Source organism: Lolium perenne, chromosome 4 (assembly GCF_019359855.2).
Source record: "Lolium perenne isolate Kyuss_39 chromosome 4, Kyuss_2.0, whole genome shotgun sequence".
Classification (NCBI taxonomy): domain Eukaryota; kingdom Viridiplantae; phylum Streptophyta; class Magnoliopsida; order Poales; family Poaceae; genus Lolium; species Lolium perenne.
The window spans coordinates 139,497,398-139,569,486 of NC_067247.2; the positions used below are offsets into that span (position 1 = coordinate 139,497,398).

The 72,089-nt window shown below is 44.1% G+C and overlaps 1 pseudogene; it reads right to left on the minus strand.

The window, feature by feature from the left end:
* Nucleotides 1–31,366: 31,366 nt before the first annotated feature.
* On the minus strand, nt 31,367–49,664 carry LOC127347234 (uncharacterized; annotated as a pseudogene).
* Nucleotides 49,665–72,089: the final 22,425 nt, after the last annotated feature.

Here is a 72,089-nt window from a genome sequence, read left to right on the forward strand (position 1 = left end):
TTTTCACAAAGTAACTTAATGAACAAAAGGGCAAGATATATGAAAGTACTAGCTTACACATACTTTCACTACATGATGTGAAATGGTTGACCAGATTTACATGTACCTATGTGTCTTACTGTAGTAATCGAGCCAATGCAAAAAAATTGCATCCAAAGGGATTGCATCTCAATTCAATCGTAATAGTGTGTTTTATTGCAAAACTACGCATTAGAATCCCAGTGCTAAGTGTTGCGCCCATTTCTATTTGTCGGCCGGTGTAAAATATATTAGTACTGTAGCACATGCTCGAACAAAACCTTTAGGGTTCCTATGCAATTGATTTATTGTCGTTTTCTGTTGCACACTTCCCATCGACGAAGTTTCAATTGGATGTATTTAGTTAATCAGAAAATAGCATGTTATCATTTCTAGTGTAGATTCCTATATCCATTGTGTATGAATCACTTATGTCTTTATTTAAGATACAGTGTGCAACTTTTCTAGAATCATATATTTTACTTGATCATGAAAACAGTGTAATTTTTTGTGTAGATTCTTTATCCATTGCGTATGAATTACTTATGTTATTATTTGGCATCTCGCTCCAACTGGAGTCCATGCTGCCCCAATCGTATTTGGTTAACTGTCATTTCTCTGTGTGTAGTCAAGACACAATTAACATGTGCCTTCTCCACTGATGCTTAAGAGTTTATCCTAGTCTCATGGATTACTTACAACTGCAATTTAGTTAATCTTCACAGGATCACATCTCATTGCATGTGCATCGCTTGCAGATGAGTCATCACTTGATCCGCCTCACACTAAAACATACATTATCTTCTCAATTGATGCAGTATTGCACGTGGAGTGTGAGATCGTACGTCACCACCATGGACCGCACCCCCTCGCCGCCACCGGCTCCCCAGGTGTCCCCGAAGGCCCAGCCATCCATGGCATACGTGTACGAAAACCCGGAGTGCTTCATGGAGATGATACGCCGTTTCACCGGCCAGACGGCGCCCTCTAACGCTGCTGCGGGCGTTGACCGTGGTGCCATTGTGCCCATGTTGGCGGTGGAGCCGGTGCAGAAGCACCAACCAATGGTGGCAACTGCCACGGCGCCAGGCCCAGGAGCGTCCGGTTCCAGCCTCGGCTCGCTACTGACAATGTCGCTGCCATTGTCGTCCGAGAATCCCGGCCCATGTATCCTCAACATGGCGCCGGATATACGGTCGCTGGAGACGTCGTCAGAGGAGGAGGTGGAGATGGAGAATGCTGAGGAGGTTGAAGTTGAGGGGGTTGAAGCTGAGGACACCGAGGAAGAGAGGGCCATCACAGAGGGGATGTTTTATCTGCTGTCGTCGCCGCCACCGGCGAAACGGCGCAGGCTCTAAAGGAAACACGCGGAGACATTGATGCATGAAGCCAAGCCTCCATGAAGCCATCTTCCGTACAAGACTATATGGAACACATACGCGTATGTGGTGCGTCCAGTTATTTCCTAAGATTCATTTGTCATCCGTCAGAAGCGTTATTTTTCATTTTTTAACTCAGAGAAGCATGTGTTGAACTAAGTTCTGTTTTCTTTTTCTGGAATGAATGCTGGATTAAAGTTCAAACGATATTTTGCGATTAGTAAATTATTATTATTATTATTCTTTTATTCACCAGAGAGCGTGAATGTGCCATCTGAAATGAAACAAAACATAGCATCTGATGTGGGTTAGATTGGTTCTCATCTGTGTTCGTCCAGACTCCTCGTCGAACCTAGATTTACCAGCCAAGCAGCCCGCTACGTTTCACTCTCTTCGGCGTCAAGACAAAGCCGTTCTGAGGCAACCGTTGGATCATCTACCGCGAGAACGTACCGCATGTGTATCAGGCCATCTCGATCAAAGAATTCATGATGCAGTATACACTCTCATGGGTCGGGCTGGCAGCCAGGGCAGGCGTTCTCTTTTGCGACCAGAGAAACAGATCCTCGGCGTGTGACCAGATTTCTTATCGCATTTCTCTACCAGATTTATGGTCTTGGCATTATGAGAAAAGGGTAGGGTTTCCATTCGATCTGCATACAGGATGTTAGTGGATACAAACAAAAGAGGGGGTCTTGGCTGAATCGGTCATCCAGTGGTCCAAACTTAGAAGCTGAATCTAAATGCTGGACAAAGATGTTGATTCCAGTTTCAATCGAACTGCAGGTTTCCCAAAAAATATTTACATAGTGCTAAACGCTAGCCCACGAGGCGGCATGAGTTAGTCAAAAAAAAAGGAGCCATATACAAGCACAATATGATATAGCAATTTTTCAGGAATGGTCTGTATGAGTAATTGAGTATGGTTATGTGTTCTGGCCAAACACGTTGGAGAGCAGAAAGCTACACTGAAAACTCATTTTTTTTCGATCAAGGAGCATAAGCAGCTGTGGTTAGACAGACCTCCCGGGTCGCTCGCGTGGGCGGCTCCGGAGGCGACCGAAACCCTAGGAAACCACCGCCCCGCGTGCCCCCCTCAGCCGCCGCCGCTGCCAGGCCGGTGGCGGCGGCGGCGGCGCCCGGCCGCCCGGCCATCAAAGATGGAGGGTGCGCGCTACCACACCCTGGTCCCTCGTCTTCGCGCGGAGGCGGGCTACTGCGGGCTGTGCGAGGTGGGGCTGCGGCGACGCACGGCGGTGCGGCCACCCGAGCTTGGTGGTGCGGCGGCGCGGGCTGCGCGCGTCGCTCTGGTTGCTTGGCCTCTGGTGCTGCGGCATTGCTGCCTTGCGTCGGCGGCAAGGCCCGATCTGGGCCCATCCGGGCCCGATCTTGGCCACCCGCCGGAGGTCGGAGCGATGGGAGGTGCTGGTGCAGAGATGCGGAAGGTGCTGCAAGATGGGAGGTTGCCGCCGACGTCGCGGGCGTGGCTCGATCGAGTTTTCGGGCCCGATCTGGGCCTTCCCAGGGCTGCAGCGGCAGCCGTGCTCAGCGCATGGGATTCACCTGTGCCTGCTCCCTCGGCGTCTGTGCTCTCTGTGTTCCCAGCGGGTTGTGGTTGTTGGGCCGGCAACGTTCAAGGGTTGTCCGGGGTGAAGCTGGAGGTGGTCGCCGTTTCCCTCGCCGGTGGCGAGTGCTGGCCTCTTGTGGGCGGAGTCCGGTTGTTGGTCTCCTTGCCGCATCTATGGATTGCGGGGCTGACGGATGGGTTGGGAGAAATCCCTATGCTGTTGCAGGACGACGGCGATGCCTGTGGGCGCCGTTACCTTCTTGGAGGCGTCGTTTAAGCCCTTCCATCATGCCTCCTCCCGAGCAACGGGGGAAACCCTAGTACCAGCGGCGCTATGGCGTCGTCCCCTTCTTGGAGGCGCTGTTCGGGTTGCTCGTGGAGTCCCATGTTGGCGTTTGGAGTCAAGGTCGGTCGCTGCACGAAGCGTGGGCATCTTGGGCGCACGGTACACGGGCATCACCATTCCTTGGACGACGCTATCCTCAGGGCAGGCCATGTTCTGCTGTCCACTCGCCGACTTCTTCTAGGCACTTTGGGTGGGCGGTACGTTGACGTGTGCCACCCTGGAGCTAGGGTTTGCTTCAAGCGGTTTTGCCTCCAGTTGTGATGCGGTCTCGAGGTCATGTGTCCCAATCTGGTGCCTTCTTGGCCGATGGTTGGGCAAGGCGTGTGTGCTTGTCGTGTGTTTTCGCGTGCGTGTGGCTCACCGTTTGGCTTCATGTGTAAGGGTTTTGGGTCCGGTTTACCTCATAAGCTGGATCGATGTTGCTCCTTTTAAGTTTAATACAATGACGCGCAGCTCTCCTGTGGGTTCTCAAAAGGAGCATAGCCCCAGCCTCTGCATCCAAAGGATGCACACAACTTTCTTCTTTATTAAATTATTCGGAATGTATTATAAGGGGAATACAAAGATCAACCCCGAAGCCTCCTTCGTAGCGACAACTCGCTGTACCTACGATGAAGGGGGACCATGAACAAGGCCATACTCCCTGACGGTACACCAGCACACATCATCCAAAAAGCAAAACTCTAAGGGTGTGCCATTGCACATGTCGCAGAGTTCGCAACCGTCATCTATCTCGAACATATCTCCAAGCGAGATCAACGTATTAACCATGCCAGGCCTGCCGTCGATGTCACCATAACACCAAACAGCTCAACATCCTGCCTGCATCCAGCAATCCTCGCCCATCTTCGATACCCCGCAGCTCCACGCCGCTGAGAATCATCGACGACAACGTGGTAGATGAACACCACTCCACCAAAAACCACCTCCATCCAGCCGCTGCTCCAAAAACGATGCCCCAAGAAGTAACACGACGCGGGAACTGTCGTCATCGTCCGATCCTGGCTGGATCTAAGGTTTCCCCGGAGAAGCACGAGTGCGTTCCCGCGGACTGCGACGACGATGCCTCCAAGAAGGAAGCGACGCTTAACGCCGCCATCGCCCGCCAATCTTGACACGGTTTTCACCGACAGCAGCGAGTTCCCAACTCGGCGAGATCAAATGGAGAGGCCAGCAAAGATGATGCCATCACAGGCGAACGCCGCCAAAAGCCGCCGCCATCATCCGCCAAGAACGAAGTCAAGGCTCGGTGTTCACCGGTGGCCCCTTCACCGCTCGCTCGTCGTCGACTAGATCTTCATCGCCGGGGTAGAGGGATCTCGTGATCCTCCATCCTAGCAACCAGCCGACCTCCTCCGGCGAAGAAGAAGGCCGCCTCCACCGTCGAACCCAAGGCTGCTGCCCCGGGCGACCTCGTACCGCGGGACAAGCCAAAGATCATCGCCCATCACCGGCGAGAGGCGGAGGGAATGGCGCAGTCCGCCACCACCAGCCACCACCAGCGTGCCGCCGATGGGAGGCGGGGAGGCCGCAGCACGGGCTCTGGCCATCTTCCCCGTCAATCCATGCGGGAGGTGGGAGGGCCGCCGTCACCCCTCCATCCTCGCCAGACTGCCGCCGCCCCGGGAGGCGTGAGGGCCGCCACCGCGCATGATAAACTCCCTAGCCGCCGTCCCCGTCGCGTCACGAGGGAAGGCCCCCGCCGCCGCCACGCCCCGAGGTCTTTGCCCCGGCGGCGCTGCCGGCGGCGGCGGGAGGGTTGGGGGAGGCGGCTAGGGTTGGTGAAAATGTATGCAACTAGATAAATAACTTTAATTACCTGTTGTTTTTGTCTGCAAACCACACTAATTGTAACTTTGTTCCAGTTTTGCTATTGTGTAGCTGACTACCATCTACTTGTTAGAATTCGTTAATATTGTAAGGGTGAAGTGATCGCATTGCCGTTTATTACCGGAAGTACAAAGATTTTTTTTTTCTTATTTTGCAGTCTCTCTCTGCTTTCTTTCTTGGTGGGAGCCTGGGAGGTCCTAGGGGATGACCCTTTATCGCTCTTAGTAGTAAAACAATAAATATGATGTTTGCAGGTCGTTCTAATCATGCATTAGCATTTCTGTGTGAAGAATTACGGCAATGGACTTGGAAAAAGATTCTTATATACTTTTAGTTTTGATATGTACCCTGGAGCAGAATACTGTCAAATACTTGGACAAATGTATGAATGAACAATATCCAGATACTTGGACAAATGTATGTCTGAAAAGCATCAAATCTTACTTACCTCTTCTCTTTCGTGGACTTTCTAATAATCGAAGAAGTACATTTATCAAGTAAGAACTTATGAGTGCGGGGGTTCTACACATTGAACTCATGTAACAAGTTCCACATGTTGATATTATATTTCTAATAAATTCACCAGTTCAGTAAGATAATCCGATGGCTTCATCAAAATGCTCTTTCTGATTATTGAAGAACTCCTTTGAGGTAGCTCAAATTGTATGCTCGTTCTTTGTTCCATTATATATTGTCAGAATCCATGAATGCATACCTTTGGTGTTGCACTACGGGTTAATGTTTGCTGCAAGTTTGATCTTTCTCAGCGAAGGCAGGTTCATCAAAATGTAATAGTACATTTTCGCATCACACATTCCTTGGACACAAAAAAATTGTCTTCTTTTCCTTCTACCTGATTACGCATAAATAGATCTATAGTAAAAGTAATAATATATTTTCAACACATGCTTCTTATTAAGTAACTTGGTGGTATCCTCCCACTTAATAGTCAAACTGATATTAGGTAAATTATCGAATAGTTTTTCAAACAGAATACACATGCATATTAATCTTGGTAGGTAATGTATTAAAATTAATATGTATGTCTATGTTCGGTGTTTAATGGACATAGATATAATTGACGAACTACAACTTGAGGACGTGTGCCTTTGCGAGGCATGGATGGAAGTTCGACAAGATCCAATACGTGGCTCCCAACAAAGGGGTGGCACATTTTGGAAGAAGATCCACAACTACTTCCATGAGGACAAGAATCTGGGCGATCTTTATCGAAAAATAGAATTGGGGCGATACCCCTTTTGTGAGCGACCGGAGTGAGGACTCGCTCATGAAAAAGTCTGCGGGGATCCAAGAGCAAACCACCAAGTTCAATGCCGCCTACGACAAGATAAAGAAGCGTAATGTGATTTTCCTTGGTGTTGCTGACATGATGACCCAATCTTTGCGCTTATTCAAGACGGCCAACAAGCCAAATAACTTCAACTTGGTCCATTGTTGGAGGGCGCTCAAGTATTTCCCCAAGTGGCATGGTCTATATGCATCCTATGACGCCGACAACCCCGGAGAGTCCAATGTAATTGATGTGATGCTGAGGCTCCAAGTGCACCGCTGAAGAGGCTGAGGGGGCGGACCAGCTCAAAGGCGGATGCCAAGTGAGATGCCTCCCCGCTAGCGATGATGGAGTCGATCAAGACGCTTCTTGCCATCAAGAACTACTACGAGACACAAACCAAGAAGTTTGAGATTGAAAAGATCAATGCCCCTGCGGCCGCGAAGGAGGTGGATAACAAGTAAAAGGAGTTGGAGATTTCCCTGCTCAACGAGGAGTCTAGGATCATGACGCCCCCTTGACCAAAGATGTGGATCCATCTCACTGGGCATGGCTCAAGAAGAAGAAAATCATTTTAGCTTAGAAAATGTGATTTAGATGCTTGTGTTTTAACTATGATTTTTATCATTTTGAGTGTATTATTTGCTATATTTTATCCATGGAGGCAATGTTAAATATGGTATTTAAAAAAAATCGGCGTTGGAGATGGCCTGTCGGTTATAAGCCTTATCGCGTTTCCACGGTATGTGCTTTTGTCTGCATTATACGAGAGTAGAACAGCAATGAGTTTTATCTTCTCCCATGGAGATTGACCAGTAGATGATTTTAACTCATTTTTACGATTTGTGTTATGCCATTCATCTCACCATGATGACGTTTTCTCTTACATTTTTTTCCATAACGGGGAAGATATTTTTTAGTTTATGACAATGCTACATGTAAATTGTAATGAAAGATAACCTTTTCGTCCCCATGTTATGTTAGCTACACATTGTGGAAGCATGCCTTTGTCATTGACGCGTCAATATGTAGATTAGGATAAATATAGATATTTTCGTTAATTATGTCGTGAGCATACCTGCATGTATGCAAATGAGAGCACTAGGATACATGAAATACTGCAAATCCAAATGCACACCCCGAAAAAAATATGCAAAAACCACATGCAAATACGAGCAGACATGCTACCACGAAATCCTGAATGAAATCACCTTCCCGTCTGGGCCCCAACACACCCCCTTAAGAACTCAACCTATGCAACATTCTCTTCTCGAGCAAAAACTTGTACCTATTGACATTGGTCAACATCAAGGCCAGGCAAGCTCTCCAAAGTCAGTGCTACTCTGGTGCTCCTCCCCTAATTTTTTTTAGGCACGTCAAACAAAACAACGGTGGAGATCTTTCCGTACTTGTTTGTAAGCGGGCACATAATCGTAATTTCAGTATAGGTCCACCGTCCGTACATCCGTACAGGTCCGCATGGTCCGTATTGTGTTGTACCTTATTTTTGTACGTATCTACGGTTTGTTCAAAACAAGGCATGCACGACGTGGAGCGGTATTTAGGCGGATGAGATCATTAACTTGTCATGTGATTTCTTTCTTTTCTTATATGACGTACACATGCCGTACCAATACAAATTGGTATATATGTGGTGGATATATGTTTTGGCGGACCCAACACACAGGAAAAAAACCAACTATGACCCTTCAACTTTGTTTAGGGGGGAGCACCGGAGCAGGCCTCCTCCAACCTTAGTCTACTCGACTCGGTCCTTATTTTACGTCATTAGCTTGAAACCAAAAATAGCCGTTCTTCCAAAACAGAGTCAAAGCTAGCAAGGAGAAAACTATTATAGAAAGAAAAACAAAACAAAAACATCTACGAAATCAGTTAAAAAAACATCCATTAAAACCCTGCCTCTTTCGCCCTAACAGCTAAGCGGGAAATAATTCTCTTATCCCGCCGGCATTTCTTTCCTTCCTAGTTGCACTCCTCATGTACAAATTCCACCAGAGGAGAGGAGGCTGTGTGTTTGAGCAAAGTCTGGACAACCCGCTCTCTATCTCTCCCTGCCTCCAATCCTCCATTGCCAAGGTCAGTTAGTTTCTGCTCTCTGCCTATACGTCTACCTGTTGTTCCTTCCTTTGCTTACAGAGAAATGTTCTTGCTTGTTTACATGATTAGCTAGGTTTTATTTTTCATGTTTTCTCTACCTGCCCGTGTGATTTTCTCGTTTAGCGATATGCTCGAGATAATGCGATCCAGTCTAGTCCGAATGGCCGACACATTTCTGTAGATCTCACATGTCGTCCTATGCACTTGGTATAAGTACAGACCATGTAGGCACACACGATTCGATTGGTGTAGTTTCCATCTCAGGTGCTCTGATCGAGTTCCTTTTGTTGTGTTTCCTTCCAACCTCCACAAATGTGGTCTGACGTCCGATTTTTACTATGTTGGTTTTGTGTATTATAACTTGTAAGGCCAAGTTTCAGGACTAGATCGAACATGGGGCGATAGAGACACCAGTAGGTTTTTAAACCTTTGCATGCCAAGAACATGTACACGTTTTAAGACAGAAGTATCAATAGATCTTAAGTCTATCGTTTAGTTAAAGCTACAGATCAATGGCATTAGCTTAAGTGTACATCTTTCCCTTTTGCATCAAGTTCAAGTGTAGATCTAACTCACATAGCCAATCGATGTGTTAGCACAAATACAATTTAAACCTATCTAAAAAAACAATTTTAACCGTGGAAAACTTTGACCAGTCAATCTGATTTCACTAAAGTCACTTAACGAACAAAAGGTCAAGATATATGAAAGCAGTAGCTTATCCATACTTTCACTACGTGATGTGAAATGGTTGACCAGATTTACATATATATGTCCGTATGTGTGTTACTTAGTAATCGAACCAATGCATTTTTTTGCATCCAAATGGAAGGGATTGCATCTCAATTAAATCCTAACAGTGTGTTTTATTGCAAAAATCCGCATGAGAATCCCAGTGTTCGAGTGAAACTGTTAAAAGTGTTGCGTCCATTTCAGTTTGTTGGCTGGTGTACAATACATTAGTAGTGTAGCACATGCTCGAAAAAAAATCTTTAGGGTTTGCCTAGCAAGAAACAATTAACATTTACCTTCTCCACTGATGCGTAAGAGTTTAAGCTAGTCATTATCATGGATTATCTACAATTGCATTTAGTTCTCACGTCGGATTACATATGCATCACCTGCAGATCAGTGATCACTTGCGCCGCCTCACACTAAAACTTACATACGCATCGCTTGCAGGTGGTTCGTACGTCCCCATCATGGACCGCACCCCCTCGCCGCCACCGGCTCCCAGGTTGTCCATGGCATACGTGTACGAAAACCCAGAGTGGTTCATGGAGATGATACGCCGTTTCACCGGCCAGACAGCGCCCACTAACGCTACTGCTGCGGCTGACCGTAGTGCCATCGTGCCCACATTGGCGGTGGAGCCGGTGCAGCACCAGCCAATGGTGGCAACTGCCACGGTGCCAGGCCCAAGAGCGTCCGGCTCCGGTTCCGGCCTCGGGTCGCTACTGACGCTGTCGCTGCCAATGTCGCCGGAGAATCCCGGCCCATGTATCCTCAACATGGCGCCGGATATACGATCGCTGGAGACGTCCTCTGAGGAGGAGGGGGAGATGCAGAACACTGAGGAGGTTCAAGCTGAGGAGGTCGAAGCTGAGGAGGTGGAGAATGAAGACACTGAGGAGGAGACGGCCATCGAGGAGGGGAGGTTCTACCTGTTGCCGTCGGCACCACCAGCGAAACGACGCCGGCTCTGAAGGAAATGAGGTCATAGATGCATGAAGCCAAAGCCTCCATGACCGCCTGTCCGTTAGGAGGACTATATGGAACACACATATGTCGTATGTTGTAATATCCCAGGTATTGGGGTTACAAAATTAGAGAAAAAAGATGTGTGCATTGCATTCATGCATAGAAAATCTGGGGAATTTTCGCGCTTTAAAGTAAAACAGTCACAGTAACTGAAGTTTCACTTGACCTTGGTGGAATTGAAGTAGCTCATCAAGTCAAGCGCTATAAACCTCAATGTGACTTTGTTAAAACTTTGTTTTGGGTAGAGATAATTTGATCTAAGGGGTTAGATCAAATGGAACTATTAATCAACACAACAACACTTTACTCAATGATCAACTACCTGATCTTATTAAATATCACAACATGATATTCCTAGCCATAACATGTGAACATCCATGTAATTGGAAATCAAGTAACAATAATTGAAGAAACTATTCTCCACTTATCTTCTCCATGTCTTAAACTAATCCATGATCCTACCATGAACCTCATGGTATTCATTCCACTTCAATATTGGAATTATCACAAGGAGATCCAACTAAGGAATATAATTCTTCTCTATTCCAAATAGTTCTACATCAAACCTAGAGAGGTGAGAGTTATACTATAATTATTAGAGAAGCATTAACAAACCTTGATCTAAACCTTGGATATACATCCAAGTATTCAAATCATCATCTTTAAGAGGAACCCTAGGATCTTATTCAAGATAGTGGAGTTTTAGACTTGATATTTATTGAGATATGATGAATACACCATAAACTCTAGAATGAACCATACCTTTGTAAGAGAGCTCAAGCTAAGGTGTTACACTCAAGAAAGTTAAGCCAACAATTGAATGTGAGGAAGAGAACTATCCATATAACTAGATAATAATATCAACATTGTTTAAATAGAACCCTAAACAGAATATCTCAGGCATTCTCCTGGGATATAATTTATGGAGACAACCATAGCCATGTCCACTCAAGATAGTATGGAAGAAGTACTATACCTAGTTGATAAAGACAATGCTTGATCATGGTAGTGAGAAACCTATTTAATGAGAGATACCTTAGGAAGCCACACCTGGATCATTATAAAATGAGTGATGATCATAAACCCTAAGAACTTGAGGTAATGATATTAAGAACAAGTTGATCATGCATAATCCATGATCATGCTCTTGAGAAATGTGAGGATAAGTTAAATCCTAATAGGATAAGCAGATATCATTCATCACATGAAATTATAGGGAGGTAACTAGTAATCAACCATAGGCTTATATCCCAACCTTAACTTGTGAACCACTTGGTGATCATAAGTAGAATCCTACCATATCCATACTTCTGAAATTAAACAACCTAAGAAAACATTAGAGTTAAATTCTATACTTTATATGGAGAGAAACCATATATCCATATGACCAAAGTTAACTATAAAAAGAACTATAACCAATGTAGTTACTTAAATGATAAATTGAGGTTAAACAATAGAAGCCAATTGGTAGAAGATAAAACTAATTCTCAATACCATAGTAACCAGAGGAGAACATAAAATGTTAAGCAAACAACCACCTTATCATGGTTAGGGGAGATTAAACCCTAGCACATGCAATATGGTGTCATCTCAACTCTATAACCCAGAATTATACCTCCAACCTAGTTGGGAATAACTTGGGTGATTACAATTATAAAACCAGACCATAATTGAGATTCAAACCAATTGCTCATTAGATAAATTCTATGCTTCACTAATTAACCTTAAGAATTATCTAGTGCTTAAACTCATAATTAAAACCATAGGTAGTGATCAACCATTTATCTTAATAACCAAGAACCAACTATGAGGAGAGTAATACTTACTCAAAGTATTTCAAGATGCTATTAAAATACAATAATAGTGCTATCTGGAAATAGGGTTATAATCCAAACTACAAGATCTTAATAAATTAAGGTTCACATAAAATCATATACATGGGGCTAAATTCTCAATTGAGATACCAAGTCCTAATGATACCTTGTAAAACTCTTAGAGTATAAATTATAAATTCTAACCATTCCAAAAGGAAGTGGCAATCCAAATAAAAAGGCACATTAAAATCAATACCTAAATACTTGTCCAATTGAAAATTATGACAATGCTCACATACACTTAATAATTATTAAACAAAACAATGTAGTAATACAAAGCCCTTGTAATAGACCTCATGAAAGCCAAATTGTTAAACATCTGCAAAACAAACCAGAATTCAAATGTGAATTAAAACAGATTACCAAAATAGAAAATGAAAATAGAAAATAAAACAATAAAAGAAATAAGAGAGGGGAGAGAAGCTTACCTGGACTCACCTAGCCGTGCAGTCCATCAAGTGAAGCCCAACACGAGCCCAGCAACGCCAATCCAGCCCGACCCAGTTAACGTTTCGTTGGAAAAAAAAATTAAAAGAAGAAGCGAAGCTACTTCTTCTTCTCCCCAGAGATCGACACGGAGGAGGAGCTCGCCGGCCACGTCCTGGACGCCGATATGGATGATCTGGACGCCAAGATCATGTCCAGAATTCGATTCAAGTTGCTCCGCGTCCGTGGCTATCTCTAACGCGCCAAGATATGTGCCAAAACGTGCTCGTCGACATCGTTGCATCCCGGCCGTCTCCGTCGATGTGCCGTCGCTGCAGGCCTCGCCTCGACCCATAAATACTCGGAGACGATCACCAGAACCCTAGCTACCCCAAACGCCACTCCATTCTCTCCAAATCCTTCTCCATCTCTCGCCATCCTCGGTTACTGTCCGCCGGCCTCGAGCAAGGATTCGATGATTGGAGCTATGCCGGAGCCCAGGTTTGGTCGAGGAGGTGCGCCTTGACGTCTTCTCTATTCTGGCCAAGCCACGCATCCGGGGAACCTCGGAATCGACCCAATTGGAAGTTTTTCCCCCACCGTAGTTCGTCGGAAATGGCGGTTGTGTGGTCTCCTCCGTCGCCAATCCTCCTCGTCGAGCAGCCTATCAACTCCAGGGTGAGTGTGCGCTCCCAGAGACCCCTTAATTGTGCATTTCCATCAATCATAATCTATGATTCGAGATTCGGCCGGAGTTGCTCCGCCGCGGCCTTGATCTCCGGCAAGGCTCCGGTGGCCATTTGGAAAAACCAACACCACCGCTGTACTCAGCGTGTCGAGGGGGACCAGTAGAGCCTAGCCGCGCGTCCTGGGGCGCCAAAAATTGGCGGCGCCACCGCACGCAAACACGCCGGCGTTTAACCGCCGGTGGGTCAAACGCCCTGGTCAAATTTTGACCGGTCGCTACTCGCGTGGCAGTCCACGTGGACCACTGGCCCACCTGTCTGTGACTATGGGTAGCACTGCCCGGGTAGATTTAGCTTTTCTTGTGTTTTATTTCAATTCAATAATTACTGAAACTTTAAATAAATCTACAAAATTCATATTAACTCAAAAAAATACAAATGAGTTATCAAAATTCATAGAAAAATAAACTCTATCCAATAAAAATATAAAATGAAATTTTTATTTTTAATAAAAATTTAAGTATTTAATACTTGTTATTTAAGCCTTATTTATAAATTCTAAATTCAATTAAATTCGATAAATAAGGAAAACTTTAAAAATTAAATTGAAACCAGTAAATAAATAAAGAAAACTTTAAAACTAATTTTTCTTTATTGTTTTATTAAATCCTTATCAAAAGGATTTAAAACCCTGATTAGTAATTACCCTAATTATTAATTCATTTAAAAATAATAAAATGCCAAACCCAACATTATTTTATTTCTAAGTTATTAATAACTTCAACTTTACTAATGAAGTTATTAATCCAAGAATTATAGGGCAATTAGGAAACCCTAGTTCCATAGGATAGAAAACTAGGAACTCATCATTTCATGGGTAATCCCAAAACCCTAATACCAGTTAGAACCTAGCTCCACTGTTTCAATTGAACCCTAATTTACTTCTAAAACATAAACCCTAGATCCTCACATGTAATCATGGTGTTCTATTTTCATCCACAGAACCATAATTAGCAAATTAATACTTGCCATGTTCACATAAAATGTAGAACCCTATCACTACCAATTTAGCATTCCATGTATGCATACCATTAAACCAAGTTGATCAAGTAGGATCAAACCTAGTCTCTATCACCAAGGATATAATCCTTTATGAACCTTAATTAGCATCACACCCTTGTGATGAGCCATAATAGCAACCATACCCAATAGTGTGCATCATATACTATACACACTAAACCCTACTAGTGTGAGATATTTACGAACCATCTTATTTAGGAACCAAGTGTTCATTACCTAGTGAAACCCCTAGTAAACCCTAGACAACCCAACTCTAATTGAAATACTTCTTATTACTTAAGAAGTATGTTCTTCGAAAGTTATTCTTTTGAAGAAAATAAGAATCACCATCAACCCTGCTTATAAGAACCTATAAACCCTAGCTAACAATCACCAGCCAGCTGAATCAACCTTGATAGCAACCATGTATAAATACTTGCTTGGGATGCCTAAGCTTAACTCAGCCTTACCAGCCTTAGGTATTGATGAATCCAACCTTGTTTGGATCCATCTAAACCTTACTCCAGAAACTAAATGAAACCATAGTCAACCATAGAACTCCACAAGCCTAATTATCATACTTGTTCTTTATTAAAGAACATGTTCTTCAAAAGTTATTCTTTTGAATTATATGATAAATAATCATTAACCATGTCATATAGTGCTAACCCAAACCACTATTCATTACATGTCAGGATTATACAAAATGTTATTGTTGTGTGCTATTAATGCTATTGTTATGATATGTTGCAACACCTGTTTATGATACCATGTAACCACACCTGAATAAGAACCTTGTTTGTGAATCACTCTAAAAGTGCAACACACCCTGAATTAATCATCACAACTCACTAATCCTAAATCATCGGGGTTAGGTCACGCTTAGAGCGATTGCATCTCATACTTATGCATTACTGCATCCTTGCCAATCTTTTAAACATCGTCCTTACCGGACAATGATGTTATTTCAGAATTTGGAGTTACTACGTATCGAAGACCTTGCCTGCATAATCTTGCAGTCAAGAAAGGCAAGTTCATCACTTGCTCATGTCATTTGAGTATTTCTATCAAATTACTTGCAAAGTATTATGGTTATCACTATTGCATAAAAATCAAAACCACTACTTTCATAACTATGAATATGACTATGTGGTGGGCAATGGAACCATGGATTGTGTTGATATGGTGGAGGTTCCATTGCACGGGTTTATATCCATCTAGGATTAAACAACAAATGTCGCCAGTGATTCTTGTGCCGTAATACCCGTGTTAACCATAAGATCCGGAGTGGGACGGAGTAGTCAAAAGTGTTTCCACCTCTCGTTCATCAACGGATGCGCTTTACCGTAGACACTTGTATCTGTCGGCGGCAAGCGGTAGGCTGGGGAAGCCTTAAGTCCCCACGGCACAGTCCGTAGACACTTGTCGTTCGAAGAACAAGCGGTAGGCTGGGGAAGCCTTAAGTCCCCACGGTATTGCGGTCTATGATGGGTTGCAGCTACCGGCGTAGGAGTGTATGGTAGAGCCCAGCACTGTCGTCGTGGTCGGGGTCCACCCTGAAATTACGGGAATAATGGGACCGGCGTGGACCCAGGGTCGGGGCATGCAACAAAGGGTGGGTGTTCGAGGTAGCGGAGGAACATGATTGGCTAGACCTTATACCGGGCCTCACACCATAGGAAGTGTGGACAGGAATGTACACCTGGTTGGCACCAAGGTTAAGATCTCTTATGGGTAAAGCAACACACCTCTGCAGAGTGTAAAGAACCGTGACCTGTCACTCCCTGTTCCGGGATATGGAACTGCGAACGCTGCCGGAAAGGAGCTCCATGAAGTTCTAGTAAACCGGTGAAGGCTGACGGACATAGTTCTTCTGAATAAAAGCAACCTTTTGAAGAAATGATTATGAAAACTTGCATTGGTATTAGACTTTCTGGTCTAATGCTGTAGCTAGTGCATTAAACACCTCTTTCCTATAATGAACTTGTTGAGTACGCTCGTACTCATCCCACTCTTAAATCCCCTGCTTAGATATGGAGGCATCAAAGGAGGAGCTACAGTGCAACTCGAAGACCGAGGAGTCAACAACTACTTCAAGAGACAGGACCATGTCAGAGGAGTCAGATACCACGTCCAACAAGGAGAAAACCTAGTTTAGCCATAGAAAGGAACTAGCTTCCTAAACCTAGCTCTTATTTAGCTAGAATCTATTCATAGCCCCTACAGCTAGTCAAATACTCTACAAATAGAGTTCGTGATAGGATTAGACTACGAGTCGTTCTTCTGGAGTTTATTTGCAGATTTACCTCATTGTAAAGTAGGAGGCTGTGATGATCTTATGTAACAGAGTAAATGTTGTAATTCTATAGACATGCCTTGGACCCGCATATGTTTCTGTTGTACCACTCTGAGCGATATAATACGAGTGGAACTGTGTTTCATTGGTGTTATATCAGACTTGCATATTACACCATGCAGTGGTATGTCGGGTCACCACAGTTGGTATCAGAGCAAATGCTTTGACCTTAGGATTAAAACCCTTTAAAAGAGACCTATAGGATTGGTAGTGTCTATAGGAAGTGTCCTAGGTAAACCAAAGACTTCTTATGACTTGAGATGGATATTCACTTGAGAATAATCCTGACACACTTGAGTCAACCCTTTATACCTACCTTTCATAAGTAAAGCTAGTTAGCTAATTCCAAACATGTAGGACACCATTAAGTCCTTAAAACAATAGATGGGTAGATCACAGTTGGTATACAATACATGGTAGTCCAAAGAGAGGATACAACCATAAGGAAGATGTCCTATTGGAAGATGTATACCAACACATGCTATGGATAAGTAAGAGTTATCCAGACCTGTAATAGGAGTAATATTAAGTGACGAAGATAATTAAGATATCCTAATAGAAAATGTATACCAAGTTAAGTAATGGGTAAGTAAAAATCTATCCCAACTGGTGAAACAGTTGATAGTAAGTGATAATAATGAGATGTATGAAGTAGTATAGACCATGATGGGTCAATCATGGGAGGTAAGGAAGAGAGATAGGAATAAAATATGCCTACTTACATGGTAAGGATAGTAATCAAATAAGATTCACCTGAGAATCATTATGTGATGGAATAGAACATCATAAATATCTTAGGAGAAGTACAATAAGAAGTCAGGTGTTCACTACTAGTGCAAGAATTGTTTTCCAAAACCATGGGAAGTGTGCCAAGCACATCATGACCATAGTCTTACAATAGAAACACTTGGAAGAATAGGAGCTATAGTCCAATAGTTATGTGTTTAGAATAGCAATGTTAGAACCTAGTCATATCATGTGAGATAGTCCTCAATAAAATGAAAGTTAAGTAGTACTTCCAAAGAAAATTAGGTTAACCTTAACTATTCTAGACCACTATGTTTCAAGTTTATCTCATTGCAAATGTGCAATTAAGGTAAATGTTGAGACAAATAGTAGAGTCCCAGATATTCATGCTAAGTATCACGATATAAACCTATCTTATGTGGTGTTTTATACTACACATCTCAGCCTGATGTTTAGAGATGTCTTACTCAAATATTATTATTCAGGCCTATGATGGTGTGTATTATAAACACAAAGCTGAATCTTCTTGGATTTAAATTGGATTTTCATTGTTTGACTAGATCCATACATGCAGTTTGACTTTGATATGCAAATGCATGTTGCAATATCAAGTCTTTACTTGGTGCTATAGATCTAGAGGGTAATGGTAAACGTGTGAGGAAGTGATGAACTCTGAAAATCTTAAGGACAAGATGAAGGTTCATAAGAAAAAGGAAGTAAAATTGTGGGAAGTAACCACAATACTCTGAAGGAAGTACAATCAGAAACTCATGCTTTTCCTCAACAGAGGAGTACTTTAGTACGAAAGAAGCATGAAGGTGAGAAATCTAGAGATTATGGTGAAGCTCAAGCAGATCCATAATTAAAATAGAAGAGGGAATGCATGGGAAATCACTTAGGATACTATAATCATAGTGTCAGCTAGTGGTTTTCTTGCAAAATAAACCCTGAAGGAAGGAAGATGATATATGAAACCATAGTAAATATAAGCAGACCATAGTTGATATCAGAAGACCACAATTAATATAAGATCGATACTGCGAGATAAAGTAGAAGATGTCTCATCCAGTTGATCAGAACCTATATTAGAATCCATTTTTAGATAACAAATTGCCACAATTGGTATCAAGTAGTCCACCATTGGATTATTTGTATCAAGAAGTTTTGAACTAATAAAATTTTGTTAGCCAAATAATTATTACTTATAAACATTTAGTCGAAGGATTCATACTGGATGTCCACGAATTGAGTGGATACACCACAAACCTTCTTCACAAGACCTTATAAAAATATAAACCATAAGCTACACCAGGACCCATATTCTAACCATCAATTCAATGGTTGGAATAAAAGGAGTTGAAGAACATAAGAAAACTCAAAGGGGTAGAGTAAAGATTGAGTTGGATGTACCACGACTCAATACTTTGAGTAAGATATAAGAAGAAGATCTGAACTGAGAGGAAGTTCGATCTTATTTTTATAAGATTAATGAACACTACTTTCAGAAAGATGTCAGACCAGAAGCCGAGGTTCATACCTCGAGGAAGTAAGAAGTAGACTATAACTTGAGAAAGTGAGTAGTATTTACTCAGATGTACCAAACCTCAAGTAAGTCAAGCATAAAGAAGTTGGACGAAGAAAATAACATAGACCAATTACAGCTCAAGAAGGCCAAAGACTGAAGTAGATTGACCATACCAAAACTAAAGTCTATTTGAAAGATTCCTTTCATGGAACCTAAATAACCCAAAATAGTTATAGGTATCAACTATAAGCCATGATTGGATGGACTAAATGAGTCTAATCCATTCTTAGAGGAATAAACCACCATGATCAATTCCATAGTAAGTACCTTACCAAGTACCATTATTGCAGTTTTGGTAGCAAGGGAAAAACAAAAGACCTATTTTATCAAATAGGAGAATGTTATCCAACTAGCCTTCAATTAAGGCTAGTAGCACCAGAAGAAGTCCCATCATTGATTCTTCAATGAAAAAGGGAACAAGCATATAGAGTTGAAAGAAATCAAATAATTAAAGTTAGAAGTCATGGCTCAGAGACAGGTATTATTAGATTCCACTAAGAAAATCATAGAACTGGAATAAGAAACTAATGTTCAGAGACAAATCCCAAATGGATTCCAGGAAGAATCTAGACAAGGGATATATTCAATTATATCCAGTGAGATCACTACGGAGTTCTAGAAAAGTTTAAGTCTGCATAAGTCAGAACCACACTTCGGAAACGTGAGAGAGATCAAACTTCGAGGACGAAGTTTAGTTTAAGGGGTAGAGACTGTAATATCCCAGGTATTGGGGTTACAAAATTAGAGGAAAAAGATGTGTGCATTGCATTCATGCATAGAAAATCTGGGGAATTTTCGCGCTTTAAAGTAAAACAGTCACAGTAACTGAAGTTTCACTTGACCTTGGTGGAATTGAAGTAGCTCATCAAGTCAAGCGCTATAAACCTCAATGTGACTTTGTTAAAACTTTGTTTTGGGTAGAGATAATTTGATCTAAGGGGTTAGATCAAATGGAACTATTAATCAACACAACAACACTTTACTCAATGATCAACTACCTGATCTTATTAAATATCACAACATGATATTCCTAGCCATAACATGTGAACATCCATGTAATTGGAAATCAAGTAACAATAATTGAAGAAACTATTCTCCACTTATCTTCTCCATGTCTTAAACTAATCCATGATCCTACCATGAACCTCATGGTATTCATTCCACTTCAATATTGGAATTATCACAAGGAGATCCAACTAAGGAATATAATTCTTCTCTATTCCAAATAGTTCTACATCAAACCTAGAGAGGTGAGAGTTATACTATAATTATTAGAGAAGCATTAACAAACCTTGATCTAAACCTTGGATATACATCCAAGTATTCAAATCATCATCTTTAAGAGGAACCCTAGGATCTTATTCAAGATAGTGGAGTTTTAGACTTGATATTTATTGAGATATGATGAATACACCATAAACTCTAGAATGAACCATACCTTTGTAAGAGAGCTCAAGCTAAGGTGTTACACTCAAGAAAGTTAAGCCAACAATTGAATGTGAGGAAGAGAACTATCCATATAACCAGATAATAATATCAACATTGTTTAAATAGAACCCTAAACAGAATATCTCAGGCATTCTCCTGGGATATAATTTATGGAGACAACCATAGCCATGTCCACTCAAGATAGTATGGAAGAAGTACTATACCTAGTTGATAAAGACAATGCTTGATCATGGTAGTGAGAAACCTATTTAATGAGAGATACCTTAGGAAGCCACACCTGGATCATTATAAAATGAGTGATGATCATAAACCCTAAGAACTTGAGGTAATGATATTAAGAACAAGTTGATCATGCCTAATCCATGATCATGCTCTTGAGAAATGTGAGGATAAGTTAAATCCTAATAGGATAAGCAGATATCATTCATCACATGAAATTATAGGGAGGTAACTAGTAATCAACCATAGGCCTATATCCCAACCTTAACTTGTGAACCACTTGGTGATCATAAGTAGAATCCTACCATATCCATACTTCAGAAATTAAACAACCTAAGAAAACTTTAGAGTTAAATTCTATACTTTATATGGAGAGAAACCATATATCCATATGACCAAAGTTAACTATAAAAAGAACTATAACCAATGTAGTTACTTAAATGATAAATTGAGGTTAAACAATAGAAGCCAATTGGTAGAAGATAAAACTAATTCTCAATACCATAGTAACCAGAGGAGAACATAAAATGTTAAGCAAACAACCACCTTATCATGGTTAGGGGAGATTAAACCCTAGCACATGCAATATGGTGTCATCTCAACTCTATAACCCAGAATTATACCTCCAACCTAGTTGGGAATAACTTGGGTGATTACAATTATAAAACCAGACCATAATTGAGATTCAAACCAATTGCTCATTAGATAAATTCTATGCTTCACTAATTAACCTTAAGAATTATCTAGTGCTTAAACTCATAATTAAAACCATAGGTAGTGATCAACCATTTATCTTAATAACCAAGAACCAACTATGAGGAGAGTAATACTTACTCAAAGTATTTCAAGATGCTATTAAAATACAATAATAGTGCTATCTGGAAATAGGGTTATAATCCAAACTACAAGATCTTAATAAATTAAGGTTCACATAAAATCATATACATGGGGCTAAATTCTCAATTGAGATACCAAGTCCTAATGATACCTTGTAAAACTCTTAGAGTATAAATTATAAATTCTAACCATTCCAAAAGGAAGTGGCAATCCAAATAAAAAGGCACATTAAAATCAATACCTAAATACTTGTCCAATTGAAAATTATGACAATGCTCACATACACTTAATAATTATTAAACAAAACAATGTAGTAATACAAAGCCCTTGTAATAGACCTCATGAAAGCCAAATTGTTAAACATCTGCAAAACAAACCAGAATTCAAATGTGAATTAAAACAGATTACCAAAATAGAAAATGAAAATAGAAAATAAAACAATAAAAGAAATAAGAGAGGGGAGAGAAGCTTACCTGGACTCACCTAGCCGTGCAGTCCATCAAGTGAAGCCCAACACGAGCCCAGCAACGCCAATCCAGCCCGACCCAGTTAATGTTTCGCTGGAAAAAAAATTAAAAGAAGAAGCGAAGCTACTTCTTCTTCTCCCCAGAGATCGACACGGAGGAGGAGCTCGCCGGCCACGTCCTAGACGCCGATATGGATGATCTGGACGCCAAGATCATGTCCAGAATTCGATTCAAGTTGCTCCGCGTCCGTGGCTATCTCTAACGTGCCAAGATATGTGCCAAAACGTGCTCGTCGACATCATTGCATCCCGGCCGTCTCCGTCGATGTGCCGTTGCTGCAGGCCTCGCCTCGACCCATAAATACTCGGAGACGATCACCAGAACCCTAGCTACCCCAAACGCCACTCCATTCTCTCCAAATCCTTCTCCATCTCTCGCCATCCTCGGTTACTGTCCGCCGGCCTCGAGCAAGGATTCGATGATTGGAGCTATGCCGGAGCCCAGGGTTGGTCGAGGAGGTGCGCCTTGACGTCTTCTCTATTCTGGCCAAGCCACGCATCCGGGGAACCTCGGAATCGACCCAATTGGAAGTTTTTCCCCCACCGTAGTTCGTCGGAAATGGCGGTTGTGTGGTCTCCTCCGTCGCCAATCCTCCTCGTCGAGCAGCCTATCAACTCCAGGGTGAGTGTGCGCTCCCAGAGACCCCTTAATTGTGCATTTCCATCAATCATAATCTATGATTCGAGATTCGGCCAGAGTTGCTCCGCCGCGCCCTTGATCTCCGGCAAGGCTCCGGTGGCCATTTGGAAAAACCAACACCACCGCTGTACTCAGCGTGTCGAGGGGGACCAGTAGAGCCTAGCCGCGCGTCCTGGGGCGCCAAAAATTGGCGGCGCCGCCGCACGCAAACACGCCGGCGTTTAACCGCCGGTGGGTCAAACGCCCTGGTCAAATTTTGACCGGTCGCTACTCGCGTGGCAGTCCACGTGGACCACTGGCCCACCTGTCTGTGACTATGGGTAGCACTGCCCGGGTAGATTTAGCTTTTCTTGTGTTTTATTTCAATTCAATAATTACTGAAACTTTAAATAAATCTACAAAATTCATATTAACTCAAAAAAATACAAATGAGTTATCAAAATTCATAGAAAAATAAACTCTATCCAATAAAAATATAAAATGAAATTTTTATTTTTAATAAAAATTTAAGTATTTAATACTTGTTATTTAAGCCTTATTTATTAATTCTAAATTCAATTAAATTCGATAAATAAGGAAAACTTTAAAAATTAAATTGAAACTAGTAAATAAATAAAGAAAACTTTAAAACTAATTTTTCTTTATTGTTTTATTAAATCCTTATCAAAAGGATTTAAAACCCTTATTAGTAATTACCCTAATTATTAATTCATTTAAAAATAATAAAATGCCAAACCCAACATTATTTTATTTCTAAGTTATTAATAACTTCAACTTTACTAATGAAGTTATTAATCCAAGAATTATAGGGCAATTAGGAAACCCTAGTTCCATAGGATAGAAAACTAGGAACTCATCATTTCATGGGTAATCCCAAAACCCTAATACCAGTTAGAACCTAGCTCCACTGTTTCAATTGAACCCTAATTTACTTCTAAAACATAAACCCTAGATCCTCACATGTAATCATGGTGTTCTATTTTCATCCACAGAACCATAATTAGCAAATTAATACTTGCCATGTTCACATAAAATGTAGAACCCTATCACTACCAATTTAGCATTCCATGTATGCATACCATTAAACCAAGTTGATCAAGTAGGATCAAACCTAGTCTCTATCACCAAGGATATAATCCTTTATGAACCTTAATTAGCATCACACCCTTGTGATGAACCATAATAGCAACCATACCCAATAGTGTGCATCATATACTATACACACTAAACCCTACTAGTGTGAGATATTTACGAACCATCTTATTTAGGAACCAAGTGTTCATTACCTAGTGAAACCCCTAGTAAACCCTAGACAACCCAACTCTAATTGAAATACTTCTTATTACTTAAGAAGTATGTTCTTCGAAAGTTATTCTTTTGAAGAAAATAAGAATCACCATCAACCCTGCTTATAAGAACCTATAAACCCTAGCTAACAATCACCGGCCAAATTTGAATCAACCTTGATAGCAACCATGTATAAATACTTGCTTGGGATGCCTAAGCTTAACTCAGCCTTACCAGCCTTAGGTATTGATGAATCCAACCTTGTTTGGATCCATCTAAACCTTACTCCAGAAACTAAATGAAACCATAGTCAACCATAGAACTCCACAAGCCTAATTATCATACTTGTTCTTTATTAAAGAACATGTTCTTCAAAAGTTATTCTTTTGAATTATATGATAAATAATCATTAACCATGTCATATAGTGCTAACCCAAACCACTATTCATTACATGTCGATTATACAAAATGTTATTGTTGTGTGCTATTAATGCTATTGTTATGATATGTTGCAACACCTGTTTATGATACCATGTAACCACACCTGAATAAGAACCTTGTTTGTGAATCACTCTAAAAGTGCAACACACCCTGAATTAATCATCACAACTCACTAATCCTAAATCATCGGGGTTAGGTTACGCTTAGAGCGATTGCATCTCATACTTATGCATTACTGCATCCTTGCCAATCTTTTAAACATCGTCCTTACCGGACAATGATGTTATTTCAGAATTTGGAGTTACTACGTATCGAAGACCTTGCCTGCATAATCTTGCAGTCAAGAAAGGCAAGTTCATCACTTGCTCATGTCATTTGAGTATTTCTATCAAATTACTTGCAAAGTATTATGGTTATCACTATTGCATAAAAATCAAAACCACTACTTTCATAACTATGAATATGACTATGTGGTGGGCAATGGAACCATGGATTGTGTTGATATGGTGGAGGTTCCATTGCACGGGTTTATATCCATCTAGGATTAAACAACAAATGTCGCTTGATGATTCTTGTGCCGTAATACCCGTGTTAACCATAAGATCCGGAGTGGGACGGAGTAGTCAAAAGTGTTTCCACCTCTCGTTCATCAACGGATGCGCTTTACCGTAGACACTTGTATCTGTCGGCGGCAAGCGGTAGGCTGGGGAAGCCTTAAGTCCCCACGGCACAGTCCGTAGACACTTGTCGTTCGAAGAACAAGCGGTAGGCTGGGGAAGCCTTAAGTCCCCACGGTATTGCGGTCTATGATGGGTTGCAGCTACCGGCGTAGGAGTGTATGGTAGAGCCCAGCACTGTCGTCGTGGTCGGGGTCCACCCTGAAATTACGGGAATAATGGAACCGGCGTGGACCCAGGGTCGGGGCATGCAACAAAGGGTGGGTGTTCGAGGTAGCGGAGGAACATGATTGGCTAGACCTTATACCGGGCCTCACACCATAGGAAGTGTGGACAGGAATGTACACCTGGTTGGCACCAAGGTTAAGATCTCTTATGGGTAAAGCAACACACCTCTGCAGAGTGTAAAGAACCGTGACCTGTCACTCCCTGTTCCGGGATATGGAACTGCGAACGCTGCCGGAAAGGAGCTCCATGAAGTTCTAGTAAACCGGTGAAGGCTGACGGACATAGTTCTTCTGAATAAAAGCAACCTTTTGAAGAAATGATTATGAAAACTTGCATTGGTATTAGACTTTCTGGTCTAATGCTGTAGCTAGTGCATTAAACACCTCTTTCCTATAATGAACTTGTTGAGTACGCTCGTACTCATCCCACTCTTAAATCCCCTGCTTAGATATGGAGGCATCAAAGGAGGAGCTACAGTGCAACTCGAAGACCGAGGAGTCAACAACTACTTCAAGAGACAGGACCATGTCAGAGGAGTCAGATACCACGTCCAACAAGGAGAAAACCTAGTTTAGCCATAGAAAGGAACTAGCTTCCTAAACCTAGCTCCTATTTAGCTAGAATCTATTCATAGCCCCTACAGCTAGTCAAATACTCTACAAATAGAGTTCGTGATAGGATTAGACTACGAGTCGTTCTTCTGGAGTTTATTTGCAGATTTACCTCATTATAAAGTAGGAGGCTGTGATGATCTTATGTAACAGAGTAAATGTTGTAATTCTATAGACATGCCTTGGACCCGCATATGTTTCTGTTGTACCACTCTGAGCGATATAATACGAGTGGAATTGTGTTTCATTGGTGTTATATCAGACTTGCATACTACACCATGCAGTGGTATGTCGGGTCACCACATATGTCGTGCGTGAGATTCGTTTGTCATCCGCCAGAGAAGCGTTGTTATTCATTTATGAACTGAGAGAAGCAAGTGTTGGACTAAGTTTTGTTTTCTTTTTCTAGAATGAATGCTTGATTTAAGTTCAAACGATATTTTGTGATTAGGAAATTATAATTATGATTATTATTTATATATTCACCAGAGAGTGTGAATGTGCCAGCTAAAATGAAACAAAACATAGCATCTGATCTGGGTTAGATTGGTTGTCATCTCTTTCACAAGAAAAGAAAGATTGGTTGCCATCTGTGTTCGTTGAGACTCCTCGTCGGACTTAGATTTACCAGCCAAGCAGCCCGCTACATTTAACTCTCTTCGACGTCAAGACAAAACCGTTCTGAGGCAACTACCACTAGTAGAAAATCTCTCATCAGTACTGGTTCCAGAGGGGCATTAGTACTGGTTGAGCAACCGGTATTAATTATCCGGCACTAAAGCCCCCCCCCTTTCGTACCGGTTGCTTACGAACCGGTATAAAAGGGGCCTCCACGTGGGCTACCAGGAGAGCTCAGGGCCAAGGAGCTTTGGTACCGGTTGGTAATACGAACCGGTACCAAAGGTTCCCACCCGCGGCAGGGAATTTGCCCAAATCTCTGCCGCGGTAGAGAATTGGTTTTTTAGGGTTTTTGGAGGGGTTTAGGGATATCGGTTTGTTTCATATCGCGTCGATGCACCAGAAACGCGTTTGGGTTTAGGTAGTACATGAAGATCAAGATGATGCATAGCAAGTTGGTGCATATAATATAACACACATGTTATTGCATAAGATCGCAAATTAAGTAGCACTATGCATGAAGATCGATCTTCATGCATAGTGGTACTCTCCGAGGCGTACTCTATATATGTCTATTACATGTAGCATAGTGTTACTCTTCGAGTCAACTATATATGTAACATGTACATCTTCATTCATAGTGGTACTCTGCGAATGGTGGTATGACGTCCCGAAGGAAAAATCCCGCCAATTCCTCGCCTATTGCTATGAAGCGGTCATCGATTGAGAGCTTGTTCCGCTTTCTTGCCAACTATAAAAGAATAAGATACAAATGAATACATGAAACAACTATTACTGAAACTCAGCACAACTTATGATAAGAAAACAAATTTGTGAAGATTGTTTTTGTACCTCTTTATTTCTTTCTTTATTCGTTCTCTCGCTGACAATTCTGCGGATGTACTCGCAAACGAAGAATCCACAGAGATCGGTCCCTTCTGGTTGTTGCGGGCATTTCTTTACAAGAATATAATTCAATCAAACAATAGTCAAGTATGATAATTAAAAGGTGTGTGGACCTAGGTAGTACTACTTACTTTCGCACGCCATCGCAGCTTCGGTGTCCATTCACGGGACGTATCTTCCTTGATGAAAGTTTGCCATACGCTGCTCGACAAAAGAAAATGCATAAAAGAGTCATCAATTAGTTCAAAGCAGGAAATTAACGAAACAAACCGATAAGAATTAAAATTACCTTCTGAGCATTAAAAAACAAGACACGTATAGTTCCGATTTTTTGCTTAGTGAGTCAAAGACTTCAACTTCTCCAATTTCCATATTGATGACGAGAAGAATAAAGTGAAACCTATGCACGTTTCAATATGTAGTGTCATATATATAAGTCATTAGTTAAAATTTTGACATACGGTGAGCAAAATATAATGTGTTATAAGACAGTAAGACTCACTCGAAGTTGTAAGGCCAAATTATTAGCTTTTTGTCACGTTGTCGCTTCAAAAACCTTAGCAAAGTCTGCGGTGTATCCTTGTTATAGAGGGGATTCTCTATGGTTTTAACATGCATTGTGTGCGGGTCAATGAACCCAATGTCTATGATATCGCCCCTTTTGCATTCGAGCATCTTCGATCTGCATAATATAGCGCACAAAAGATTATAATCTGCAGACAATGAACGAGCTGAGCTAAAGACTTCTCAAATTAAATAAATAAATCACTTACAGACAATAGCAACTGATGATTGATTTGTCGAGGGCCCGGAGATTGTATAACTGAAAGAGTTCGGCGAAGTCAACGTTCACACGATACTCCGGAAGTAGTGCTCTTCCCTAACTCGCACCATGATAGTCTCGATCCCTTCCTTTGAGGCCTTAAGGTACCACGAATGCAAGTTACGCATACATGTTGGTACCTTCCTGAGATTCTCGACCAAATCTTTCCCTTGAACAAATTGATATGCTCGTTCAGCGAAGGCGTAATCAGTTGCGTCTTGTCGAGAACTTTGAACGGTCTTCCCGTCAAACACCTTGAGAGGGGCGACCGATTGAACGGGTTGTTGTCCGAGCTGGTAGACACTGTGTATCCCTTTTATCTCCCTGATACCCGATTGAACGGGTTTTGTCGCCTCGATCATCTTGTCATACGACCTTTCAATAGAACGCGCATAGTCAGATGGCGGCGATGGTACAGGGTCATATAGATTCTCAACGGTACGCACTACTTTCACCGGATCTAGTGTCTTCTCGAAAGGTATCTCTGGCACTTTCGGTGCAAAAAATTTCTTCAACTCCTTCTGAACGGCCTCCGCGTTTTCCTCGGGAGTTTTTTCCCAAGGTAACTTCTCAGTAGGCGGCAGTTGTTTCTCCTTTCTAGCTTTCTTCCTAGGCGGCGTACCGTTCCGCTTAACGGACGCTGTCTTACGTCGCGGAGGATCTCGAGATGGTGGACTCACGTTGGGGTCCATCTCAGGTAGGTGTGGACTTGGCTTCTCACCAGGACTGCCACCAGGAGGAGTCGATGGCATTTGCTGCTCATGTGTAGGAGTCGGTGGCCTTTGCAAAAGGACGACGTACTTCTTCGGCCATAGGGCGAAACCGTGCTTGACATCGGCCAGTGTCCTCTCATCTTCACCTCTAGGAATATCAAGCTCCACTGTTTCAAAACCCGGAACAACTTCATCCACCCCGACACGAACACAGCCAGGTGGAATGGGCATATGATGGTGCATTGCTCCATCTTCACTTGGGTACACATAGCCGACCGCCACCTTAACGGACGCGGTCCTGAATAACACATGTAGCTCGCAATCTGTCTTCTCCGTGACATAATCCACGGGGTAGCTTCCTCCACATCCGTCAAGATGCGAGGAACCGACACTGCTTCTTCGCTGAGATGGGGCAGCATCGGCTTGTGGATCCTGTAGAAACAGCGGCTGATCAGGTGCCCTCTGATTTCTCTCAAGAGCCTCCACCCTAGTCAACAATTCCGTTACAATGTCGGCGTCCTTCTTCTTCTTTCGCGAACGGCTTCTATAAGTGTGAGCGCTGTCCGGCCACGCTTCCTTCATGGTGAGACCTGGGCGAGCTCGTACCCGTCCAACGTGTTCAGGGTTCCCCAGATCGAGTGTCAGCTCGTCATTCTCTCGATCGGGAATGTACTCTCCCTTTCTGACCTTTTCAATTGCATCTACAAGCTTCGGTACAATTGCCTCAATTTTTTCCTTCCATTTTCCCTTCGCAACGATCAGCCCTGTCTTTGGGTCCAACCCTTCCCCATGAGCGAACAACCAGAACTTGGACCGTTCGGGCCAGTCCCATGTCTGTGGAGTGATTCCATCATCCATCAGTTTATTCTCAAACACTGTCCACTTCGGAATGGCACTCTTGTAGCCACTTGACCCCAAATGATGCGGAAGTTTCTTCTTTGCAGCATTTTCGGTATTTTTCTTCGATCGGGACACAAAAGTAGACGATTTCTTATACTCCTTAAATGCGGCCCAGTGATCTTTTATCTTCACTAGATTATCGTCGAATACTGGATCTTCATTCTTATATTTGTCCCATAAATTTTTCTTGAAGCTCTGGAATTGTATGGCCATCTTCTTCAATGTCCATTCCTTGACTTCATTCTTCTGGCCTTCCGTCATGTCTTCCGGTAGGCTGAACTTTGTCAGTAGCGTGTCCCAAAGAAAATTTTCCATCGTGTCGTTGACATAACTAGCACCACTCTCCGGGTTCTTCGGCTTATGCCACTCTTGAATGCTGATCGGTACATGGTCCCTAACAATAACTCCGGCTTGACTTGTAAATTTGCGGCAAAACTCCTTGGGATGAACTGGTTCACCATTATCCTTGAATGCCGTGAGGGCTAACCTGCCCTCGCCCTTTAGCACCCACGTCGGGCCTCGTTTTGTTCTAACAGACTTGCTCGATGATCCAGAAGGCTAAAACAAAAAATTATTCGTTAATAAGTGCAATACAAATAAATGAATGCATCTAGGGATGAACACAGACTAATTGATACATAGATATACACCTCGCCGGAGTTTGTGATGGACACTTCATTCTCTTTTCTAACTTGTTCAGACTCAAGTCCCTCGCCAAAATCATTCAGAAAGTCTTGGAACTCGTTGTCATCTCCATCGTCGGGTTCCGGACCACGGGCACTCTCATAGATCAATTTCTGCACCGCTTCTTCCCCCTCCTCATCTCGGACGAAGGTGCCGTCCTCCATACCTCAATGTCACTACAAAATTAAGAAAGAAATTGTATTTCATTCATCATGTCATGATCATATATATAACAGATTAGAAGAGTGTGCAAGGGTTCACTAAACTTCCCAATATAAATACAGAAGAAATATAAAGGAAACGGCAGTAGTATAAAACCTAATCTAGCTCCTAGGTTAGTTGCCATGTATGACGTCCACTATGGAAAACCTCCCTAGAAACCCTGGCTCCATGGTCTCTAGCGATGCCGGGGAAAGGATCAGACCTACCCCTCCTCCGCCATCTCCTCTCACCCACCTCTCCTTCAACTCCGACGGGTCCTGCATCGTCATCGCCGGCCCCTCGGCTGCCCAGTGGATCTGCTGCGACACCTTCCAGCTACGGGGCCTCTCGGTCCCCGTCAACTACTACGTCGTGGTACGTAGTATCTATCTCCTGGTGCCATCGTTCGTATTAGTATGTGTAGTATTGTCTCGTATGTACTAATTCTCTACTTACTAGCTAATAAAGTCATAATTAGCCAAACTCATCATCAACTCCATGGCCCCAACAAGGATGAGGCCAGCACAGGCCGAGGCCAGCGAGGTCGAGGCTGAGCGTCGCCGCTACGGGCCAGCTAGTGACGGCCATGAGAGGAAGTAGGCGAAGATGGGTTGGCCATATTCCTTGCCACGTTTGGTCGACAGCCGCTCTATGTTGCCGGTGTCCATATGGAAGGAGAAGCGGCGGAATCCCCACGTCTTGATGAACACCTTCCCAGTGCGGCCAGCGTCCATGTCGCTGGGCCAGACGACGTGCGTCCTGTACGTCGGGTCGCTGGGCAGGTCAGGAACACCGGCGTCGTCGCAGAACACGGCCAGAACCCAGCCATTGTCGCTGCCCCTGCCGTCCCCGCGCACCCAGAGCTGCAGCCCCTCCTCGGCGTCGGTCACCATGCAGAGCCGCGCGCCCGTCCGGCGTCTCCCCGACGCGATACTTGTGCCAGTAGATCTTTCCGGCGGCGTGCACGACGCGTCCCTCGAACCAATATGGGTCGAAATCGACCAGGACGCCCTCTTCTCGCGGGAGCGCACGCCAGCTGCACTTGCCGTCGTCCACGGACGCGATCCAGGCGCGAGGGTGCCCTCCGTCGATGGCGAAGCAGACGGCCTCGAAGCAGAGCTTGGTCGGGTGCGTGCGGGAGAGCAGCGCGGAGCCGACGTAGTACCTTGAGCTGCGCCAGCGGCGGTCATCGGGCACCGTGTCGCGCGGGGGCGGCGGGGGGAGCACGCGGCGGCGGCCACGCCGTGCCCTTCAGCGGCGTCCGCATTTGACCGAACACCCTAAGGGCGTCGGCGTTCAGCAGGTGGCAACGGCGAGGCGGCGTCGCGTCTGGTCGTTCCGGGCGTCTAGCTGGGCGTCGCGTCTGCGGCGAGGCGGCGTCGGCGAGGCTCGGCGAGGCGGCGTCGGCAAAGTGGCCTCGGTGAGGGCGCGCGTCGGCGAGGGCGGCATCGGCGAGCGGAGGGAGCGGAGTAAAAGGCCGGGGGCGGAGGACTTACCTGCGGCGGCGACGGCGGCTGCGACGGCGGCTGCGATGGCGGCTGCGACGGCGAGGCTGCGAACGGCGAGGTCGCGCGCGAGGCTACGGCTGTGCGAACGGCGAGGTGGCGCGCGGAAGAAGAAGAAGAATGGGGGAAATTTTGCCCCGCGCCGCTAAGTCCTACTAGGATAGCCCTTTGGTACCGGTTGGTACCACCAACTGGTACGAAAGGCCTTTCGTACCGGTTGGTGATACCAACCGGTACCAAAGGTATTTTTTTTGTTTTCTTTTTCTTTTGTTGTTTTCTTTTTTTTTTTGCTGTTTTCTTTTCTGTTTCTTTTTTACTTTTCTGTTTCTTTTTACTTTTACTTTTCTGTTTCTTTTTCTTTTCTTTTCTTTTCTTTTCTATTTTTATCTTTCCTTTTCTTTTCTATTTCTTTTTTACTTTTCTGTTTCTTTTTACTTTTCTGTTTCTTTTTCTTTTATTTTCTATTTCTTTTCTTTTTATTATTTTCTATTGCTTTTCTTTTTCTTTTCTATTTTTTTCTTTCCTTTTCTTTTCTGTTTCTTTTTTACTTTTCTGTTTCTTTTCTATTTCTTTTCTTTCCTTTTCTTTTATATTTCTTTTCTATTTGTTTTCTTTACTCCCGCCACGACGCCGTCCGCGCCACGACGACGCACGTGGGCGAAAAAAGGCGGGAAAGAAAGGGCGGGAATAAAATTTTATTACGAGTGAACTCGAATTAAAAGTTGTTGATCGCCAAAACCCACCGGCGGGCAGCGGCCTGTCAACACGGTAGAGCCGGGAAGAGCCTAGAGCTGCGGCTGGCTGAGACCCCTCCGAGCGACGGCCCGCAATGCTCTTCTGGTCACACGCGGCGATGCGAAGTGCAAGGGCGTGCCACCTGACCTATACCTGGTCAGGAAGGTGATGGGGATGCCTCGCTTAGTTCCTGCATGGCATACACGTAAACATTAAATACGAGCCTCGATCGGCTCTCAGGTTATCCTGTGAATCGGCTCAAAGAGCCGATCCACCCATGATTCGTACGGGGTGCACGAATACTTGGTGATCCTGCTTGATCAAGATAAAGCTAATGAGATCTACGACGATTTAGGGTTTTCACCGCATAATCGGATCATCCTACTCCAGGTTGGGCCTCGCGGCCACGCACGGTGCTCATAAGCCGATCCTAAACAAGGCCAAAGAACCAACAATGATGTTGATCCGCGGAACATCCTGTTTAGGACTTGCGAACGCCACCCTACGTGCCACTGGATCCTCCCCCCCTTTGTAAGGCCTAACTATTGCAGATATTAAACTAATCCTTGCATAACAAGGAGCAATCGTAACGGATCAGATCTACTAAATAAAGAACAAGCAGGGTGCCGCCCACACTGAGATAGGCGTGAGGGCGGCTAGACATGCAAGGGTTGCACTACGTAAGCATGTTATACGAAGAACTATGCTAACCCTAACACATCTATGATAACTACGTTGCCCGCCATCAAAGACGCTTCAGTACGGGCAACGCATGAACAACGTGGAGCTTGTGCTGCCTAGATCGCAAGATGCGATCTAGGCAGCATGTCGCTTACCTGATTGAAACCCTCGAGACGAAGGAGTTGGCGATGCGCCGAGATTGGTTTGTTTTTGGGGTGAACGTTGTGTTGTTGTTTATTCCATAAACCCTAGATACATATTTATAGTCCAGCGGACTTTCTAATTCGGACGTGCACCTAACCGTACACGAGTAAAACTCTAACTTTTAATCTAAAGATACGATCTACTATATTACAGATACAATGGGCAATTCAGCCCAATTTCGTGTATAAGGCCAATTCTTGTTTTTCCCTTCCATGTATATCTTCAAGTCTTTCTCAATCGTGGCCCACCTCTGACTCGGTCAAATTCTGGTGATAACACATGCCCCCTGGTTTTGGAATTGGTAATTCCAAAATCACTCGTTTTCCTTCGTCGGGTCATGTCGTGGCGGAACCGTTGCGGTATCATGATGCCTTGCCTTCTCAACTTCTCCGCGTGGCACCACTTCCTCGGAAACTGCCGTGGCATTGAATTTCCACTATATCCCCTTTTATTTAACCGCCACGAACAGTTCTCCTCTCGCATCCCCTTCGCATTAGCACTCCAAGAGCCCTCCTGCGCCACCATGTCTTCCTCCTCCTCTGCCCCATCGGATCTTGCCAGCCAGTCCTCCACGTCCCGCAAGCCGACGCCGGAGTACAACCCGGCGGAGAACCACGCGGCCAACACCCGCCGCGCCATTGCAGCCGGGGAGGAGTCTAGCCACGACTTCTCCATCTGGTCCGAGGACGACAAGTCCCTGACCGACGGGGAGAGCGACCTCCGCTTCCTCGCCGTTGGGGAAACGGAGGAGGAGAGCGATGACGACAGCTTCTCCGACGACTTCACCTCTTCCGCGGAGGAGGAGGAGCAGGAAGAGGAGGAGGAGGACGACGACGAGAGAGCTCCTCCGACGAGCCGCCGGCCAAGCGGTTCTGCCCTTGGCCGGGCAATCGAAGCGACCGACAGCGACGAGGACGACGCTGACGAAGAAGATGAAGACAACGAGGGCCCGGTCGGCGGCCATTGGAGCGACGACGAGCCCGCCGGGAGCAGCGCCGATAGCGGCGACGACGGCGACGACGAGAGTAGTGATGGCCCATAGATAGGACCTCTAGAATAGGGCCAGTAGTAGTAGATGGGGCAATGTATCCCCTGGTGTTTCCTTTTGAGAGCAATCAGCTCTTCATGTAAGAAATCTTGCCTATTAATGAAGATCTCTTCCCCAATTTGATTTTGCCGATTTCTTCTTAGTTCAATTTAGCCGATTCCCTCTTCTACCGACCTTGCCGATTCGCCCCCTTTGCCAATGCGTAATAAACCGATAACAACGCATCGGTCCTTGAAATTCGTCCCTTCCTTCTTCAATCGATGATTTTTTTCTAATTACGCGGATAATGCAGAATCTTCAGGAAAACCTTGGAATTCTTCCAACCAAAACCAATGGTCCTTTTTAATACTCATCATCTGTGAAGGAGGCTGCAATGAAAAATCAGCCGATGGCATCCCCATCGGCTCTTTAAACAGAGTATCCACTAGGCCTGTTGCCCCCCGAGTCTTACTCGAGCCTGCTGCCCCCCGAGCCTTACTCGGGGCGAGAATGTCAGAGAATGCGCCACAGCCGATCCTCTTTCTTCCTCCAACAGCCGATAATCTTCCATTTCAGCTGAACTAGCCCCAAAGATTGGAAATCCTTGACAAAGAGGTTCAGAACCCGGATCGGCTCGAAGTAGTGAAGAAGTTTCCATTGTTTTACTCACTCGAGGCAACAGAAGGTACCACCGTTAGCCTGGATCTGGTGGAGACTCGATAAAAATTGCATAAATCCACTAAAGTCGATGGCTGCGCATCGGCTGCCTCTCAATTCTAAAGTCTCAATTCTAAAGTCGATGCCCTTGCATCGGCTGTAAATTTTTTTTTTTTACTGGCCGATTTTCTCCTATCAGCCCCCAGTATTCATTGCACACATGTACCCCTGCATCTTGTTCATGTACCCCTGCATCTGTTCCCGTATTTAGGTGCCCCCCGAGCCGAATCTGTTAAAGAATGGCAGATATCGGCTACGTAATTCGCACGTCGGCTCTTGATAGGGTCAAAGGTGAACACAAGCGTAACATGTGGTGAGGATAATTTTGGCCGATTGCTGGGATCGGCCTCCATAATGATTGGAGCGCTGACTGAAGGTTCCGTAATGTCCCTTCATAGACCTTTGGGGCCGATCACAAGGATCAGCCTCACCAAGTTGCACGTCGCTTTGCTTCGACTACATGGTCAGGCCAGTGGATAAAACCAGCTTAACCCTTCCCTTTGTCACATCAATACGCTCGCAATCGTCCAAGTTGATGCCTGAGAGGGGTTCTTGGCCTGCTGCTTCCCATGCGTTCATGCCAGCCGTTGAAACTTCGGCTGAGTCGTCAGCTTGGACGACCTCTACCTCATCTCCATCCCACTGTATTATGCATTGGTGCATCGTGGAGGGAATACAGCGATTGGCGTGGATCCAATCTCTTCCCAGCAAAGACAAAGCATAACTGCTCGTGCTATCGACGATGAAGAACGTTGTAGGGATAGTTTTCCTTCCTACGGTCAGATCCACGTTCAGAACTCCTTGTGCCTCAGACGCTTGGCCGTTGAAATCGCTCAATGTTACGTTGGTCTTGATTAGATCCGAGCTAGAGCGTCCTAGCCGACGTAGCATAGAGTACGGCATGATGTTAACTGCCGCTCCGGTGTCCACTAGCATCTTATTCACAGGCCTCCCATCGATATATCCTCGTAAGTATAGGGCCTTCAGATGCCTGTAGCTCTTATCTCGTGGCTTCTCAAAGATAACCGGCCGTGGGCACAGCCAAGTTGTGCCACGGATGTCTCATCTAACCCCGGGGCACCGAACTCGAAGGGAGGATGAACACCATGTTCGTTCCAGCCGATGTTTCATCATCGGCTCTCCTTTGTTTGGGGCGCCACTCCATTTTCCGTGGACGACCCTCTTCATCCAGGGCTCGCTGAACCTTCGCAGCCAGATCAGGCCGTGCCTTCCTTAGCGTATGCAGGTATAACCTTTCGGCTTCCTCCAGGCCGCGCAAACGTTGAACCTGCGCTTTTGTGAACGGCTGAGTCCGTCGTGGCACCACCTTGGACGGTGGCACTGTCTTCTTCTTCTTCTAGTCCTTCGTCTTCGGAATCCTCAAGATCTGCCCAACGAAGTGACTCAAAGCACGTTTGCTTGGTGGTGGGAGAGGCCCTAAGCGCTCAAACACAGACACGTTGGCTGCCTCCTTCTTCTTCTTGTTGCATTACAGGCAATTGCCGATTGTGGGCAATCGGCTCATTCCCGAATCCCAGCGATGTCCGAAGAAAGGGCAGTCCCAGTGTCCGGCGTTGTCATCATGCTCCCTAGATGTGTCCGTGCCACGGCGCGCGTCCACCTCCTCATCGCGATCCTGCCGACGATGTCTTCTGGCTTCTCTAGCCAGACGATCTCCTTCATCATCATAGTTGGACCGTCGGCGTTGGTCATACTGTCTCACATATTTGTTGAGGAGGTGATCAGAGAGAGGTCGTTGATATCTTATGTTCTTCACTTCGCCCTCCGTGACGTAGCGCTTGCCATCATGATGGAGCCGATCGCGTGGAGCGGCCTCCTCTGTGTCCTTGCTATGAGAGCAGCTGCCCTCATCTCCATCTTTGCCAGAGTGGTTCCCAGGTCCTACCATGTTGATGCTGAACGTGGGACCTGGCTGGCAACCCCTGTGGTAGATGACTTCTACCATGTTAACGGCGGGGAAGGGCTGGGTGTCTACCTTCATGGCGTACTGGTTGAAAATTAAACGCCCCTTCTCTATCGCCGCTTGGATGTGCTGACGCCACACCCTGCAGTCGTTGGTGGCATGGGAAAACGAGTTGTGGAACTTGCAGTATGGCTTTCCGTTTAGCTCTTGCGCCGTAGGGAACTTGAGACCTTCAGGAATCGTCAACTGTTTCTCCTTGAGCAGGAGGTCGAAGATTTGTTCAGTCTTGGTCACGTCAAAATCAAATCCCCTGGGCGGCCCTGGTGGCTTTACCCATTTGCAGGACACAGGGGTTCCTCCCCGAGTCCATTCAGCCACTGCTACTTCTTGGTCTCCCGCAGGCACTTCACCTTCCTCTGTATCGACCATGACTACTGCACGCTTGAACTTGTCTTGGTACAGGTCTGGGTGGCGCTGTTCATATGCTGATAGTTTCTGAACCATGTGCGCCAGCGAGGGATAATCTGCTTGGGAGGCCATGTCCTTGAGCTGTGTTGCAAGGCCAGCTACTGCCAACTCGACTGCTTCCTTTTCAGTTATACGAACCGAATAACATCGGTTCCTAAGATTCCTGAAGCGCTGGATGTACTCTATCACCGTTTCCCCGCGCTTCTGGCGTAGTTGTGCTAGATCGGCAATGCTAGACTCGGAAGCTTCTGAATGATATTGCATATGGAACTGTTCTTCCAATTGCTTCCAAGACTAGATGGAGTTTGCTGGCAAAGAGGTATACCAATCCAAAAGCCGATCCCGTGAGGGACTGTGAAAAGAGCCTCACGCGTAGCTGATCCGACACTGAAGCCGGTCCTAGTTGCGCCAAATATCGGCCGATGTGCTCGATGGAGCTGGAGCCATCTGATCCACTGAATTTGGAGAAGTCAGGGAGCCGATATTTAGGTGGCAGCGGGATCATCTCGTACTCGTCGGGGTACGGCTTGGAATAGCCGATTGCCCTCCTTTTCGGCATAATGCCGAACTGGTCTCTCAGTATGGTACTGATCTGATCCGCCGTGCTGGCTGCAGGAGATGCACTCTGAAGATTCGCCGGGGTGGCGTACTTAGCCAGCCATGTTTGCTTTTCCAGCTCTGAGCCAACTGCAGGAGCTGGGCTCTGGAGTTTCGTCGGGGTGGCGTACTTAGTTAGCCACGTCTGCTTCTCAAGCTCTGTCGCTGACGTCCCTCCTGTCTGCGCCGGAGTCCCTGACGCTGTGGCCTGGTTTGAGAGTGCCCAGTTGCCACAATCTGGCACATACGTGCACGCGTATCCTTGAGGGATCTCCTTAGGCGCCTCAGCCAAGAACTGGTAGTCACTAGGGTCACCACCGATCTTGTAGACGACGAATGCCGGTGTAGCCGGCACTTCAGGTGGTGCTGCCAATGCATATGGCAGCGGTGGACGGGACTGGAGTGGCAACTCTCCTTGATGCGTCCCGAGAGCTAGTCCTGACGGCGAGTACTGGTGGCTCATGATCTCCTGGATCACGCGCAGAGCAAGACGCTCCAACACGTTGACCAAGTTTTCAGAGTGGCGGTGTAGCGAGTGAGCCACCAAGTAGTTGATCTCCTGCCGTAGGCCCCTGGTGCGTTCCTCCGACGGGGCAGAGAGATCTATCCCATCGAGTGCACCTTGCGGTGAGAATCCCTTCCATCTGATGCCATGGGAACGGGTTCTCTGAAAAGAGCCGATGAGGTCGGCTTCGAGGGTGACCTTGATCTCGTCATATCTCTTCTTGAGCTCGTCAGGCAGCTCCTCGTAGGTGACTGGCGTGCCGTCCGCCGCCATCTCAGATGTAGATGGCGATGTGGTTGATGTAGATGATAGTCCCACCGGGCGTGCCAGAATGTGTTGATCGCCAAAACCCACCGGCGGGCAGCGGCCTGTCAACACGGTAGAGCCGGGAAGAGCCTAGAGCTGCGGCTGGCTGAGACCCCTCCGAGCGACGGCCCGCAATGCTCTTCTGGTCACACGCGGCGATGCGAAGTGCAAGGGCGTGCCACCTGACCTATACCTGGTCAGGAAGGTGATGGGGATGCCTCGCTTAGTTCCTGCATGGCATACACGTAAACATTAAATACGAGCCTCGATCGGCTCTCAGGTTATCCTGTGAATCGGCTCAAAGAGCCGATCCACCCATGATTCGTACGGGGTGCACGAATACTTGGTGATCCTGCTTGATCAAGATAAAGCTAATGAGATCTACGACGATTTAGGGTTTTCACCGCATAATCGGATCATCCTACTCCAGGTTGGGCCTCGCGGCCACGCACGGTGCTCATAAGCCGATCCTAAACAAGGCCAAAGAACCAACAATGATGTTGATCCGCGGAACATCCTGTTTAGGACTTGCGAACGCCACCCTACGTGCCACTGGATCCTCCCCCCCTTTGTAAGGCCTAACTATTGCAGATATTAAACTAATCCTTGCATAACAAGGAGCAATCGTAACGGATCAGATCTACTAAATAAAGAACAAGCAGGGTGCCGCCCCCACACCTGAGATAGGCGTGAGGGCGGCTAGACATGCAAGGGTTGCACTACGTAAGCATGTTATACGAAGAACTATGCTAACCCTAACACATCTATGATAACTACGTTGCCCGCCATCAAAGACGCTTCAGTACGGGCAACGCATGAACAACGTGGAGCTTGTGCTGCCTAGATCGCAAGATGCGATCTAGGCAGCATGTCGCTTACCTGATTGAAACCCTCGAGACGAAGGAGTTGGCGATGCGCCGAGATTGGTTTGTTTTTGGGGTGAACGTTGTGTTGTTGTTTATTCCATAAACCCTAGATACATATTTATAGTCCAGCGGACTTTCTAATTCGGACGTGCACCTAACCGTACACGAGTAAAACTCTAACTTTTAATCTAAAGATACAATCTACTATATTACAGATACAATGGGCAATTCAGCCCAATTTCGTGTATAAGGCCAATTCTTGTTTTTCCCTTCCATGTATATCTTCAAGTCTTTCTCAATCGTGGCCCACCTCTGACTCGGTCAAATTCTGGTGATAACAAAAGTACATAGCTTAACTGAAAATTAAAGATACATGGCCAAATTCTACTGTTGGAGTCATTCAGTCATACTCGTGCCTAGCCCTGTAGTAGTCGCCACTGTAGTCGTCGTAGTCACCATCATCATCGTCGCTGGCATCGGGGTTGCGGTACTCGAACGTCGGCGGGTGAGCACGCGTGGGTTGGGACTGAGGGTAGCGCAGGCGGGGGCCACGGTAGGCCATGACGCCCTGGAGAGTCCGGCCGCACCACCACAGCCGACGGCCAGCCTCGTTGAAGTTCGGAGGAGGCGGGCCGCCCTCCTCGTGCCTGGCAAGCGCCCTCTCACGCCGATTGATGAAGAAGCTTTCCCAAGTCGGGCTGTAGTCGGGATGCCACTGGGGATTCCTCCGCTGCTCTGGCGTGAGCTCAAAGTAGTAGTGGTTCGTGATGGCCATCTCGCGCGCCACACCTAGAGGGACTGGAGGGACCGGTACGCCTCCGACGCTTAGCAACCAGCCGGTCGGGACGCGGTAGCCCGGCGGGCAGGGGTAGTTCGAGGCGCAAAGCGCCTCCGCCTCCTGGGGGGTTAGAGATGCGATGGAAGCCATGGGAGAGAATGATGTGGTTTGCAGATATGAGTCTAGATGTGATATGTAAATGGTGGCCAAGCCTACATATATATAGTGAAAAAATGGCGGGAAGACAGAGGCGGGAACCGGTGGAAAGCGCGGGAAGAAAATAGGCGGGAAGACAGAGGCAAACCTTTAGTACCGGATGGTGGGTGCAACTGGTACTAAAGCTGTCGGCAGGATAAGGACGCCCTGCTCGATGAGATAAAGTATGTAGCGCACGACGCCCTATCGGTGGGATAAGGACGCGTGGGTAACCTTTAGTACCGGTTGGTGGGTGCACCCGGTACTAAAGCTGTCGGCAGGATAAGGACGCCCTGCTCGATGAGATAAAGTATGTAGCGCACGATGCCCTGTCGGTGGGATAAGGACGCCTCGGAAAAATTTCCCTGCAAGCCCGTGGAAGACTCCATCTCCTCTAACAATGTTGGGAAAGGGTTGGGAAATCTCCCGTGGCGGAACTTGTCGAAGATGCCCTTGGTGCACACGCCCTATGGCATCTTCGGAAGTTCCGCCTCGGAATTTTTTTCCTGCAAGCCCGTGGAAGACTCCATCTCCTCTAACAATGTTGCGGAAAGGGTTGGGAAATCTCCCGTGGCGGAACTTCTCGAATATGCCCTTGGTGCACATGCCCTATATATGGCATATTCGGAAGTTCCGCCTCGGAAAAATTTCCCTGCAAGCCCGTGAAAGCTACTTAACTAGTAAAACAAGCCAACCATCTCCATTGTTAATATCTTACATACAGTAACATCATTACACAAAAGTGATTTCCATATTGAGATACACAAGTTATGATCCCTATATGTAGCTAGCTAGTCTTCTTAGTTTTATTCGTCCGTTTCCCTTTCTTCTTGCTGCGACGCAACCATGGACAATCTTCATTGTTTAAGATGATGCTTGGGTCAATTTTTACCTTGAAGGGTGGAATATCGTCAAACTTATTATAATCTTCTGACATGTCTGTCTTGTCCTCTACTCCCACGATGTTTCTTTTTCCTGAAAGAACTATGTGCCGCTTTGGCTCATCGTATGATGTGTCCTCTTGCCTTTCTTTTCTTTTCTTCGGTTTGCTAGACATATCCTTCACATAAAAAACCTGAGCCACTTCACTGGCTAGGACGAATGGTTCGGTGTCGTACCCTAGATTCTTGAAATCCACTGTAGTCATTCCGCATCGCGGGTCTACTCGTACCCCGTCTTTCAGGTTGAACCATTTGCACCGGAACAAAGGGACCTTGAAATTAGGTCCATAGTCAAGTTCCCATATCTCCTCTATGTACCCATAATATGTGACCTTGTTCCCATTGCCATCTTCTGCATCAAAGCGGACACCACTGTTTTGGTTGGTGCTCTTTTTGTCTTGGGCGAAAGTGTAAAATGTGTTCCCATTAATCTCGTACCCTTGAAAAGTCGATATAGTAGAAGATGGTTGCTTGGCCAACAAGTACAGCTGCTCGTCATCGGTGACATTCATGAGACGTGTTTGCAACCAACCGCCGAAAGTCTTCATGTGTTCTCCATCAATCCAATCTTCACGTTGCTCCGGGTATTTAGAGCGTAAGATCTCCTTGTGTTCCTCTTTGTACGGAGCCACCAAGATGGAATTATGTAGAACTGTGTAGTGTGCTTGAGTGAAAGAATGTCCGTCCATACACGTTGCTGATTTCTTTCCTAGCGTGCCTTTTCCACGCAGTCTCCCCTCATAGCGCGATTCAGGAACACCGATCGGCTTAAGGTCAGGAATAAAGTCAACACAAAACTCAATGACCTCCTCTGTTCCATAGCCCTTGGAGATGCTTCCTTCTGGCCTAGCACGATTATGAACGTACTTCTTTAAGACTCCCATGAATCTCTCAAAGGGGAACATGTTGTGTAGAAATACAGGACCGAGAACGCCAATCTCTTCGACCAGGTGAACTAGGAGATGTGTCATAATATTGAAGAAGGATGGTGGGAACACCAACTCGAAGCTGACTAGACATTGGACCACATCCTTCTGTAAATTTTGTAGAGTAAGTGGATTGATCACCTTCTGAGAAATTGCATTGAGGAACGCACATAGCTTCACAATGGGTACTCGAACATTTTCCGGCAGAAGCCCCCTCAATGCAACCGGAAGTAATTGTGTCATAATCACGTGGCAGTCATGAGACTTTTGGTTTTGAAACTTTTTCTACGACATGTTTATTATTCCCTTTATATTCGACGAGAAGCCAGACGGGACCTTGATGCTACTCAGGACTTCAAAAAAGATCTCCTTCTCCTCTTTGGTAAGAGCGTAGCTGGCAGGACCTTGATACTTCTCTGGATTCAGGTTGTTTCCTTCGTGGATACTTTGCTGGTCCTGCCGTGCGTCCGGTGTATCTTTTGTCTTCCCATACACGCCCAAGAAGTTTAGCAGGTTCACGCAAAGATTTTTCGTCACGTGCATCACGTCGATTGCAGAGTGAACCTCTAAGAATTTCCAGTAGGGTAGCTCCCAAAATATCGACTTCTTCTTCCACATGGGTACGTGTCCGTCAACATCATGCGGAACAGATTGTCCGCCGGGACCCTTTCCAAAGATCACTTTTAAATCCTTGAGCATATCATATATAACTTCCCCGAGGGCGGGTAGGCTTCGTTCGGTTATCCGCCTCACCTCCGAAATGCTTTCCTCTCTTTCTTACGTGATGTTGTTTTGGAAGAAATCGACGATGCCCTGTACACATTCTTGTTTCCCAAATAATTACCGCTGGTCTCACCTAAACAGTGTGTGCATGCATTGTATCCCTTGTTTGACTGCCCTGAAATGTTACCAAGAGCAGGCCAATCATTGATGGTTACAAATAACAACGCTCGTAGGTTAAATTCCTTTTATTCGTGCTCATCCCACACAGGTACACCTTCGTCACGCCACAACTCTAAAAGTTCTTCAACCAATGGCCTCAGGTACACATCAATGTCGTTGCCGGGTTGCTTCGGGCCCTAGATGAGCACTGGCATCATAATGAACTTCCGCTTCATGCACAACCAAGGAGGAAGGTTATAGATACATAGAGTCACTGGCCAGGTGCTATGACTGGAGCTCTGCTCCCCGAAAGGATTAAAGCCATATGTACTTAGACCAAATCTTAAGTTCCTTGCGTCATCTGAAAATGACTTGAACTCTCTGTCGATTTTTCTCCACTGCGACCCGTCAGCGGGGTGTCTCAGCATCACATCTTTCTTACGGTCCTCTTTGTGCCATCGCAACAACTTGGCATGCTCTTTGTTCTGGAACAAACGTTTCAACCGTGGTATTATAGGAGCATACCACATCACCTTCGCAGGAACCCTCTTCCTGGGGGTGGACTCACCCTCAACATCGCCAGGGTCATCTCGCCTGATCTTATACCTCAATGCACTACATACCGGGCATGCATTCAAATTCTTGTACTCCCCGCGGTAGAGGATGCAGTCATTGATGCATGCATGTATCTTCTGCACCTCTAATCCTAGAGGGCAGACAACCTTCTTTGCTTCGTACGTGCTAGAGGGCAACACGTTCTCCCCTGGAAGCATCTTCTTTATTATTTTCAGCAACTTTTCAAATCCCTTGTCAGAAGTACCATTCTCTGCCTTCCACTGCAGCAATTCCAGCGTGGTACCCAGCTTTTTCTGACCATTTTCGCAATTTGGGTACAACAGTTTGTTGTGATCCTCTAACATTTTCTCCAACTTCAACCTCTCCTTTTCATTTCCGCAGTTCATCTTCGCATCAAGAATGGCCCGACCCAAATCGTCATCCGGGTCATCAAAAATCGGCTCATCGAAAATGTGCTCTTCTTCAGCTTCGTCTTCCCCCATTCTACTACCACCATCTTCAGTGAATAAGGGATAGTTGTCACTATCCTCTTCTTCTTCGTTGTCTTCCAATATAACCTCTTTTTCTCCGTGCTTGGTCCAACAATTATAGCTGGGCATGAAACCGTTCTCCAGCAGGTGGACGTGAAGGGTCTTCGAGGTAGAGTAATCCTTCATATTCTTACAGGAACTACATGGACAATACATGAAACCATTCGACCTCCTGTTTGCCTCAGCCACGTTGAGAAAATAATGCATGCCATTAATGAACTCGGGATGGCACTGGTCACCGTACATCCATTGTCGACTCATCTGCATTTTATATGTATATCAAAAATCATTAAATACACAACATCATGGATATATGAGTGACCAACTTAATTAATATTCAAGTTCATCACATAAAACTAATTGTTTTTTATAAAAAAGAAGAGGGGCTCACCGAGGTGGTACCGTGCCGGCTAGGGGACGACGCTGGCGATCGACAGCGGTAAGGACGGGGATGATACTAATTAAAACCTACAAAACATACCATAATTTCTGCTCAAATTGCATATAAAAAAATAAAACCACTAACTTAGGCATTTCATCGAACACCTTGCTTGCACTACAAAAGTAGTACGAGTTAAAACTACCAAAGAACTGAGCTAAATTAGGAACGCCGGAAGGAAGGATGATATTGCTAACCCTTGGATAGATGTATGCCATTAATCTTGTTAAAATGGTGGAGAAAAATGAAGATTATTGGAGTGTGAGAAGTGCAAAATATTTGGAAATGTGAGAGGAGGAGAAGGGAGAATGAGATATGCAGGGGGTCGGGCGCGCGGCTGCGCGCTGATATAGGGCACAGACCCTTTAGTACCGGTTCCTTACACGAACCGGTACTAAAGGTGCAACCCTGGCCCCACCACCGCCTGGAAACCGGGCTCAAACCCTTTAATACCGGTTCGTGTTACGAACCGGTATTAAAGGTCCATAACGAACCGGTATTGATGTCCCACGCACGGAACCGGTATTAATGCCGCCTTTAGTACCGGTTCGTAAGGGAACCGGTACTAAAGACTTAGATGGATGAGAGGTTTTCTACTTCCATGAGGACAAGAATCTGGGCGATCTTTATCGAAAAATAGAATTGGGGCGATACCCCTTTTGTGAGCGACCGGAGTGAGGACTCGCTGACGAAAAAGTCTGCGGGGATCCAAGAGCAAACCACCAAGTTTAATGCCGCCTACGACAAGATAAAGAAGCGTAATGTGATTTTCCTTGGTGTTGCTGACATGATGACCCAATCTTTGCGCTTATTCAAGACGGCCAACAAGCCAAATAACTTCAACTTGGTCCATTGTTGGAGGGCGCTCAAGTATTTCCCCAAGTGGCATGGTCTATATGCATCCTATGACGCCGACAACCCCGGAGAGTCCAATGTAATTGATGTGATGCTGAGGCTCCAAGTGCACCGCTGAAGAGGCTGAGGGGGCGGACCAGCTCAAAGGCGGATGCCAAGTGAGATGCCTCCCCGCTAGCGATGATGGAGTCGATCAAGACGCTTCTTGCCATCAAGAACTACTACGAGACACAAACCAAGAAGTTTGAGATTGAAAAGATCAATGCCCCTGCGGCCGCGAAGGAGGTGGATAACAAGTGAAAGGAGTTGGAGATTTCCCTGCTCAACGAGGAGTCTAGGATCATGATGCCCCCTTGACCAAAGATGTGGATCCATCTCACTGGGCATGGCTCAAGAAGAAGAAAATCATTTTAGCTTAGAAAATGTGATTTAGATGCTTGTGTTTTAACTATGATTTTTATCATTTTGAGTGTATTATTTGCTATATTTTATCCATGGAGGCAATGCTAAATATGGTATTTAAAAAAATCGGCGTTGGAGATGGCCTGTCGGTTATAAGCCTTATCGCGTTTTCACGGTATGTGCTTTTGTCTGCATTATACGAGAGTAGAACAACAATGAGTTTTTTCTTCTCCCATGGAGATTGGCCAGTAGATGATTTTAACTCATTTTACGATTTGTGTTATGCCATTCATCTCACCATGATGACGTTTTCTCTTACATTTTTTTCCATAACGGGGAAGATATTTTTTAGTTTATGACAATGCTACATGTAAATTGTAATGAAAGATAACCTTTTCGTCCCCATGTTATGTTAGCTACACATTGTGGAAGTATGCCTTTGTCATTGACGCGTCAATATGTAGATTAGGATAAATATAGATATTTTCGTTAATTATGTAGTGAGCATACCTGCATCTGCATGTATGCAAATGAGAGCACTAGGATACATGAAATACTGCAAATCCAAATGCACACCCCGAAAAAAATATGCAAAAACCACATGCAAATACGAGCAGACATGCTACCACGAAATCCTGAATGAAATCGCCTTCCCGTCTGGGCCCCTACACACCCCCTTAAGAACTCAACCTATGCAACATTCTCTTCTCGAGCAAAAACTTGTACCTGTTGACATTGGTCAACATCAAGGCCAGGCAAGCTCTCCAAAGTCAGTGCTACTCTGGTGCTCCTCCCCTAATTTTTTTTAGGCACGTCAAACAAAACAACGGTGGAGATCTTTCCGTACTTGTTTGTAAGCGGGCACATAATCGTAATTTCAGTATAGGTCCACCGTCCGTACATCCGTACAGGTCCGCATGGTCCGTATTGTGTTGTACCTTATTTTTGTACGTATCTACGGTTTGTTCAAAACAAGGCATGCACGACGTGGAGCGGTATTTAGGCGGATGAGATCATTAACTTGTCATGTGATTTCTTTCTTTTCTTATATGACGTACACATGCCGTACCAATACAAATTGGTATATATGTGGTGGATATATGTTTTGGCGGACCCAACACACAGGAAAAAAACCAACTATGACCCTTCAACTTTGTTTAGGGGGGAGCACCGGAGCAGGCCTCCTCCAACCTTAGTCTACTCGACTCGGTCCTTATTTTACGTCATTAGCTTGAAACCAAAAATAGCCGTTCTTCCAAAACAGAGTCAAAGCTAGCAAGGAGAAAACTATTATAGAAAGAAAAACAAAACAAAAACATCTACGAAATCAGTTAAAAAAACATCCATTAAAACCCTGCCTCTTTCGCCCTAACAGCTAAGCGGGAAATAATTCTCTTATCCCGCCGGCATTTCTTTCCTTCCTAGTTGCACTCCTCATGTACAAATTCCACCAGAGGAGAGGAGGCTGTGTGTTTGAGCAAAGTCTGGACAACCCGCTCTCTATCTCTCCCTGCCTCCAATCCTCCATTGCCAAGGTCAGTTAGTTTCTGCTCTCTGCCTATACGTCTACCTGTTGTTCCTTCCTTTGCTTACAGAGAAATGTTCTTGCTTGTTTACATGATTAGCTAGGTTTTATTTTTCATGTTTTCTCTACCTGCCCGTGTGATTTTCTCGTTTAGCGATATGCTCGAGATAATGCGATCCAGTCTACTCCGAATGGCCGACACATTTCTGTAGATCTCACATGTCGTCCTATGCACTTGGTATAAGTACAGACCATGTAGGCACACACGATTCGATTGGTGTAGTTTCCATCTCAGGTGCTCTGATCGAGTTCCTTTTGTTGTGTTTCCTTCCAACCTCCACCAATGTGGTCTGACGTCCGATTTTTACTATGTTGGTTTTGTGTATTATAATTTATAAGGCCAAGTTTCAGGACTAGATCGAACATGGGGCGATAGAGACACCAGTAGGTTTTTAAACCTTTGCATGCCAAGAACATGTACACGTTTTAAGACAGAAGTATCAATAGATCTTAAGTCTATCGTTTAGTTAAAGCTACAGATCAATGGCATTAGCTTAAGTGTACATCTTTCCCTTTTGCATCAAGTTCAAGTGTAGATCTAACTCACATAGCCAATCGATGTGTTAGCACAAATACAATTTAAATCTATCTAAAAAAACAATTTTAACCGTGGAAAACTTTGACCAGTCAATCTGATTTCACTAAAGTCACTTAACGAACAAAAGGTCAAGATATATGAAAGCAGTAGCTTATGCATACTTTCACTACGTGATGTGAAATGGTTTACCAGATTTACATATATATGTCCGTATGTGTGCTACTTAGTAATCGAACCAATGCATTTTTTTGCATCCAAATGGAAGGGATTGCATCTCAATTAAATCCTAACAGTGTGTTTTATTGCAAAAATCCGCATGAGAATCCCAGTGTTCGAGTGAAACTGTTAAAAGTGTTGCGTCCATTTCAGTTTGTTGGCTGGTGTACAATACATTAGTAGTGTAGCACATGCTCGAAAAAAAATCTTTAGGGTTTGCCTAGCAAGAAACAATTAACATTTACCTTCTCCACTGATGCGTAAGAGTTTAAGCTAGTCATTATCATGGATTATCTACAATTGCATTTAGTTCTCACGTCGGATTACATATGCATCACCTGCAGATCAGTGATCACTTGCGCCGCCTCACACTAAAACTTACATATGCATCGCTTGCAGGTGGTTCGTACGTCCCCATCATGGACCGCACCCCCTCGCCGCCACCGGCTCCCAGGTTGTCCATGGCATACGTGTACGAAAACCCAGAGTGGTTCATATGGAGATGATACGCCGTTTCACCGGCCAGACAGCGCCCACTAACGCTACTGCTGCGGCTGACCGTAGTGCCATCGTGCCCACGTTGGCGGTGGAGCCGGTGCAGCACCAGCCAATGGTGGCAACTGCCACGGTGCCAGGCCCAAGAGCGTCCGGCTCCGGTTCCGGCCTCGGGTCGCTACTGACGCTGTCGCTGCCAATGTCGCCGGAGAATCCCGGCCCATGTATCCTCAACATGGCGCCGGATATACGATCGCTGGAGACGTCCTCTGAGGAGGAGGGGGAGATGCAGAACACTGAGGAGGTTCAAGCTGAGGAGGTCGAAGCTGAGGAGGTGGAGAATGAAGACACTGAGGAGGAGACGGCCATCGAGGAGGGGAGGTTCTACCTGTTGCCGTCGGCACCACCAGCGAAACGACGCCGGCTCTGAAGGAAATGGGGTCATAGATGCATGAAGCCAAAGCCTCCATGACTGCCTGTCCGTTAGGAGGACTATATGGAACACACATATGTCGTATGTCGTGCGTGAGATTCGTTTGTCATCCGCCAGAGAAGCGTTGTTATTCATTTATGAACTGAGAGAAGCAAGTGTTGGACTAAGTTTTGTTTTCTTTTTCTAGAATGAATGCTTGATTTAAGTTCAAACGATATTTTGTGATTAGGAAATTATAATTATGATTATTATTTATATATTCACCAGAGAGTGTGAATGTGCCAGCTAAAATGAAGCAAAACATAGCATCTGATCTGGGTTAGATTGGTTGTCATCTCTTTCACAAAAAAAGAAAGATTGGTTGCCATCTGTGTTCGTTGAGACTCCTCGTCGGACTTAGATTTACCAGCCAAGCAGCCCGCTACATTTAACTCTCTTCGACGTCAAGACAAAACCGTTCTGAGGCAACTACTGGATCAGCTACCGCGAGAACCGCATGGGTATATCAGGCCATTTCGATCAAAGAATTCATGATGTTTCCAAATTAATGCCGGATAAAAGGATTTTGGGTATAGTTTTTCTTGTGATGGCCCAGGGCGCGGTATACACTCTCATGGGTGGGGCTGGCAGCCAGAGGCAGACACCCTCTTTCGCGACCGGAGAAGCTGATCTTCGACTCCTGTGACCGGATTACTTATCACACTCGTTCTCTACCAGATTTCTTGTTTTGGCATTATGAGAAAAGGGGAGGGTTCCATTCGATCTCATACGATAAAGGGAATATATTAATATCAAGAAGATACCAATTACACCCAGCCTCTGCAACAATACACCACCCTAATGGCACTACGGATGCACACAGCCAAAAAACAAGAAAAGAAAACTAAGAAAAAAAGTCCCGCTACAGTATCTCGGGCCTAACAACAGCAATACATCCACCGCCAAGACAACACCTGAATTACAGACTCTCCAAAAACGACGCCTCCAAGAAGGGAACAGTGCTCAGACACCGTCGTCGCTCGATCAAAGATCTTAGATTTTCACCCTGAAGATAGTCCCCGCTCTCAAAACAATGCCTCCACCAAGGACATTGCCAGACACAACCAATTAAGGCCAGATCTTGGGTTTTCACCCTGAAAGGTAGGACTCTGCACTTCACCTGTGTTGTCGCCTCCACTTTCATACCGGTGCTGTGAAGCCCGGAACACCAAGCAAGTCCCTCAACAACGCAGAGACTTGAACCTCCCTTAGCTAGTCCTCCCCTCCGGCCTTCATGAAATTCTCTTCTTCCGACTTTCATCATGGATCCATAGTCACTTGATGTCAACAAAGAATAAGAACTTCGCGCCGCTCCCTCCAGAACCAATCGGTCGGAATAAAAACAAGGGTGCGCACGACCGAATACCTCCGATCAAACAAACTCCAGGCAAAAGCACTGTTACATTCACCGGCGGAGCCTTCCGGAACTCAACACTCCGGCCAGATCACGAGTCCAGGCCTCCGGTAGGTCCTCCTCTTCACGCAAGAGAGGCCCTAGGACCGCCGCCTTTATTCAGGTCGGACCCCCACGTCGGCGACCATCCTGGGCTGGCCACTCCAACCCTCCACCGGGGCGACACCATCGCCGGTTTCCAAGCTCCTCCATCTCGCCGCCGGAACGAGTAGGTTAGCGATAGTTGCTTGACGATGCCTTCAACAAGATAATGACGCAGACGCCGCCATCGCCCGCCATGACCGGAGTTGGCTTGGTTTTCACCGGCTACTATGCCTCCCCGTCTCGCTGCCAGCGCTGAAAGTGGGATCAAAAATCCAACACAGCCAGCCTGGCCGACTGCCTTCGGTGGATGAAGTCAGCCACCACCACCATGCCCGGGCCGAAGACCCGGACGTCCTCAAGCCGCGAAGAAGACCCAGCGAAGCCTCCTCGTGCGATTGGCGAGATGCAGCCGCGATGGATCGCGATCCGAACCTCGGGCCTAGATCCGACCACACCGCAGCCAACATCCGTCGCCGGCCGCCGGAGATCCGCCGGCCACCGCCATCCCGCTGCGTTCAGTCAACGGAGGAGGGTGTAGGCCGCCGCCCCCACACGCTCCCGCGGGCCGCACTGCGCTCTGCCGACGGAGGACCGAGCCGCCACCGCCGCCTCACCACAGGGGCTTTGCCCCGAGGCGTACTCGGCGACGGCGGCGGAGGAGGGGGGCCCGTAGGGGAGGGGAGGTGGGCGGTGTGGAGGGGAACTCCCCGGGGACGGCGGGCGGCGCCGCCGCCTTGGGGGAGAGAGAGGTTAGGTCAGATGGTGGAGAGAGAGGTTAGCACTTGTTTAGGCTGATAGAGGCCGTGTCCATTCGATCTCATATAGGATGTTAGTGGATACAAAACAAAGGATGGAGGCTTGGCTGAATTGGTCATCCACTGGTCCAAACTCAGAAGTTGAATCTAAAGGCTGGACAAATATGTTCATTCCAGTTTCAATCGAAGTGCAGCTTTCAGAAAGAAAATATTTACTGAGTGTTAAACGCTAGATCACGAGGGGGTATGAGTTAGCCAGAAAAAAGGAAGCCATATACAAGCACAATATGACATAGCAATTTTTCTGGAATGGTCTGTATGAGTAATTGAGTATGGTTATTTGTTCTGGCCATACACGTTGGAGAGCAAATAGCTTGTCAACACCCGGATTTTTAAGTCCACATGCCTATTATGCCATACATCGCAATCCCAGAAAGATTGTTGTTGCGAGACATAACAGTTGATATCATAAGTCATCATTCATTACAAACCATAGTCGTCTTACAAATATAGATCACATGATCCAATATTACACAAATAGTTGATCTAATGATCAACGAACACATTACATAGCGGAAGCGTAGTCGAAGTGGACTATCTAATCCACAGGCCAACGCTTGACGTCAGAAGATACTCCTAGTTGTCGTAGATGTCCTGCTAGCCGTCATCTTGGTACTGCTGCTCCTCTTCATAGTCTGGCCATTTGAATATCCAGGGACACAGCCGTGAGTACTTTTAAAGTACTCGCAAACTAATACTAGTGTAAGTACCATCAATTTTATTTAAAGGGTCCTAAGCTCTAGGTTTATTTGCATAAAGCATATTTTACTGCACAAGAATTTAATAAAAGACTCTTCATATGCTAACTAACTTACGTGGGAACATTAGTGTTATTCCCACAAATCAGTTGTGATTCAAGTCAAGTCACCATTCAAATCATTATTTCTTTTTGAGAAAACATCTGACAATGGAACATGATGGCCTTTCCAATCGTCCGTAACCGTGGACACGGCTATTCGAATAGTTTTACACTCTGCAGAGGTTGTACACTTGTGCCACAACTTTTGATTACAACCGTCAGGGATAACCCTGAATAATCGTAACTCAGTACGCGGATCATCAACCATAACCTTTCACTTACATACCCTAGTATAGGCACCTCTCCCCATGAGCTTGGCCTCCAAGTGAAGACAAACCGTCAGCCTAGGAACTGCACAGGGCTTGGGTCGGACATTCACCTCATTTCACATCATTTCACTTTCAACGGAGGCAGCCTCGGCATAACCCCTATGACGCTTGTTTAGAGGGAACCCATACTAGAATGCATAAACTTCCAGTTAAGCCCTACCCATAATCAGGTATTGTGGGGGTACTAAATAATTGGAAAGGTATCGCATGCAAACCCAACCATCAGTTTTTGTCAAATTCACCATGTCATTCAAGTCACATTCACCTTCAAAATCTTTCAAAATCATTTCCTTTCACAAGTCCCCATCTAGAGTAGCCAAGTGTCAACACCCGGATTTTTAAGTCCAGATGCCTATTATGCCATACATCGCAATCCCAGGAATATTGTTTTCGCAAGACATAATAGATTGATATCACAGAACATCATTCATTACAACTCATAATTGTCTTACATCAAAGGATCACATGATCCAGTCTTAATACAACATAGTGGATCTAAGGATCCGATACAAAACACACAGCATAAGCAAAGTAGCGATTGTGGTCCATATGTTCCACAGGCAACTGTTGACGTCAGGAGTAGTCCTAGTTATCGTAGACGTCTTACTGTCCATCTTCCTGGTTCTGGTACTCCTCTTCATAGTCTGGCCATTTGAATAGCCAGGGACAAAGCTATGAGTACTTTAAAGTACTCGCAAACTAATACTAATGTAAGCACTATCAAATATAGGAAGGGGGTGCTAAGCTCTAAGTTTATTTGCATAAAGCCAATTTTAGTTCACAAACATTTAGTAAAAGCCTCTTCATTTGCTAACTAACTCAAGTGGGAACATTAGTGTCATTCCCACAACTCTGTGGCGATTCAAGTCAAAATTCACCTTTTCAAGTTCAAGTCACAAGTCACCCTTCACATGTCACCTTTTTGAAATTGATCTGATGACGGAACAGTATGGCCTTTCCAACCGTCCATGACCGCAGACGCGGCTATTCGAATAGGTTAAACACTGAAGAGGTTGTACACTTGTGCCACAATAATTGCAATAGTCCGTCAGGGGTAACTGGCCCTGATTTATCGCACTCAGTGCGCGAAATATCAATCATAACCTTTCATTTACATACCCTAGTATAGGCACCTCTCCCCATGAGCTTGGCCTCCCGGTGAGAGCAAACCGCCAACCCGGGAACTGCACAGGGCTTGGGTAGGACAGTCATCTCATTTCACGTCATTTCACTTTCAATGGAGGCAGCCTCGGCATAACCCCTATGACGCTTGTTCAGAGGGAACCCATACTAAAATACATAAATTTCCAGTTAAGCCTTACCCAGATTTAGGTATCGTGGGGGTACTTGTAAAATTGGAATGGTATCGCATCCGAACCCAACCATCAGTTTTTGGTAAAATTCACCATGTTATTCACAAGTCATATTCACCTTCAAAATCTTTCAATAGAATGACTCATCATTCCAAGGTTTTCAATGTCATTGGTTTTCACAGGTTCCCATCTAGAGCAGTCACTTTTAAATTTTAGCACTAGCAACTAGTCATGGGGGGTGCTAATCCACTTGTATTGCTCTAGGCTAAGTTTGATGCTCTTGTACTACTCCATATCTAGACCAAGTGAATCATGAATCAAAATAAAATTTTATAAACCAAAGTCAAAAACTTTAAGGTAAAAACTTGGGATAGGATCATTAAGCATAAAGTAATATGTAATGGTGCCTTGCTCTTGTAGAGCTTTGCACTTTGGGTATCTTGCAAGAATATTAGCTTGCCTTGATTGGGGTAGTGATCAAAGTTTTCTTCTTCTTCCTCTTGGTAGAAAACATCCTCCTCTTGATAGTCTCCGGTACTAGCGTCTATAAACGAATACGAGTATACAACCACCAAACAATACTTAAGTAGACTTAATTAGCCTTAATGGCTCACACAAATGATCTAGCATCATCACTTAACATTGCTCCCCAAAATTAGGCTAGGGTTTTCTTACTTAGTGTTACGAAAATAATTTCCTCTCATTGAAATGTGGATTAGGGTTTCTCTTTAGTTTGGAGAAATAATTTCCTCTCATTGAACCTTGTTAAGATTTAATTTCCTCAAATACTAAGTATGAGATCATGTTGACCAAGGTCAACACTTTATATTTACTATTTGGGGAAAATGGTTTAAATGAGATTTATTATCTCATGCAATTTAAGTAACTATGTGTTTTAAGATCCTCAAGTGACCAAGTATGAGACCTTGCAACTAAGGTCATCACATTACTTCATAACACTTGGGGAAGATGATTTAAATGAGGTGCTACACCTCATAGATTTGAATCCCTAATTTTGAAATAATTTAAATGGGCTAGAATTTGACTACATAGCCAATATTTTGCTCTAGCCCATGATCATATACAGTACCCATATCATATTTTTGCATAATCAATTAGAGACTTGGAAATGTGAATCATAGCAACTGGATTCACTTCAAAATTCATTATGGTTGATTTTCTAAATTTATTTGAATCTTGGAAACCTTCTGACTTGTTATTTTTACTATTCAAAACCTACAACAGATATGAGGTTGAATCCAATGTGGTTGGATAGAGAATTTGACAAGCTTTCCAACATTATATAATTGGTCAATTTTGGTTCAGTGGAGTTGAAGTTATTTAAATTTGAATTTGACATCAGTATGCCATTTAACTGAAAAGATTTAAATCAAATTCAAAGGTTGTGCTTAGGCGGGAAACGAATTGGGCCAGAACGAGGGAGAAAGGGTTGGGCTGGCCCAATTGCGCGTGTGACTCGAGCGGGCCGCCTGACAGGTGGGGCAAGGCTGTCAGCGACTCTTTTAACCCGAATCGGTACGCGGTGATGCGATGCGTTGGATTAAAAGAGAGATCGACGGTCGTGGTTCGTCGTCGTCTCCGACGAGAACCCGAGCTAATGGCGGCGAGGGTTTGGTCCGGCGGCTCACCTGAGCTCCGGCGAGGGGCGGCGACGAGGTAGGACGGGGTTGTCGATGATGAGGAAGGCAGCGGTGGTCGTGGGAGCGCCGGAGGTGGCCGGGATCTTTTCCTTCGTCGAGCTTCTGCGGCGGTGGTCGTCGGCGCAATTGGAGCTGGCTAGATCGTAATGTGGACGGGCGAGAGGTCGAGGATGCTCAGGAGGAAGAGGGGAAGCGAGGGGTGTGAAGAATTGAGGCGCGGGGGCTCTCCTTTTATAGGGTCGGTAAGAGGCCGAGGCGGAGCAGGGCAGGTGATGGCGACGGCGCTAGGGGTCGCGAAAGGGCAAGGGAGTGGGCGTGGACGGTGCAGCAGGGCTCAGTGATCATCACGCGCGTGATGGCGAGGATGGGGGTGGACAGGAGCAGGCAGGCGATGTCGTCGTCTCCGCAGTACTGTGGCGGAAGGACGGTGACGATGGCGACGATGACAGGTCGAGTGCGGGCCAGTGATCATGTCCAAGCGCTAGCTGGTGGTGAGGTGAAGCTGCAGGCGAGAGGGGAAAGCTAGGGGTGGACGACACCGATGAGGCGATGCAGCGCACTGGCGCACTCTGCGTCGTGACCATGCGCGTCATGGCATGTACTGGGCGTGGTCCGGGCACGTCTGGGCTGGCCAATGCCACACGTGTCTCTGGTCATGGAGGGTACAGGCATGCGTAGGGGAGTGTAGGGAAGCTCGTTGACATGGTGGAGGTGACCAGAGAGGGCAGGGGAGAAAATTGGCATGATGATGTCAATGATGGCCGGCATGGTTTAATATTGATCATTTCTTGCTCTGGTCCTTGTCTCGAAAGCCTGGCATGAGGTACTGGGGGTAAGAGGAGGTCAATGGTGGCTAGAGTAAAGTTGGTTTAGTCTAAAACCTAGTGGGTAAAAGCATGTATGAGCAAAGTAATTTGATGCCTACCAAGTGTTTGATGTAATGGCCGAAAGAAATATATTTTTGAATTTTGCCAATCTTTTTGGTGAGGTTGAGTCAAATAATGTTTGGGGTAGAATGGTGGTGGTGGTGTGCAAAATGGTGCTGGTTTGTGAAATCACAAAATGGGTATGATCTTCTCTCTATTTCAAAGTTGCCACTTGTCAACCTTATACTAAGCAATGGAGGCAGAGTCAACCATGGTGGTCAACACAAAACTTGTTCACCTTGATGTGGTCTTGGATGAGGTGCAAAGGTTTGAGCAAGTTTAGTTTGGAAAACTCTTAATACAAGGGCTCAAAGTGGGTAGGATGTTAAAAGTGTCACATATGACCATTATCATATGTGACTTGGTTTTTGATTTTCTCTTTTTTTGATTTGCTTTTTCTTGAGTCAAAAGTGATTCTTATTAGTTTAGGAACATTTCCAAACCAGTGAAACAATTCCAAAAGGCCTAGTTCAAAGATTTTCAAAAATGGCCATAAACACATAAGAGGTGATATTCCAATTTTCCTTATTCTTCTATTTTGTTCCTCTTGCTTTACTTGGGCATGGTCTAGGGTCCACTTAGGGTTAGATTAGGTTTAGAGATGGTTTAAAACCATTTGGGTAGAGTATGAAGGCATAGGGCAGGATTTGGTAATATGGCTAAGTGCCACATATGCTTCTATGCATATTTTTATTTCCTTTTTGTTTCTCATTTGATTGAGTTGGTAAGTACTTGGTTAGGTTTATTTAGGCCTTTCAAATCATCCTACAAGGTAGAACATGGCCTAGTTTATTATTTGCAAATATTAGCCATAGGCTTACATAGGCCTTTTCTTTTTAATTTACTTTCTTTTTTATTTTGTTTTATCTTGGAAGGTGAAAAGAGGGGTGAGGTTTAGGGTTTAGTGGGGTCTAACAATGGTTCACCATCATTTAGAAAAGTAAGAAGGGTATTGGTCAAGATTTGCATACTAGGGCTATATGCCCACATATGTCTTTTTATTTTATTTTCGTTTCTTCATATTTGATCCTATTTGGTTTTGAGAAGGTTAGGGTTTAGGGTTTTGGAAATATGTTCAATGTAATAAACAAACAATCATGGAAATAACACAAGTATTAGGTATGAGCACTATGCATAGCATCATATGTAATAAAAGTTTTTTTTTGGTTCTCATTTTTGGAAAAAGGAAATTCATTTTCTTCTTGGTTTGAAAAGTTGGGATCTTACACCAAGTTTATTTGTTAGCACTAGCAACTAGTTATAAGGGGTGCTATCTAGCTTATAAAGCTTTTAGGCTAAATTTGATACTCTTGTAACACTCTAAACTTAGACCAAAGTTAACTATAAAAGTAAGATTTGATAATCAAAGTAAAAGTTGGTAAGGGAAAAAAACTTGGGATTGGATCATTGAACATAAAGTAAAAGTGTAATGGTTCCTTGCTCTAGTAGATCTTTGCACTTGCAAGAATATTAGCTTGGCTTGGTTGGTGTACTGATCAAAGTGGTCTTCTTCTTCCTGGAAGTAGACCTCCTCCTTGATACGCGTACAGCACGCGTCCGTTGGGAACCCCAAGAGGAAGGTGTGATGCGTACAGCGGCAAGTTTTCCCTCAGTATGAAACCAAGGTTTATCGAACCAGTAGGAGCCAAGAAGCACGTTGAAGGTTGATGGCGGCGAGATGTAGTGCGGCGCAACACCAGGGATTCCGGCGCCAACGTGGAACCTGCACAACACAAACCAAGTACTTTGCCCCAACGAAACAGCGAGGTTGTCAATCTCACCGGCTTGCTGTAACAAAGGATTAGATGTATAGTGTGGATGATGATTGTTTGCAGAAAACAGTAGAACAGGTATTGCAGTAGATTGTATTTCAGTATAGAGAATTGGACCGGGGTCCACAGTTCACTAGATGTGTCTCTCCCATAAGATAAACAGCATCTTGGGTGAACAAATTACAGTTGGGCAATTGACAAATAAAGAGGGCATGACCATGCACATACATATTATGATGAGTATAGTGAGATTTAATTGGGCATTACGACAAAGTACATAGACCGCTATCCAGCATGCATCTATGCCTAAAAAGTCCACCTTCAGGTTATCATCCGAACCCCTTCCAGTATTAAGTTGCTAACAACAGACAATTGCATTAAGTATTGCGCGTAATGTAATCAGTAACTACATCCTCGAACATAGCACCAATGTTTTATCCCTAGTGGCAACAGCACATCCATAATCTTAGAGATTTCTGTCACTTCCCCAGATTCACGGAGACATGAACCCACTATCGAGCATAAATACTCCCTCTTGGAGTTACAAGCATCTACTTGGCCAGAGCATCTACTAGTAACGGAGAGCATGCAAGATCATAAACAACACATAGATATAAATTGATAATCAACATAACATGGTATTCTCTATTCATCGGATCCCAACAAACACAACATATAGAATTACAGATAGATGATCTTGATCATGTTCGGCAGCTCACAAGACCCGACAATTAAGCACAATGAGGAGAAGACAACCATCTAGCTACTGCTATGGACCCATAGTCCAGGGGTAGACTACTCACACATCACTCCGGAGGCGACCATGGCGGCGTAGAGTCCTCCGGGAGATGATTCCCCTCTCCGGCAGGGTGCCGGAGGCGATCTCCTGAATCCCCCGAGATGGGATTGGCGGCGGCGGCGTCTCTGGAAGGTTTTCCGTATCGTGGCTCTCGGTATTGGGGGTTTCGTGACGAAGGCTATTTGTAGGCGGAAGGGCAGGTCAAGGGGCATCATGAGGGGCCCAGATGACAGGGCCGCGCGGCCAAGACCTGGGCCGCGCCGCCCTATAGTCTGGCCGCCTCGTGGCCCCACTTCGTTGACTCTTCGGTCTTCTGGAAGCTTCGTGGCAAAATAGGACCCTGGGCGTTGATTTCATCTAGTTCCGAGAATATTTCCTTACTAGGATTTCTGAAACCAAAAATAGCAGAAAACAGCAACTGGCACTTCGGCATCTTGTTAATAGGTTAGTTCCAGAAAATGCACGAATATGACATAAAGTGTGCATAAAACATGTAGATATCATCAATAATGTGGCATGGAACATAAGAAATTATCGATACGTCGGAGACGTATCAGCATCCCCAAGCTTAGTTCCTGCTCGTCCCGAGGAGGTAAACGATAAACAAAGATAATTTCTGGAGTGACATGCCATCATAAACTTGATCATACTATTTGTAAGCATATGTAATGAATGCAGCGATAAAAAACAATGTCAATGACATGAGTAAACAAATGAATCATATAGCAAAGACTTTTCATGAATAGTACTTCAAGACAAGCATCAATAAGTCTTGCATAAGAGTTAACTCATAAAGCAATAATTCATAGTAGAAGCATTGAAGCAACACAAAGGAAGATTAAGTTTCAGCGGTTGCTTTCAACTTGTAACATGTATATCTCATGGATATTGTCAACATAGAGTAATATAATAAGTGCAATATGCAAATATGTAGGAATCAATGCACAGTTCACACAAGTGTTTGCTTCTTGAGATGGAGAGAAATAGGTGAACTGACTCAACAATAAAAGTAAAAGAATGGTCCTTCAAAGAGGAAAGCATCGATTGCTATATTTGTGCTAGAGCTTTGATTTTGAAAACAAGAAACAATTTTGTCAACGGTAGTAATAAAGCATATGTGTTATGTAGATTATATGTTACAAGTTGCAAGCCTCATGCATAGTATACTAATAGTGCCCGCACCTTGTCCTAATTAGCTTGGACTACCGGGATTATCGCAATGCACATGTTTTAACCAAGCGTCACAAAGGGGTACCTCTATGCCGCCTGTACAAAGGTCTAAGGAGAAAGCTCGCATTGGATTTCTCGCTATTGATTATTCTCAACTTAGACATCCATACCGGGACAACATAGACAACAGATAATGGACTCCTCTTTTATGCATAAGCATGTAGCAACAATTAATTTTCTCATATGAGATTGAGGATCTATGTCCAAAACTGAAACTTCCACCATGGATCATAGCTTTAGTTAGCGTCCCAATGTTCTTCTCTAACAATATGCACACTCTAACCATAAGGTGGTAGATCGCCCTTACTTCAGACAAGACGAACATGCATAGCAACTCACATGATATTCAACAAAGAGTAGTTGATGGCGTCCCCAGGAACATGGTTATCGCACAACAAGCAACTTAATAAGAGATAAAGTGCATAAGTACATATTCAATACCACAATAGTTTTTAAGCTATTTGTCCCATGAGCTATATATTGTAAAGGTGGAGAATGGAAATTTAAAGGTAGCACTCAAGCAATTTACTTTGGAATGGCGGAGAAATACCATGTAGTAGGTAGGTATGGTGGACACAAATGGCATAGTGGTTGGCTCAAGTATTTTGGATGCATGAGAAGTATTCCCTCTCGATACAAGGTTTAGGCTAGCAAGGCTATTTGAAACAAACACAAGGATGAACCGGTGCAGCAAAACTCACATAAAATACATATTGTAAACATTATAAGACTCTACACCGTCTTCCTTGTTGTTCAAACTCAATACTAGAAATTATCTAGACCTTAGAGAGACCAAATATGCAAACCAAATTTTAGCATGCTCTATGTATTTCTTCATTAATAAGTGCAAAGTATATGATGCAAGAGCTTAAACATGAGCACAACAATTGCCAAGTATCACATTATCCAAGACATTTTAGCAAATACTACATGTATCAATTCCAACCATATAACAATTTAACGAAGAAGAAACTTCGCCATGAATATTATGAGTAGAGCCTAAGGACATACTTGTCCATATGCTACAGTGGAGCGTGTCTCTCTCCCACACAAAGAATGCTAGGATCCATTTTATTCAAACAAAAACAAAAAACAAAAACAAACCGACGCTCCAAGAAAAGCACATAAGATGTGATGGAATAAAAATATAGTTTCAGGGGAGGAACCTGATAATGTTGTCGATGAAGAAGGGGATGCCTTGGGCATCCCCAAGCTTAGACGATTGAGTCTTCTTGATATATGCAGGGGTGAACCACTGGGGCATTGATGTCTACTTCCCCCTCCTTTTCCTGTAGACAGTGTTGGGCCTCCAAGAGCAGAGGTTTGTAGAACAGCAGCAAGTTTTCCCTTAAGTGGATCACCCAAGGTTTATCGAACTCAGGGAGGAAGAGGTCAAAGATATCCCTCTCATGCAACCCTGCAACCACAAAGCAAGAAGTCTCTTGTGTCCCCAACAGACCTAATAGGTGCACTAGTTCGGCGAAGAGATAGTGAAATACAGGTGGTATAAATAAGTATGAGCAGTAGCAACGGTGCCAGAAAATAGCTTGCTGGCGTGTAGTTGATGGTGGTAGTATTGCAGCAGTAGTAACACAGTGAAACAGTAAACAAGCAGTAGTAACGCAGCAGTATTTAGGAACAAGGCCTAGGGATTACACCTTCACTAGTGGACACTCTCAACATTGATCACATAACAGAATAGATAAATGCATACTCTACACTTTTGTTGGATGATAAACACATTGCGTAGGATTACACGAACCCTCAATGCCGGAGTTAACAAGCTCCACAATTAATGTTCATATTTTAGTAACCTTATAGTGTAAGATAGATCAAAAAGACTAAACCAAGTACTAACATAGCATGCACACTGTCACCTTCATGCATATGTAGGAGGAATAGTACACATCAATACTATCATAGCAATAGTTAACTTCATAATCTACAAGAGATCATGATCATAGCATAAACCAAGTACTAACACAGATGCACACACTGTCACCATTACATCGTGCAGGAGGAATAGAACTACTTTAATAACATTGCTAGAGTAGCACATAGATAAATTGTGATACAAACACATTGCAATCATAAAGAGATATAAATAAGCACCTCACTATGCCATTCAACAGTGAATAAGTATTCTGTGAAATATAGCCTAAGAGACCCACACGGTGCACACACTGTCACCTTTACACACGTGGGACAAGGAGTCTCCGGAGATCACATAAGTAAAACTCACTTGACTAGCATAACGACATCTAGATTACAAGCATCATCATATGAATCTCAATCATGTAAGGCAGCTCATGAGATTATTGTATTGAAGTACATAGGAGAGAGATGAACCACATAGCTACCGGTACAGCCCCGAGCCTCGATGGAGAACTACTCCCTCCTCATGGGAGCAGCAGTGGTGATGAAGATGGCGGTGGAGATGGCAGCGGTGTCGATGGAGAAGCCTTCCGGGGGCACTTCCCCGTTCCGGCAGCGTGCCGGAACAGAGATTCCTGTCCCCCAGATCTTGGCCTCGCGATGGCGGCGGCTCTGGAAGGTTTCTGTGGGTTTCGTCGAACGTATCAGGGTTTTCGATCCAGGGGCATTAAATAGGCGAAGAGGCGGCGCAGGAGGGCTTCTGGGGGGCCCACACTATAGGGGGGCGCGGCCCACCCCCCTGGCCGCGCCGGGGTGTGGTTTGGTGGCCCTGTCCCCCTTCTCTGGTGGTTCTCGTGTGTTCTGGATGCTTCCGGTGAAAATAGGAACTTGGGCGTTGATTTCGTCCGATTCCGAGAATATTTCGTTACAAGGATTTCTGAAACCAAAAACAGCAGAAAAATAGGAACTGGCACTTCGGCATCTTGTTAATAGGTTAGTTCCAGAAAATGCACGAATATGACATAAAGTGTGCATAAAACATGTAGATAACATCAATAATGTGGCATGGAACATAAGAAATTATCGATACGTCGGAGACGTATCAGCATCCCCAAGCTTAGTTCTGCTCGTCCCGAGCAGGTAAAACGATAACACAGATAATTTCTGGAGTGACATGCCATCATAATCTTGATCATACTATTTGTAAAGCATATGTAGTGAATGCAGCGATCAAAACAATGTATATGACATGAGTAAACAAGTGAATCATAAAGCAAAGACTTTTCATGAATAGCACTTCAAGACAAGCATCAATAAGTCTTGCATAAGAGTTAACTCATAAAGCAATAATTCAAAGTAGAGGCATTGAAACAACACAAAGGAAGATGAAGTTTCAGCGGTTGCTTTCAACTTGTAACATGTATATCTCATGGATATTGTCAACATAGAGTAATATAACAAGTGCAATATGCAAGTATGTAGGAATCAATGCACAGTTCACACAAGTGTTTGCTTCTTGAGGTGGAGAGAAATAGGTGAACTGACTTAACATTGAAAGTAAAAGAATGGTCCTCCATAGAGGAAAAGCATCGATTGCTATATTTGTGCTAGAGCTTTGATTTTGAAAACATGAAACAATTTTGTCAACGGTAGTAATAAAGCATATGTATCATGTAAATTATATCTTACAAGTTGCAAGCCTCATGCATAGTGTACTAATAGTGCTCGCACCTTGTCCTAATTAGCTTGGACTACCGGGTCATCGCAATGCACATGTTTTAACCAAGTGTCACAATGGGGTACCTCTATGCCGCCTGTACAAAGGTCTAAGGAGAAAGCTCGCATTGGATTTCTCGCTATTGATTATTCTCAACTTAGACATCCATACCGGGACAACATAGACAACAGATAATGGACTCCTCTTTTATGCATAAGCATGTAACAACAATTAATAATTTTCTCATATGAGATTGAGGATGTATGTCCAAAACTGAAACTTCCACCATGGATCATGGCTTTAGTTAGCGGCCCAATGCTCTTCTCTAACAATATGCATGCTTAACCATAAGGTGGTAGATCTCTCTTACTTCAGACAAGACGGACATGCATAGCAACTCACATGAAATTCAACAAAGAGTAGTTGATGGCGTCCCCAGTGAACATGGTTATCGCACAACAAGCAACTTAATAAGAGATAAAGTGCATAATTACATATTCAATACCACAATAGTTTTTAAGCTATTTGTCCCATGAGCTATATATTGCAAAGGTGAATGATGGAATTTTAAAGGTAGTACTCAAGCAATTTACTTTGGAATGGCGGAAAATACCATGTAGTAGGTAGGTATGGTGGACACAAATGGCATAGTGGTTGGCTCAAGTATTTTGGATGCATGAGAAGTATTCCCTCTCGATACAAGGTTTAGGCTAGCAAGGCTTATTTGAAACAAACACAAGGATGAACCGGTGCAGCAAAACTCACATAAAAGACATATTGAAAACATTATAAGACTCTACACCGTCTTCCTTGTTGTTCAAACTCAATACTAGAAATTATCTAGACCTTAGAGAAACCAAATATGCAAACCAAATTTTAGCATGCTCTATGTATTTATTCATTAATGGGTGCAAAGCATATGATGCAAGAGCTTAATCATGAGCACAACAATTGCCAAGTATCACATTACCCAAGACATTATAGCAATTTACTACATGTATCATTTTCCAATTCCAACCATATAACAATTTAACGAAGAAGAAACTTCGCCATGAATACTATGAGTAGAAACTAAGGACATACTTGTCCATATGCTACAGCGGAGCGTGTCTCTCTCCCATAAAGTGAATGCTAGGATCCATTTTATTCAAACAAAACAAAAACAAAAACAAACCGATGCTCCAAGCAAAGCGCATAAGATGTGACCGAATAAAAATATAGTTTCAAGAGAAGGAACCTGATAATTTGTCGATGAAGAAGGGGATGCCTTGGGCATCCCCAAGCTTAGACGCTTGAGTCTTCTTGATATATGCAGGGGTGAACCACCGGGGCATCCCCAAGCTTAGAGCTTTCACTCTTCTTGATCATAGTATATCATCCTCCTCTCTTGACCCTTGAAAACTTCCTTCACACCAAACTTAGAACAACTCATTAGAGGGTTAGTGACAATAAAAATTAACATATTCAGAGGTGACACAATCATTCTTAACACTTCTGGACATTGCATAAAGCTACTGGACATTAGTGGATCAAAGAAATTCATCCAACATAGCAAAAGAGGCAATGCGAAATAAAAGGCAGAATCTGTCAAAACAGAACAGTTCGTATTGACGAATTTTATTAGGCCACCAGACTTGCTCAAATGAAAATGCTCAAATTGAATGAAAGTTGCGTACATATCTGAGGATCATGCACGTAAATTGACTTAATTTTCTGAGCTACCTACAGGGAGGTAGACCCAGATTCGTGACAGCAAAGAAATCTGGAACTGCGCAGTAATCCAAATCTAGTACTTACTTTTCTATCAACGGCTTTACTTGGCACAATAAAACACAAAACTAAGATAAGGAGAGGTTGCTACAGTAGTAAACAACTTCCAAGATACAAATATAAAATAAAGTACTGTAGCAAAATAACACATGGGTTATCTCTCAAGAAGTTCTTTTCTTTATAGCCATTAAGATGGGCTCAGCAGTTTTAATGATGCACTCGCAAGAAATAGTATTTGAAGCAAAAGAGAGCATCAAGAGGCAAATTCAAAACACATTTAAGTCTAACATGCTTCCTATGCAGAGGAATCTTGTAAATAAACAAGTTCATGAAGAGCAAAGTAACAGGCATAGGAAGATAAAACAAGTGTAGCTTGAAAAATTTCAGCACATAGAGAGGTGTTTTAGTAACATGAAAATTTCCACCACCATATTTTCCTCTCTCGTAATAACTTTCAGTAGCAACATGAGCAAACTCAACAATATAACTATCACATAAAGCATTCTTATCATGAGTCCAATGCATAAAATTATTACTACTCCCAACATAAGCATAGTCAATTTTATTAGTTGTAGTGGGAGCAAATTCAACAAAGTAGCTATCATTATTATTCTCATCAAGTGTAGGAGGCATAGTATAATCATAACAAAATTCACTCTCCATAGTAGGTGGCACCAAAAGACCACTATCATTATAATCATCATATATGGGAGGCAAAGTATCATCAAAGAAAATTTTCTCCTCAATGCTTGGGGGACTAAAAAGATCATGAAAACCAGCTTCCCCAAGCTTAGAACTTTCTATATCATTATCAATAATGGTGTTCAAAGCGTTCATACTAATATTACTACCAGCATGCAAATAAGATTCCATAGGTTTTTTAATTTTCGCATCAAACAATCCATGTTTTAAATCAGGAAATAGCAATAGAAGCTCATTTTTGTCCATTATGCCAAACTAGTGTAAACAAGAAACAAAAAGATGCAATTGCAGGATCTAAAGGAAATAGCTTCGAGTACTTACAACAACGGAAAATAGCTTGGTAGCCGAGGTCCGGAGTGTGAGTACCTTTTACCTTTCCTCCCCGGCAACGGCGCCAGAAAATAGCTTGATGTCTACTTCCCCCTCCTTTTCCTGTAGACAGTGTTGGGCCTCCGAGAGCAGAGGTTTGTAGAACAGCAGCAAGTTTTCCCTTAAGTGGATCACCCAAGGTTTATCGAACTCAGGGAGGAAGAGGTCAAAGATATCCCTCTCATGCAACCCTGCAACCACAAAGCAAGAAGTCTCTTGTGTCCCCAACACACCTAATAGGTGCACTAGTTCGGCGAAGAGATAGTGAAATACAGGTGGTATAAATAAGTATGAGCAGTAGCAACGGTGCCAGAAAATAGCTTGCTGGCGTGTAGTTGATGGTGGTAGTATTGCAGCAGTAGTAACACAGTGAAACAGTAAACAAGCAGTAGTAACGCAGCAGTATTTAGGAACAAGGCCTAGGGATTACACCTTCACTAGTGGACACTCTCAACATTGATCACATAACAGAATAGATAAATGCATACTCTACACTTTTGTTGGATGATGAACACATTGCGTAGGATTACACGAACCCTCAATGCCGGAGTTAACAAGCTCCACAATTAATGTTCATATTTTAGTAACCTTATAGTGTAAGATAGATCAAAAAGACTAAACCAAGTACTAACATAGCATGCACACTGTCACCTTCATGCATATGTAGGAGGAATAGTACACATCAATACTATCATAGCAATAGTTAACTTCATAATCTACAAGAGATCATGATCATAGCATAAACCAAGTACTAACACGGATGCACACACTGTCACCATTACATCGTGCAGGAGGAATAGAACTACTTTAATAACATTGCTAGAGTAGCACATAGATAAATTGTGATACAAACACATTGCAATCATAAAGAGATATAAATAAGCACCTCACTATGCCATTCAACAGTGAATAAGTATTCTGTGAAATATAGCCTAAGAGACCCACACGGTGCACACACTGTCACCTTTACACACGTGGGACAAGGAGTCTCCGGAGATCACATAAGTAAAACTCACTTGACTAGCATAACGACATCTAGATTACAAGCATCATCATATGAATCTCAATCATGTAAGGCAGCTCATGAGATTATTGTATTGAAGTACATAGGAGAGAGATGAACCACATAGCTACCGGTACAGCCCCGAGCCTCGATGGAGAACTACTCCCTCCTCATGGGAGCAGCAGCGGTGATGAAGATGGCGGTGGAGATGGCAGCGGTGTCGATGGAGAAGCCTTCCGGGGGCACTTCCCCGTTCCGGCAGCGTGCCGGAACAGAGATTCCTGTCCCCCAGATCTTGGCCTCGCGATGGCGGCGGCTCTGGAAGGTTTCTGTGGGTTTCGTCGAACGTATCAGGGTTTTCGATCCAGGGGCATTAAATAGGCGAAGAGGCGGCGCAGGAGGGCTTCTGGGGGGGCCCACACTATAGGGGGGCGCGGCCCCCCCCTGGCCGCACTGGGGTGTGGTTTGGTGGCCCTGTCCCCCTTCTCTGGCGGTTCTCGTGTGTTCTGGATGCTTCCGGTGAAAATAGGAACTTGGCGTTGATTTCGTCCGATTCCGAGAATATTTCGTTACTAGGATTTCTGAAACCAAAAACAGCAGAAAACAGGAACTGGCACTTCGGCATCTTGTTAATAGGTTAGTTCCAGAAAATGCACGAATATGACATAAAGTGTGCATAAAACATGTAGATAACATCAATAATGTGGCATGGAACATAAGAAATTATCGATACGTCGGAGACGTATCAGGCATCCCCAAGCTTAGAGCTTTAACTCTCCTTGATCATGTTGTATCATCTCCCTCTCTTGATCCTTGAAAACTTCCTCCACACCAAACTCAGAACAACTCATTAGAGGGTTAGTGCACAATCAAAATATACATGTTCAAAGGTGACATAATCATTCTTAACACTTCTGGACATTGCACAAAGCTACTGAAAGTCAATGGAATCGAAATATCCATCGAACATAACAAAACAGGCAATGCGAAATAAAAGGCAGAATCTGTCAAAACAAAACAGTTCGTATTGACGAATTTTATTGAGGCACCAGACTTGCTCCAATGAAAATGCTCAAATTGAATTAAAGTTGCGTACATATCTGAGGATCACTCACGTAAATTGGCATAATTTTCTGAGTTACCTACAGAGAATTTTGCCCAGATTCGTGATAGCAAAGAAATCTGTTTCTGTGCAGTAATCCAAATCTAGTATGAACTTTACTATCAACGACTTTACTTGGCACAACAAAACACTAAACTAAGATAAGGAGAGGTTGCTACAGTAGTAAACAACTTCCAAGACACAAAATAAAAACAAAGTACTGTAGTAAAAACATGGGTTGTCTCCCATAAGCGCTTTTCTTTAACGCCTTTCAGCTAGGCGCAGAAAGTGTATATCAAGTATTATCAAGAGACGAAGTATCAACATCATAATTTGTTCTAATAATAGAATCAAAAGGTAACTTCATTCTCTTTCTAGGGAAGTGTTCCATACCTTTTTCTTGAGAGGAAATTGATATTTTATATTACCTTCCTTCATATCAATGATAGCACCAACAGTTCGAAGAAAAGGTCTTCCCAATATAATGGGACAAGATGCATTGCATTCAATATCCAAGACAACAAAATCAATGGGGACAAGGTTATTGTTAACGGTAATGCGAACATTATCAACTTTCCCCAAAGGTTTCTTTGTAGAATGATCAGCAAGATTAACATCCAAATAACAATTTTTCAGTGGTGGCAAGTCAAGCATATTATAAATTTTCTTAGGCATAACAGAAATACTTGCACCAAGATCATATAAAGCATTACAATCAAAATCATTGACCTTCATCTTAATGATGGGCTCCCAACCATCCTCTAGCTTTCTAGGAATAGAAGCTTCGCGCTCTAATTTCTCTTCTCTAGCTTTTATGAGAGCATTTGTAATATGTTTCGTGAAAGCCAAATTTATAGCACTAGCATTAGGACTTTTAGCAAGTTTTTGCAAGAACTTTATAACTTCAGAGATGTGGCAATCATCAAAATTCAAACCATTCTAATCTAAAGCAATGGGATCATCATCCCCAATGTTGGAAAAAATTTCAGCAGTTTTATCACAGGCAGTTTCAGCAGTTTTAGCAGTTTCAGGCAGTTTTTCGCGCTTTGCATTAGAAGTGGAAACATTGCTAACACCAATTCTTTTATTAGTAATAGTGGGAGGTGCAGCAACATGTGTAGAATTAGCATTACTAGTGGTGGTAATAGTCCAAACTTTAGCTATATTCTCTTCTTTTTCATTTTCTTCTCTTTCCCACCTAGCACGCAATTCGGCCATCAATCTTATATTCTCATTAATTCTAACTTGGATGGCATTTGCTGTAGTAACAATTTTATTATGATGATTTTCATTAGGCATAACTTTCGATTTCAAAAGATCAACATCAGCAGCAAGACTATCGACTTTAGAAGCAAGTATATCAATTTTCCCAAACTTTTCTTCAACAGATTTGTTAAAAGCAGTTTGTGTACTAATAAATTCTTTAAGCATGGCTTCAAGTCCAGGGGGTGTGTTCCTATTATTGTTGTAAGAATTCCCATAAGAATTACCATAGCTGTTGCCATTATTATAAGGATATGGCCTATAGTTGTTACTAGAATTGTTCCGGTAAGCATTGTTGTTGAAATTATTATTTTTAATGAAGTTTACATCAACATGTTCTTCTTGTGCAACCAATGAAGCTAACGGAACATTATTAGGATCAACATTTGTCCTATCATTCACAAGCATAGACATAATAGCATCAATCTTATCACTCAAGGAAGAGGTTTCTTTGATAGAATTTACCTTCTTACCTTGTGGAGCTCTTTCCGTGTGCCATTCAGAGTAGTTGATCATCATATTATCAAGAAGCTTTGTTGCTTCACCAAGAGTGATGGACATAAAGGTACCTCCAGCAGCTGAATCCAATAGGTTCCGCGAAGAAAAATTCAGTCCTGCATAAAAGGTTTGGATGATCATCCAAGTAGTCAGTCCATGGGTTGGACAATTTTTAACCAAAGATTTCATTCTTTCCCATGCTTGTGCAACATGTTCAGTATCCAATTGTTTAAAATTCATTATGCTACTCCTCAAAGATATAATTTTAGCAGGGGGATAATATCTACCAATAAAAGCATCCTTGCATTTAGTCCATGAATCAATACTATTCTTAGGCAGAGATAGCAACCAATCTTTAGCTCTTCCTCTTAATGAGAAAGGGAACAATTTTAATTTTATAATGTCACCATCTACATCTTTATACTTTTGCATTTCACACAATTCAACAAAATAATTGAGATGGGAAGCAGCATCATTAGA